The following is a 72089-nucleotide window of genomic DNA, read 5'->3' on the forward strand; positions in this document are numbered from 1 at the left end:
TTATAGTTTCATTCTTTTACAGGTGGTTGACCAGTTTTCCCAGCATCACTTGTTAAAAAAATTGTCTTTTCTCCATTGTATGTTCTTGGCTCCTTTGTCAGAGATAAGGTGTCCATAGGTGCGTGGATTTATCTCTGGTCTTTCTATTTTGTTCTATTGATCTATATTTCTGTCTTTGTGCCAGTACCATACTGTCTTGATGACTGTGGCTTTGTAGTAGAGCCTGAAATCAGGCAGGTTGATTCCTCCAGTTCCATTCTTCTTTCTCAAGATTGCTTTGGATATTCGAGGTTTTTTATATTTCCATAAAAATTGTGAAATTATTGGTTCTAGCTCTGTGAAAAATACCATTGGTAGCTTGTTAGGGATTGCATTGAATATATAGATTGTTCTGGGTAGTTTACTCATTTTCACTGTATTGATTCTTCTGATCCATGAACATGGTATATTTCTCCATCTATTTGTGCCATCTTTGATTTCTTTCATCAATGTTTTACAGTTTTCTATATATAGGTCTTTTGTTTCTTTAGGTAGTTTTATTCCTAAGTATTTTGTTTCTGTTTTTTTTTTTTTTGTTGCAGTGGTGAATGGAATTGTTTCCTTAATTTCTGTTTCTATTTTCTCATTTTTAGTGTATAGGAATGCAAGGGATTTCTGTGTGTTAATTTTATATCCTGCAACTTTACTATATTCATTGATTAGCTCCAGTAATTTTCAGGTGGTATCTTTAGGGTTTTCTATGTAGAGGATCCTGTCATCTGCAAACAGTGAGAGTTTTGCTTCTTCATTTCTAATCTGGATTCCTTTTATTGCTTTTTTTTCTCTGATTGCTAAGGCAAAAACTTCCAAAACTATGTTGAATAGTAGTGGTGAGAGTGGGCACCCTTGTCTTGTTCCTGACTTTAGGGGAAATGTTTCCAATTTTTCACCATTGAGGATAATGTTTGCTGTGGGTTTATCATATATGGCTTTTATTATGTTGAGGTATGTTCCTTCTATGCCTGCTTTCTGGAGGATTTTTAATCATAAATGGATGTTGAATTTTGTCAAAGGCTTACTCTGCATCTATTTAGATAATCATATGGTTTTTATCTTTCAGTTTGTTAATGTGGTGTATCACATTGATTGATTTGTGAATATTTAAGAATCCTTGCATCCCCTGGATAAAGCCCACTTGGTCATGATGTATGATATTTTTAATATGCTGTTGGATTCTGTTTACTAGAATTTTGTTGAGGATTTTTGCATCTATGTTCATCAGCGATATTGGCCTGTAGCTTTCTTTTTGTGGCATCTTTCTCTGATTTTGGTATTAGGGTGATGGTGGCCTCATAGAATGAGTTTGGAAGTTTACCTTCCTCTGTAATTTTCTGGAAGAGTTTGAGTGGGATAGGTGTTAGCTCTTCTCTAAATTTTTTGTAGAATTCACCTGTGAAGCCATCTGATCCTGCGCTTTTGTTTGTTGGAAGATTTTTGATTACAGTTTCAACTTCCGTGCTTCTGATGGGTCTGTTAAGATTTTCTGTTTCATCCCGTTTCCATTTTAGCAGGTTACACTTGTCTAAGGATTTGTCCATTTCTTCCAAGTTGTCCATTTTATTGTCATATAGTTGCTGATAGTAGTCTCTTATGATCCTTTGTATTTCTGTGTTGTCTGTTGTGATTTCTCTATTTTCATTTCTAACACTGTTGATTTGATTCTTCTTCCTTTTTTCCTTGATGAGTCTGGCTAGTGGTTTGTCTATTTTATTTATCTTCTCAAAGGACTAGCTTTAGTTTGTTGATTTTTGCTATAGTCCTTTTTGTTTTTCATTTATTTCTGCCCTAATTTTTATGATTTCTTTCCTTCTACTAACCTGGGGTTCTTCATTTCTTCTTTTTCTATTTGCTTTAGGTGTAAAGTTAGGTTATTTCTTTACTTTTTCTCTTGTTTCTTGAGGTAAGCTTGTATTGCTATGAAACTTCCCCTTAGCACTGCTTTTATTGAATCCCATAGGTTTTCGGTTGTTATGTTTTCATGTTCATTGTTTCTATGCATATTTTGATTTCTTTTTTTTATTTCTTCTGTGATTTGTTGACTATTCAGAAGTGTGTTGTTTAGCCTTCATATGTCTGTATTTTTAATAGTCTCTTTTCCCTGTAGTTGACATCTAATCTTACTGCACTGTGATCAGAAAAGATGCTTGAAATGATTTCATTTTGTTTGAATTTACCAAGGCTAGGTTTATGGCCCAGGGTGTGATCTATCCTGGAGAAGGTTCTGTGTGCATTGAGAAAAAGGTGAAATTCATTGTTTTGAGGTGAGATGTCCTATAGATATCAATTAGGTCTAACTGGTCCATTGTATCATTTAAAGTTTGTGTTTCCTTGCTAATTTTCTGTTTGGTTGATCTATCCATAGGTGTCAGTGGGGGTATTAAAGTCTCTCACTATTATTGTGTTACTGTTAATTTCCCTTTCATACTTGTTAGCATTTGCCTTACAGATTGTAGTGCTCCTATGTTGGGTGTATATATATTTATAATTGTTATATCTTCTTCTTGGATTGATCCTTTCATCATATGTAGTGTCCTTCGTCTCTTATCATGGTCTTTATTTCAAAGTCTGTTTTATCTGATATGAGTATTGCTACTCCTTTCTTTTGGTATCCATTTGCATGAAATATCTTTTTCCAGCCCTTCACTTTCAGTCTGTATGTGTCCCTTGTTGAGGTGGGTATCTTGTAGACAGCATATATAGGGGTCTTCTTTTTGTATCCATTCAGCCAGTCTTTGTCTTTTGCTTGGCACAGTCAACCCATTTACATTTAAGGTAATTATTGATAAGTATGTTCCCATTGCCATTGACTTCTTTGTTGTTTTGGGTTTGAGTTTGTACACCTTTTCTGTGTTTTCTGTCTAGAGAAGATTCTTTAGCATTTGTTGAAGAGCTGATTTTGTGGTGCTGAATTCTCTCAGCTTTTGCTTGTCTGTAAAGCTTTTGATTTCTCCTTCATATTTGAATGAGATCCTTGCTAGGTATAGTAAGCTGGATTGTGGGTTTTCTCTTTCATCATTTTAAGTAGGTCCTGCCTTTTCCTTCTGGCCTGAAGAGTTTCTATTAAAAGAACAGCTGTTATCCTTATGGGAATCCCCTTGTGTGTTATTTGTTGCTTTTCCCTTGCTGCTTTTTAATATTTGCTCTTTGTGTTTGATCTTCATTAATTTGATTAATATGTGTCTTGCGTGTTTTGCCTTGGGTTTATCCTGTTTGGGACTCTCTGGTTTTCTTGGATTTGGGTGGCTATATCCTTCCCCATTTTAGGGAAGTTTTCAACTATTATCTCCTCAAGTATTTTCTCATGCCCTTTCGTTTTGTCTTCTTCTTCTGGGACTCCTATGATTCAAATGTTGGGGCATTTAGCATTGTCCCAGAGGTCTCTGAGGTTGTCCTTATTTCTTTTAATTCTTTTTTTTCCTTTGTTTCATTTATTTCTACAATTCTACCTTCCACTTCACTTATCCTATCTTCTGCCTCAATTATTCTACTGTTGGTTCCCTCTAGAGTGCTTTTAATCTCAGTTATTACATTATTCATTTTTGATTGATCTTTTTCATTTCATGTCCTTGTTAAACCTTTCTTGCATCTTCTCAATCCTTGTCTCTAGTCAATTTATCTGTAACTCCATTTTGTTTTCAAGATTTTGGATCATCTTTACTATCATTATTCTGAATTCTTTTTCAGGTATACTTCCTATCTTCTCCTCTTTTGTTTGGTTTGGTGGGCATTTATCATGTTCCTTTACCAGCTGAATATTTCTCTGCCTTATAATTTTGTTTAGATTGATGTATTTGGGGTGGGCTTTCTGTAGGCTGGATGTTTATGGTTTTTCTTTATTGTGGAGGTTGCTCCCTGTGGGTGGGGTTGGACTAGTGGCTTGTCAAGATATCCTGGTTGAGAAGCTGTGTCTGTATTCTGGTGGATGGAGTTGGATCTCTTCTCTCTGGAGTGCAATGAAGTGTCTAGTAGTGAGTTTTGGGGTTCTGTGGGTTTGCTGTGACTTTAGGCAGCCTGTATTTTAGGTTCGGGGCTGTGTTCCTGCATTGCTGGAGAATTAGCATGGTATGTCTTGCTCTGGAAATTGTTGGCTCTTGGGTGGAGCTTAGTTTCAGTGTAGGTATGGAGACTTTTGGATAAGCCCTTGTCGATTAATGGTCCCTGGAATCAGGAGTTTTCTGGTATTCTCAAGTTTTGGATTTAAGCCTTCTGCCTCTGGATTTGTCTTATTCTTACAGTAGCCTCAAGACTTTCCATCCATACAGCACAGATGATAAAACATGTAGGTTAATGGTGAAAAGATTCTCCACAGTGAGGGACACCCAGAGAGGTTCTCAGAGTTACATAGAGAAGAGAAGACAGAGGAGGAAGATAGAGCTGACCAGGAGGAGAAGAGGGGGAGTCAAAAGGGAAGAGATCAATATAGCCAGTAATCAGTTCCCTAAGTGTTCTTCACAGACCAGAACACCCAGAGAGATTCACAGATTTAAGTAGAGAAGAGAAGAGGGAGGGAGGAGATAGAGGTGACCTGGGGGAGAAAAGGAAAAGACAAAAGGGGAGAGAGCAATCAAGCCAGTAATCACACCCCTAAGTAAAAATGGGTACTGAAGATTAGATTCTTAAAGGTACAAATTTGGTAACAAATACCAAAAAGTAAAGATTAAGACTCTACAGTAGAGGTTAGACTCTCAAAAATACAATATTAAAAATACAAAACAAAAGTAATCACAAAATTATAAAATACATATATATTAGGTAATATCAGGTTATAAAAATGAAAATTAAAGGTGTAATAAAGAAAGTAAAAATTAAAAAATTAAAAAAACTTAAAAATGATAATAGTAAAATCTATATGTAAAAATATATAAGTAACTGCAAAAATGTATACAGTCAGCAAAAACAAGACTGGGAGTTGACTGTGGCTCAGATCATAAACTCTTTATTGCCAATTCAGACTTTAATTGAAGAAAATAGGGAAAACCACTAAACTATTCAGATATGACCTAAATCAAATCCTTTACAATTATACAGTGGAAGTGTGAAATAGATTTAAGGGCCTAAAACTAATAGACAGTGTGCCTGATGAATTATGAACTTGGATTCATGACATTGTACAGGAGACAGGGATCAAGACCATCCCCAAGAAAGAGAAATGCAAAAAGGCAAAATGATTGTCTGAGGAGGCCTTACAAATAGCTGTGAAAGGAAGAGAAGTGAAAAGCAAAGGAGAAAAGGAAAGATATCCTTCTGAATTCAGAGTTCCAAAGAATAGCAAGGAGAAATAAAAAGCCTTCCTCAGTGATCAATGCAAAGAAATAGAGGAAATGAACAGAAAGGGAAAGACTAGAGATCTCTTCAAGAAAATTAGAGCTACCAAGGGAACATCTCATGCAAAGATGGGCACAATAAAGGACAGAAATGGTATGGACCTAACAGAAGCAGAAGATATTAAGAAGAGGTGGCAAGAATATACAGAACAAAAAAGTTCTTTGTGACCGGATAATCTTGATAGTGTGATCACTTACCTAGATCCAGACATCCTGGAATGTGAAGTCAAGGGGCCTTAGGAGGCATCACTATGAAGAAAGCTAGTGGAGGTGATGGAATTCCAGTAGAGCTATTTCAAATCCTAAAAGGTGATGCTGTGAAAGTGCTATAGTTAATATACCAGCAAATTTGGAAAACTCAGCAGTGGCCACGGAATGGAAAAGGTCAGTTTTCATTCCAATCCCAAAGAAAGGCAATGCCAAGGAATGCTCAGACAACCACATAATTGCACTTGTCTCACACGCTAGCAAAGCAATGCTCAAAATTCTCCAAGCCAGGCTTCAACAGTACATGATCCATGTACTTTCTGATGTTAAAGCTGGTTTTAGAAAAGGCAGAGGAACTAAAGATCCAATTTCCAACATCCAATGGATCATCAAAAAAGCAAGAGAGTTCCAGAAAGACATCTATTTCTGCTTCATTGACTATGCCAAAGCATTTGATTGTGTGGATCTCAATAAATTGTGGAAGAAAGAGATGGGAATACCAGAGCACCTGACCTGCCTCTTGAGAAATCTGTATGCAGGACAGGAAGCAACAGTTAGAACTGGACATGGAAAACAGACTGGCCCCAAATTGGAAAAGGAGAATGTCAAGGCTGTATATTGTCACGTTTCTCATTTAACTTATATGCAGAGCACATCATGAGAAATGATGGACTGGATGAAGCACAAGCTGGAATCAAAATTGCTGGGAGAAATATCAATAACCTCAGATATGCAGATGACACCACATCTATGGCAGAAAGTGAAGAAGAACTAAAGAGCCTCTTGATGAAAGTGAAAGAGGAGAGTGAAAAGTTGGCTTAAAACTCAACATTCAGAAAACTAAGATCATGGCATCTGGTTCCATCACTTCATGGGAAATAGGTGGGCAAACAGTGGAAACAGTGATAGATTTTATTTTTTTGGGCTCCAAAATCACCGCAGATGGTGACTTCAGCCATGAAATTAAAAGACACTTACTCCTTGAAGGGAAAGTTATGACCAACCTAGATAGCATATTCAAAAGCAGAGACATTACTTTGCCAAAAAGACATTACTGTGCTGACTAAGGTCCGTCTAGTCAAGGCTATAGTTTTTCCAGTGGTCATGTATGGGTGTGAGAGTTGGACTATAAAGAAAGCTGAGCGTCAAAGAATTGATACTTTTGAACTGTGTTGTTGGAGAAGACTCGAGAGTCCCTTGGACTGCAATGAAATCCACCCAGTCCATCCTAAAGGAGACCAGTCCTGGGTGTTCACTGGAAAGAGTGATGTTGAGGATGAAACTCCAATACTTTGGCCACCTGATGCAAAGAGCTGACTCATTTGAAAAGAACCTGATGTTAGGAATAATTGAAGGCAGGAGGAGAAGGGGACGACAGAGGATGAGATGGCTGAATGGCATCACTGCCTCAAGGACATGAGTTTGAGTAAACTCTGGGAGTTGGTGATGGACAGTGAGGCCTGGCATTCTGCAGTCCATGGGGTCACAGAGTCAGACACGACTGAGCGACTGAACTGAACTGAAGTGAAAAATATATCTAGGAATTTCTTGGAGTTGTTGCATGGCAGTGTCGGGTCAGTTCATTTTCAAATAATTCCTTGCTCCAGCTTGTACTTTTTCTACAAGTATAGGCCCCTTCCAATGCTTAGTCATTGTTAACTAAAGGGTTTTAGTCTGTAGCACCTGTCACTTCCAGAGATGTTCCTTCTTGTTTGCTTATTTTGGCTTACTCTGTTTGCAAGTCTCTTCAGTGTCTAATTTCTACCCTGACACAAGGGAGTGAAGATGGTCACTTATTTACACTCACTTGTTCTGTTATGTTGTGCACAGGGAGGAACATTGCAAACAAATATTGCCGGCGTGTGTGGAGAGTGCTTGCAGTTTATGGACCACACTGGGTTTGCCCCAGCTCACTGCGGGTGTGTGCTTTCTTGGTCTACACTGCTGAGGCTCCAGGTTGCTCTGCAGGGGATCTCTCCAAAGCAGGTGCTGTGTTTTGTGCACTTCCCAGGTCTAAGCGGCTCAGGTTCAGGTTTCTTGGGTACTCCACAAAGGCACAGACTCAGTTGGTTGTGTGTTTTATCCCCTTCCCAGGTCTGAGCCTCTCACATGTCCAGGTGCTTGGCAAGCGCACTGTCCCAGGTGGGCCATGTGTCTTAATCACCTCCCTGGTCCCTGCCGCTCAGTTTCCCGGGTGCACCATGAGAGCACTGTCTCAGGTGTTCTGTGTGTCTCCTCTGGGGAGTTGATCTCAGGCTGTGACTCTCCTGGCAGACGTCAACCATCCAGGGTCCCAGGAAGACTTGGTTAGCGACTGGAAGCCTACTCATAGCTTGGTGAAGGATGCCATCTCTGGGGCTGAGATTGCCCCTTGCCTTCTGGCTCTGGCTGTTGCCTGCCTGCCTCTCTGCCTCTGCTGGGGGGAGCAGCCAGTCCACGGCTGGTTCTCCTTTCGTGTTTGCTCAATTCTTTGTTCTGCAAAGGGGCCAGGCTGCACCTTAGGTTAGAGCTTTCCATGGGAAAGTTCTCTTTGTCTCTCTTTTTTTTTCCCCTCTCTGTTCATCCCACAGTTTGGGTTGCTATCTCATGTGAAGTCGCTCAGGTTGCTCTCAGGGCATTCAGGCCCGGTCCTTACCCTAAGCATTCAACTCGTGCCTCCCTGTCCAGCCCCTGCTCGCTGGTGGTGGACGTGAGTTTCTGGGCTACTTCTCTGCTGGGCGTTGCAGTTAGGCATGTATTCTGTGGGTGTTTTTTTTTTTTTTTTTTCCCCTCCTTGTTATGTTGCCCTTTGATATCCCAAAACTCCGCACAGAATTTCCTTCTGTGAGAGGGTTTCCTGCTGTTTGGAAACTTCTCCTTCACGACTCCCTCCCCAGAATGGGACTTCATCCCTAACTTTTTTGTCTGTCTCTCTTTTTGTCTTTTATATTTTGTCCTACCTCCTTTTGAAGAGAACGGGCTGTCTTTCTGGGTGCCTCTAGTGTCCTCTGCCAGCGTTCAGAAGTTATTTTGTGGAAGTTTCTCAGCATTCAAATGATCTTTTGATGAATTTGTGGGGGAGAAAGTGGTCTCCCTGTCCTATTCCTCCACCATCTTAGGACTGCCCACCTCCACTAGCTTTATTAACAGCAGTGCTTCCTAAGGCCTGCTTGACTTCAGACTTCAGCATGTCTGGCTGTGGGCGGCTGACCACACCATCATAGAAGTCCAGCTCATTAAGATCTTTTTTATACAGTTTTTCTGTGTATTCTTTCCATCTCTTCTTGATCTCTTCAGTGTCTACTAGGTCTCTACCACATCTGTCCTTTATTGTGCCCATCTTTGGGCAAAGTGTTTGATATTTCCAATTTTCCTGAAAATTCTATAGTCTTTCCCCTTCTGTCACTTCTTCTTCTAGCCTTATGCACTGTTCACTGAAGGAGGCCTTCTTGTCTCTTCTTGTTGTTTGAAACTCCGTGTTTAGTTGGTGGTACCGTTCTCTTTCTCCCTTGCTTTTTGCTTCTCTTCTTTCTTCAGCTATTTGTAAAGCCTCCTCAGATAACCACTTTGCCTTCTTGCTTTTCTTTTTCTTTGGGATTGTTTTGTTCACTACCTCCTGTACAGTATTACAAACCTTTTCCCATAGTTCTTCAGGCACCCTGTTTACTAGGTCTAATCCCTTGAATCTATTCTTGGTTAAATGGTCACAACTTAGATATGTGCAAATGTGAAATGTTCTTATTTAAAACTCTCCCCGAACTGTACTTGACCTTGAAACACTTAAGCTTCCTTAAGAAGACAGCTCACATTTCAATTTAAATATCAGCCCAATCTTGTGATTTTTCTTTTCCTTTTTGATAGCCAAATCTTAGCCACTTCCTAATTTATAAGATCAGTCTCAGTTTCAGCAGTGTAAATGGATTTAACGGGGAGTTTCTGGAAGTTGTAAATTTGCAAGGTTCAAGCTTACTTTCTTACACTCTCCTCCTGGGCCTGCTTTCCCATCCTTGCCCTGGACTGAAGATGTGTGATCGTGTGTCTAGACTGTCACTGTCCACTGTTGGGGTGGTGACTGGATATATCTGCATACATGTGGGCACAAATCAGTAGGAGGTGAGTTTGCTATACAGCCCCTCTTGGTCCCTGCTGCACTTGTATGAAACTGGCTTTGATTCTCTGAGTGACCAGAGTCTGTGTTCTGATTCTGCAGTGTAGTCATTGATCCCCCGGGGTCTCTGCTCAGCTCTGTGTTCACATCTTCAGTTGTCTGACTACCAAATGTTAGAAAGATGAGTCCTTTGGCTTCTAGGGTCCTCACGCACTGTTGAGCACCCACACTACTTCCTCTTGATTGAAGAGACTCTCATCAATCTTATCCATGCCTGCTCTCAGCTTTGCTTGCTTTCACTTATGTGGTTCCCCACTCCTGGCTGCTTTAGTGACTTAGCAAATCAAGAAGAGTGCCACCATTTCTGTCATAGTGGATAGTAGGGAAGCATGCAAGGGCCTCTACTCTGCCCCTCACTGAGGGAGTGAGTCGAATGACTCCCTCCTCCTCCATAGCAGTTGACGATGCTTTACACTCTGCTATACCAAAATGTAGCATCCTTTATGCCAACTAGATGCTGTAAATAAAAACATATACAGCATATATACACACATACATAAAAGTGTATACACCATACTATATAAAAGCATCGTGGGTGTGTAGACTGATTTTTAGAATTTTATGGAACACATTTTTTTTTTTTTAAGCAAGAGAAGACAGTTTGCTACATAGTGGGCTTTTGATGGTTTCCCTCCCCACCTTTTTTTCCTCAATTGAAACCCTTCTGTAGCAATCCTAGTGCATTCCATTTAACTCTGGATCTGAGCCAAGAGGACTGTGTTTATAGTTGTAGGTCCTGGCTGAACCTTAGTCTCACCTGGGAGCATTCAGAAACTGTAACTCCTCAGTGTCCATCCCAAACTAATATGCCAGTATTTTGGGGTATGGGTATTTTCCCAGCATAGCATTTTTAAACCAGTAGGCTAGAGGGAAGCCTAGTGAAAATGAATGAAAATGAAAAGTGAAAGAGTTAGTTTCTCAGTCATATCCAACTGTTTGTGCCCACATGTACTATAGCCTACCAGGCTTCTCTGTCCATGGAATTCTCTAGGCAAGAATACTGGAGTGGGTTGCAATTTCCTTCTCCAGGAAATCTTCCCAACCCATGGATCAAACCCGGTCTCCCACACTACAGGCAGATTCTTTACCATCTGAGACAAGTGAAGATGGGTGAACATTCTATTAGCTCATTACAATCTCACAATCTCAGAATAAGATAATATACTAGAAAACCTAAACTGAAGAAGGGAAGATGGTTGAATTAAGGAGCTTAAGTTTTTAGCTTTCAGGTAGTCAAGCAAAAAGGGAAACAGATTGTATAACACAGCTTTCACTATCTAATAAAGGACACATTAATAGTTCAGGGTTAAAACTTCTCCATATAGAAGGCATTGATTGTATGAGTCTTAATCAATGAGGCATTCAAAGACATGATGGTTCATATCATTGTTAACACTTTTTTGATATAAAAATGTTTACATATATTGTTATTGCTTTTCTTTATTGTGAAAAAGAAACATTACTCTCTATTCATGGGCTTTTTAATCTACCAGCCCTACTACAAACATCACAATATTGTAACTTCATAAATATTCCTTTATAGCATAATTCATGCTTTTGCACATTATGCAGACTGTACCCTTTATGGATTATACTGCTGAGACAGCACATATGTGGTTAAACATCCCAGTTCCACAACACTAATACAAATTCTGCTCATGTATTGGCTGGGTTTTGTGTTCCAGGGATTCAGAAATTGGGGGGAGGGGGCATTGTTTGTTTCAAAAAATAGCAGAAGTATTACAAATGTGGGTTTTGTTTCTGTAAAAATGTCTATATAAACCCAGCTCAACTAGGCCCACAGCTGTCAATCAGCAGTGCACAAATCAGCCTTAGTCTGTCTCTTTAAGAGCACAAGTTTTTATCACCATAAATTTCTCTTAGTAAAATGGAAAAATCAGCTTGCCTTTTCTTCTCAGTTACTAACAAATTAGGAGGAAGGAGTTCTATGTCTGGTGAAGCATTGTATTAAGCATAAAAAATTTAGCAAGTCATGTGAAGGTGAAAAGTGTCTTTAAAATCTGTACATTGAAATAGCTTATAGCTAAACACTCATATTATTATGAGACTATATATGTTTTGTAACTTCAACCAACATGTGATAACTAATTATGGGAATAAGTCTAATTACCTAGGAAAAAATAAACTTCCAAAGGAAATATAGATTTCATGTCTTGGTTTCTAAAACTTCACTGTATATAAAGTCATTTATAATTGTCACGGTGAAGTCATCATAATTTGTTTTCCTGGTACCTGTGGGGTGGCTAAACCCCTTCTGTTTTTCGATTTTATATTCACCTTTTCCTGTTTCTTCTGGAGAGTAAGCAAAAGGAACTTGTAAAAGACATAATATGAGTCATCCTTCAACAAAAGATTTCTCTTGAGATGGTGCTTCTGAGAGTAAATTGCCTTCTTTCTCTCCTGCTCAAAATAAGGACTGAGGGTTGTTCATTCTCTCTATTTCTTTGGCTATTGTGTCTATAATCTCTCTCGCTCTCTCTGTTAGTTTAGGGGATGGCAATTATGTACTGTTTTTCTAGGTGCCAATTGTAACTGCTGTGTGCTATCACAATGGTGGGAGGAAATTGTGTATCTCTTTCTTTTGAGAGGCATGTATATAATCATTGATTCTATCTATTACGATGGCAAGCGGGTGGTGTCTAGAGCAGACTCTCGTTTTTCAAAATAAAATGATATTTGTGCTGGATGTCCAACTGTTAACTGAACTATGAAAGTTAGACTCTTTGTGAACCCACAGACTATACAGTCCGTGGAATTTTCCAGGCCAGAATACTGGAGTGAGTTGATATTCCCTTCTCCAAGAGATTTTCCCAACCCAGGAATCAAACCCATGTCTCCTGCATTGCAGGTGGATTCTTTAGCAGCTGAGCCACCACCAGGGAAGCCCAAGTTTCTAGTTAATTGAACTAGAAACTTAAAAAATAGTCAGAAAATAAAATGATATATTCCTTATTTCAAAAGTTTCTTTTTGTTGTTGATCATAAAGAGCCATACATGGAATTTATGATGAGACTATTTAGAAAGATGGATGCACATTTAAAGTATGATGAAAAAATTATGAAAATTTCTCTTTAGGCAAACCTAGTATTTATTGATATTGGAGAAGGAAATGGCAACCCACTCCAGTGTTCTTGTCTGGAGAATCCCAGGGATGGGGGAGCCTGGTAGGCTGCCGTCTCTGGGGTCACACAGACACAGAGTCGGACATGACTGAAGCGACTTAGCAGCAGCAGCAGCAGTATTTATTGATAAGACGGAGTATTTAAAATTGAAAATTGATTTTACCACTTCCTAGTAATGGCTTCCCCCCCCCCCCCTAATTTGTATTCGCTTTTAAAATGTGTTGACTTGGTTTAGGTGTCTGTAATTTTGAGAGCTAAGCACCACACTAGGAGTGTTTCAGACTTGTTTTATGCTTGATGACTACAAAGAATCAATCTAGAGTAGGAAATCAAAGACATTTCAGCTGGTGTGCTGAGAAAATCACTTAACCTCTCAGAGTCTGAGTTTTCTAATTTTTAGAATGGGGAATGAATACTTGCTTCATAGTGCTATTGGGATAATTAAATGAAACCTAGCACATAAAGAACTTAATCCAGTTCCTAGAATGTAATCAAAACATGTCATCTTTCCTATATCTGTGATGATGATAATGGTGATGAAATGTGAGAAGTGAAAAGGACTGCGAGGATCATCTGTTCCAATTCCTGTATTTTATAGAAAGATCAGAGATGGGATGGCCAGGGTCACACACCTTTATGGCTGAGCATTGCTAAGTCTTTTAGATCACTACTCATAATGTTTTGCTATCTTATTCTGCAGAATTTCTGCAGGCAATTCAGAATCCCATGGTCTGTCATCATAGAGAGTGTTGGTATTTCATGATTACCTTATGAATGGCAATAGCCATGGCTATAACATTTTTCATCATAACCAGCAAGAACAAGTGATAATTTCAAAGAGCAACTGTCTTTGCTGCTCCATTTTTTTTTTTTCAGTCAAAATCTGGAATTTAATCCCTGTTGGTCTGAAAGTTCTCTTCTCCAGAAATCAATAGCAACTTTAGGGACTGGGGGATGAGTCCAGAATCCTCAGCCTGACTCTGATATGAGGCTAGTGAAACATATGTTTTACTCTTTACTTGTTATCTGTAAATTTGTATGCACAATATTAACAAAGAAACACCTGTCTCCATTTTAAAAAGAAAAATAATTTTATTGACTCTAGAAATCATTAATTTATTACAACCTTGCATCATTATTTATCTCTATAGTCACAAAATTTGAAACATTTCAGTATAGTAGTATCAGTATTTTGAAGACAAGTTTATACTTCTGTCTTATGGTTTTGGTTTATCTGGATTGCTTCATGAAAACTGCTAAGCTAATTTAGTTATGAAGGTGAAGGTGAAGTCGCTCAGTCGTGTCCAACTCTTTGTGACCCGTGGACTGTAGCCCACCAAGCTCCTCTGTCCATGGGATTCTCCAGGCAAGAATACTGGAGTGGGTTGCCATTTCTTTCTCCAGGGGATCTTCCTGACCCAGGGATCGAACCCAGGTCTCCCACATTGCAGGCAGACGCTTTAATCTCTGCACCACCAGGGAAGCCCAATGGAGATCTTATAATTCCATAGTGCTCAGGTTCTTCTATTAAATAAATACTGAACAGTTTGATGTATAACCACTCTGTCCAAATTATGTCTTACAAGATTTCACAATAAATAATTGTACTTAGCATGGATTATTTGGCTGGAAAACTTTGTGCTATGTGTAACAGAAAAACCCCAACCCTCAAAAGTTTGCACATAATAAATTTATTTTGTCATGTACAGTGGGGATGCTCCAAGGAGGATTAATAAGGGGATATAATGAAGTCATCAAGGCCTCAGGTTCTTTCTATCTTGTCTCTCTGCTATTTTTGTTATAGTGACTTCTTTTCCATATGACTACAAAACTGTTACTACAGTCCCAAGTATCACATGGAGACACAATGACATCCAGCAGAACTGTGACCAGTTTTTTCATCTCTTTTTATGACAATAGGAACTTCTCACAGAAGCCTTCTAGTAGATTTGCTCTTCTATTTCACTAGACAAAATCAAAGCACAGGTTGTTATGGGGACTCAAACTATGCTTAGTGGCTAAATTATTAAGGTTCCACTTCTGGCTGGGACTGGGACTAATGTTCCCAGGAAGGAAGAAAGGGGTCATTGCTGTTGGATAGGAAACCAAGACTGTCTGATGTATACACAAGGAGTTTTATGGTAAATGATGGTAAAACTAGGCAAAAAGGGAAAAAATAAGAGATTACTCTGAAATAAACTCATAAACAGCATTAATGTTTATCTTCTTGATTTATCTGGAGGAAAAGGAGAAGAAATATAACTTAATTGTGCCATCTAAATGGTTTCTTTTTCTGGTAAATTGTTCTCCTGCTGTTGATGAAGATAATTATTCCATTTGTGTATTAGAGTCCTGCTAGTTTAATAGATCCCTAATGAAATTAGCAGAGAGTATGTGTCTCATTATGTAACTTTACAGATCAAAAAAAAAAAATACTACTAGAGACACCTATAAGTATTTTCATGTCATGTATTTACATGGTTTTATTCATTTATGTTATCAAAAGCCATGTGGCTAAAGTCCTTTATATGAATCCTTCATTTAAAGAGTAGCAATATGAATTATATCCTGTGGATTTTTTTTTTTAGCATTTTCTGGTATTGCGTTCATTTTTAGCAATTTTTATTTTCTTTTTGGTGGGGTCATCGAATTTGAAGCGACTATTAGTGCTTTCAAGGCATAGTAATTTGGATTGTGTTTGAAAGTGAAAGCATTAGTTGCTCAGTTCTGTCTGACTTTTTGTAAACCCATGAACTGTAGCTCACCAGGCTTGTCCATGGAATACTCAGGCAAGAATACTGGAGTGAGTTGCCATGCTTTTATCAGGGGATCATCGCCACCCAGGTATCAAACCCAGGTCACCTGCCTTGCAGGTAGATTCTTTACTGCTGAGCCACCAGGGAAGCCCCTTTATATACATCACCAAAGGCATAATCCATGAAAGAAATAATTGAAAATCTGGACTTTGTTAAAATTAAAAACTATAAAAAGACAATATCAAGAGAAGGAAGAAACAAGCCACAGACCGTATGAAAATATTTGCAAAAGATATATCTGATAAAAGACCATTACCCCAAATAAACAATGAACTCTTAAAACTCAACAGTAAGAAGGCAGCCCAATTAAAAATGGGTATAACTTAACAGACACTCACCAAAGAAGATACATGTCATCAGGGAAATGCAAATGAAAATAACAATGAAATATACCTACACACCTATTAAAATGGCCAAATCTAGAACGCTGCCAACACTAGATGCTAGCAAAGATACAGAACATCATTTGTTACTGGTGGGCCTACAAGATGGTATAGGTAATTTGGAAGACAGTTTGGCAGCTTCTTGCAAAAACTGAACATATTCTCATACTGTTCAGCAGTCATGCACCTTCATATTTACCCAAAGAAGCTGAAAACTTAATTCCACAAAAAAAGCCACACATAGATGTTTATAACAGCTTTATTCATAATTGCCAAAACATGGAAGCAGCAAAGATGTCTTTCATTAGATGAATGGATAAACAAACCGTGGTACATCCAGACAATGGAAAATTAATAGTGGTAAAAGTTTAGCAAGCCATGAAAAGACATGGAAGAACCTTAGATGTTTATTACCAAGCAAAAGAAGCAATCTGAAAAGACTACATAATGTATGATTCCAAGTAAATGATATTCTGAGAAGGTAACACTATAAAAGTAATAAAAAGGCAGTGGTCAGGAGAGATGAAGAGGTGGAACACAGGGGAGTTTTAGGGAAGTGAAAATGCTGTATGATAGTGCAGTAGTGCTTATATGTCATTACACATTTAGTGCAAACTTGTAGAATGTGCAATACCAAGTGTGAATGGTAAAAGTTGGTAATGGGGAGGCTGTGCATATGTAGTGGTAGGGAATGTATAGGAAATCTCTGTTCCTTACTTAATTTTTCTGTGGACCTAAAACAGCTCCTCTGCAAATATTCTTAGTGAAGAAATAGCACGTGAAAGAGAATTCAGTTTTCTGTTTTTTGTTTTGTTTTGTTTTTTCATCTGAGGCCATTCTGGATTAGTCTTAGCTGGTCAAACCCAAAACAGAACTGTTTGTGCTACGTTTACAATTCTTGATAAATCTACAGTATTATTTTGGCCTTGTAGATCATTACACCTAGAATTTCTTTTCCTTGACAAAATGTTCCTGTATGACCAATTTTGGAGGTGTGTTTCCTTTTAATTATCTTTGTAATCCTGCCTCATCCACGTGGTGGTTTATTGGATTTGATCATCAGCCATCTAGTTTAGTCTACATATATCTTTTTCCTGAGGAGAATGTTGCTACCTTCATGATTTGAATTAGGTTCAGCAGGCAGAGAACTCTGGAATTTATAGGCATACATTTATAACCACTCTTATCTACATATGCAGTGTCTGCTCAACAACTACTATCTTGCATATTCTCTAAGTAAATCACATTCAACATGGAGAACACTTCCTATCTTATTTCTTATTTAGATAATCCTGTCATTGAAGCTAATTATTCCACAATTATTTTTTGCTTTATGTTCTCTTTTCACTGAGACAGCTTCTATCATAATCTTGTTTTGTCCCTTTATTTTCAACGTTTTAATAAAACACTTTTATGTACTTGTATTGTTGCCTTTCTGAAGACAATTTTTGCTTTTTCGTCCCCATTTTTGTTTCTCACACCTCTAATAGATCCTGTGTATCACTGCCGTGATTTTACTAAATATCGGGGGAAGAGGGAAGACCAAGGATTTAATACTCATTGCGATCCCATATCTGGAGGAAACTCTGGGCTATGTGTTTTATTCAGTCTTTCATTCAGAAGTTTTTTCTTTAGTAATTACCAGAGGCAGTTATTATTCCAGGTACTAATGACACTAGGATGTGTTGCGTGTAACATACATAATTTCTGCCTTCACAGAGCTAATAATTTAGTAGACGAGAGACAATGTGCAAGTAAACAAACAAAAAAGCCCTTCCCCCAAACAAGGCCAGTTATGAGACTGGTGTGAGTGTATGCTTAAAACTCTTTTTCTTATCGTAACAATATTCTCGGAAAGTTAATTAATACAAAGCTATTCTACAAAGTGAGAAAGTGGATTTTCCTCACACTGAATACTGTGAAGCAGCCCATGTGGCATAAAGCAGGCAGGTGTAATAATAAAGCAGTAATCTAAGGAAAACACCTCAGGAATCTGCTCCATGAAGAGCCAACCCTGCCAAGCCCCATGGTGAGACACGGATGTTCAGAACATACTCAGGAAAAATGTGTTGTAGAAAATGAGTTCACGATCCCAAATCATCAAATAAATGTATAAGACTGATGCCAAAAAGTGTATTACAGAATCTAAAAATAGAAATCCTGGGCCTAAGAAAACAAAGTTTAGAACCTATTCTTGAAATTCAATTGAAAAAATGAACAAAGGCTAGGAATACAGAAGAAAGGAAATTCCATAGAGCTAACGAATGTGGGGAGATGTGCTCAAACACACATGTTAATTGGAAAATCGCAAATTAAAAAACACAGTGGAATATCACTTTATACTTATCTCATCAGCCACCCAAAATAGAAAATAGGATAAGTACCAAATATTAGTTGGGACATGAGACTATAAGAACCCTGATGGGAATGAAGATTGGAGCAGGCATTCTGGAGGGCAATTTTGCAACACTTAGTCAAATTAAATGCTGACATTTCCTATAGCCTGTAAATGACAGGATTTTTTTCCTCCCAGAGCAACAGTTCCATAAAGAATCTGTACAGAGGTATTTGTTGTAGGCTCGTTACTGGTAGTGGGGAGCTTAAGGCAGCAAACAGATAAATACAGTGCATAAGTATGTAGTACTTGGAAACTATGGCTAAACAAACATAGAACAACAAACATTTCTAAAACATGTAGCCGAGTAAAAATAGCAAGAAATAGAATGAAATTGACAAACCAATAGTATTTATGTAAATTACATACCCATGCCCAGGAAATTAGCCTGGCATATTTTAAATGGCATATACAATTAAAGAGATAATTACCAAAAACTTTAGAATGGTTGGTGATGGAGCAGTGAATGGAGATAAACTTTGAAGGGAGGAAAGTGAGTTTAAAAAATGAGAAAGCTTCATACAGACTAAAAAATAAAATATAAATTGTGTTTCCTTTGAGAAATAAAGGGAAATAATCACTTCCAAGAAAAAAAGAATAAAGAGATTAGGAAAATGAACTGGTTAAAGGTTCTGAATGTGAAGAAGCGTTTGCAACTACAAAGTGCTGTGAAGGAAACCTGGGGAAGGAAATGGCAACCCACTCCAGCATTCTTGCCTAGAGAATCCCGTGGACTGAGAAGCCTGGTGGGCTATAGTTTACGGGATCACAAGAGTCAGACATGGCTTAGTGACTAATCCACCACCACCATGAAGGAAACCAGTCATATGCTATCATAGAAAATAATGGTAATGTGAGAAAAGAATTCGACTCAGAGAGCTAGTGTAGTTTAAGCCAAAACCAGTAGGATTGAAAGCAGCCAGCCTGTAAATACTCTGGAGAAGAGCCTCTGAAACAGAAGTTGGCCTGTTTGAGGAACTGAAAGAAGGCCAGTGCAGCTGGTGTGTGGTGAACAGGGGGAGATAGGTCTAAGAAAAGGTATAATCAGAGGCTAAGCCATGTAAATCCTTTGGATTTCATTCCAATTAAAATGAGAAACTCTGCAGGGTATTAAGCAGATGTTAACAAGATTTGGTTTACATTTTTAATTTTTAGGAATTTATTCTGCTCTGGGTAGAATGGATTAGAAGACAGAAACAGGAGGAGAAGAAGACTGAGGCATTCTATGAGAAAGTGCTCTCTTGGACTAGTGTGGTGATCTTGGAATTGGAGAGAAAGAGACAACAGATAATTCTCAGACAGAATGAATAGGAATTGAATAGATTGGTTTGGGAGGTGAAAGAGAAGGAAATATAAGGACATTCTCTCAGGTTCTTAGCTTACCTTTTGCTGAGAAAAGAAGACTTGTTAAGGAATATATTTTGAGGTAAAATCAAGAATTTAATATCAGACAAGCTAACTTTGGCCTCTTGTGAGACATCCAAGTAAAGATGTCAAATAAAATGTGGAGTAGAAAAGACTGGAATACAAGGGACAGGTGTAAGCCAGAGATGTCCATGGAAGAGACAGTTTGATATGGACTGTATTTAAGGCATGGGAACGATGAGATTAGCCGGACAGAATGTGTAGAGGGAGAAAATAGGGATGTTTGTGGAGCATCCAGAGGATGTCTGGTAAGGGCAGAGAGTTAGGAAGGAAGCCTGAATGGGGGTAACCAAAGAGCAGTGTTTCATGAGAGAAGGAGCTGCTAACTCTGTCAGGAATCGCCAAGAAATGCAATGTGGACAAGAATATGGGGTCATTAAAATGGCAACATGGAAGCCATCAGTGACTTTAGTAAGAACAATTCCATGTCTGTGAGGGACAAAGGCCAGAGTGGAACAGACTGAGGAGTGAACATAAGAAGATAATGTTGAGACAACACTCTTGACAATACTTTGGAGGTTTGTTTCTGAGTAGTTGGGGTAATAGGTACAGGTTGCTTTGTTGGTTTAAAGATACTAGTCAGTTATTTAATAACCTCCATGAACTGACTCTAAACTCTAAGTACTTTCTTTATTCCAGCCATATTTCTTCACTCATTCTCCCAGGTCAGGTTGAATGGAAGTATTTAATTTTTTTAATGTAAGCTGATTACTGAACCTCCCAGGGCTCCATCATGTCCTACTCTTTGCAACTGCATGGACTGTAGCCTGCCAGGCTACTCTCTCCATGGAGTTTTCCAGGCAAGAATACTGGAGTGGGTTGCTATGGCCTTCTCCAGAGGATCTTCCCAAACCAGGGATCAAACCCATGTCTCTTGCATTGACAGGCAAATTATTTTTTACCACTAGCACCACCTGGGAAGCTCATTAAACCTCCCAATGAAGTGAAGTGAAGTTATTCAGTTGTGTATGACTCTTTGTGACCCCATGGACTGTAGCCTACAAGGCTCCTCTGTCCATGGAATTTTCCAGGCAAGAAGAGTACTGGAGTGGGTTGCCATTTCCTTCTCCAGGGGATCTTCCCAACTCAGGGATTGAACCTGGGCCTCCCGCATTGCAGGCAGATGCTTTACCACCAGGTGCTTTGAGCCACCAGGGAAGCTCAAACCTCCCAATACAGACTAGTAATTTAGCAACCCATAAAACCAATATTCTTGAAGTATTTGTTAAATTTTATTGGGAGTGGCATCTTTATCAACAAAGATTTTTGTTTATTTTAGCTTTGTTTCAGTTATTTTCTTCTTTCATGGGAGTAGAATTGGTCTATATGTTGTTAAAGAGATGGGAATACCAGACCACCTGATCTGCCTCCTGAGAAACCTGTATGCAGGTCAAGAAGCAACAGTTAGAACTGGACATGGGACAACAGACTGGTTCCAAATTGGGAAAGGAGTACATCAAGGTTGTATATTGTCACCCTGTTATTTAACTTACATGCAGAGTACATCATGAGAAATGCCAGGCTGGATGAAGCACAAGCTGGAATCAAGATTGCTGGGAGAAAAATAAATAACTTCAGATACTCAGATGACACCACCCTTATGGCAGAAAATGGAGAATAACTAAAGAGCCTCTTGATGAAAGTGAAAGAGGAGAGTGAAAAAATTGGCTTAAAACTCAACATTTAGAAAACTAAGATCATGGCATCCAGTCCCATCACTTCATGGCAAATAGATGGGGAAACAATGGAAACAGTGACAGACTTTATTTTGGGGGGCTCCAAAATTGCTGCAGATGGTGATTGCAGCCATGAAATTAAAAGATGCTTGCTCCTTGGAAGAAAAGCTATGACCAACCTAGACAGCTTGTTAAAAAGCAGAGAAATTACTTTACCAACAAAGGTCTATCTAGTCAAAGGTATGGTTTTTCCAATAGTCATGTATGGATGTGAGAGTTGGACTATAAAGAAAGCTGAGCGCTGATGCTTTTGAACTGTGATGTTGGAGAAGACTCTTGAGAGTTCTTTGGACTGCAAGGAGATCCAACCAGTCTATCCCAAAGGAAATCAGTCCTGAATATTCATTGGAAGGACTGATGTTGAAGCTGAAGCTCCAATACTTTGGCCACCTCATGCAAAGAGTTGACTCATTGGAAAAGACTCTGATGCTGGGAGGGATTTGGGGGCAAGAGGAGAAAGGGACGACCGAGGATGAGATGGCTGGATGGCATCACCGACTTGATGGACATGAGCTTGAGTAAGCTCTGGGAGTTGGTGATTGACAGGGAGGCTTGGCGTGCTGCAGTCCATGGGGTTGCAAAGAGTCAGACACGACTGAACAACTGAACTGAACTGATTCATAAGTTGTGAACTAAGCTGTTGGCGTTTTATTTATGCTCTAGTTTGTTGATAACAGTGCCTTTTGTAGATGGACACCAGAATAGTTTCCTAGCTGTCTTATCATTTTAATATAGCTTTCTTATCATTTTAATATAGCTTTCTCATCATTTTAATATAGCTTTCTTATCATTTTAATATAGCTTTCTTATTCTAGTTACTTTGCTTGTGGTACTTAAGTGCTCAACTTACATGCTCTAACATGTCCTTTTACTTACATAATTAATTTCTTCTAGGTCTAAATTTCCTTCTTCTCTGTTGTTACTACCCCTTTCCTTTGGACCTCTGGTTTACTTTTTTTTTTTTTCAATCTATAATGCTTATTTGGCAATTAAGTTTGTTATTTACTTGCAATTTTAATGTTATTTTTATTTAATTAATGAGTACTCATTTGTAGCACCCAATAATGATTTTGAGTGGCTCCTGAAGACCTTGTAGGCTTGGAAGGTTGGTTTATATTTTGGCTGCCTCTGTGACACCTATCTTACACATATATTTTCTCAGGAAGTATAGATGGTATGTGACATCAGACATTCGACTAGAAAGGAGTTTTTGTATATTGACTCTTTCCCTATCTCCTTGATAAACATTAAAAAACTTTAAAGTAAATTTACCCATGTTCTCACATCCAAAATGTATCACATTAGTAAAAGACAACAACAAAATTTGATAACTGTTTGAAAATCTGAAGTCATGCAGACCAGCTTTAGAACCAATTTCTGTCTTTTACAGCTGAGGCCATGTTTCTTCTCTCTAATCCCTGCTTCCTTCTATCAGATGGAAACAAAATCTACTTCTTTGTGATATTTTAATAAGGTGATTGCAAAAAGCACATAACAGAGTGATAACCACTGAGTTGTTAATTACCATAAAATCGTAGAAGTGAACAATTTTGGCTGCCCAAGTTGAAATCAGGCCCCTCGACTCTTCAGCTTTATGTCTTTGATATGATCTGGACGATTTATATCAAAGGGCTTATTTGACCTATTTTTCAACTTGGGTAGGAATTTTCTCTCATTTACAAACACAGTGCTTGCTACCACTTGAAGAAATTCAATGTGTTTCTGTTGAGCTGAATTTCAAGTGACCACTTAGCCTGCAAATGTGTGTATGTGACCCTGATTTTAGCATTTCTCTCTCTTATGCCAGCCTTTCAAGGATAGCTGTTCACTCAGGTGTTCAGGGAAAAAGCCTGCTTATATCACATCCAGATTTAAGTCAGTTCTGTGCTACAGTTGCCTTTTTGTGTTGTGCTTTGATCTGATCCAGGCTAAAAATGAGGATTGAAAGTGAAGTCGCTCAGTCGTGTTCGACTCTTTGTGACCCCATGGACTGTAGCCTATCAGGCTCCTCCATCCTTGGGATTTTCCAGGCAAGGGTGCTGGAGTGGATTGCCATTTCCTTCTCCAGGGGATCTTCCCGACCCAGGAATTGAACCCAGGTCTCCCACATTGCAGGCAGACACTTGACCGTCTGAGCCACCAGGGAAGCCCCTCCCCCCACAAAAAATGAGGATTAGTGATGGAAAATTCTTAGAATTCCTTTTCTTCCATTTTTCCTTTTATGGAGTTGTTACCACATTTGATCATAATGACTGAAATGTAGGAAAGCCTCTAATCTATGTTATTTTTGCTAATTCTAATTTACTGTTTACAAATTCTAGATAGTTATAACAGATTTTACTGGGTCATTGAATTATCTAAAAGAAATTACTGTGTGTGAGACATAAAAATATATTTTGAATCATGTCACTTACAAATCATGGCAAGAAAACAAAAAGATTATATATATTTCAGATCTTATGGGGGTACCTCAGAGCCTTCCTCTTCTGCTTTTAGAACTGCTTCAAAGTGTTTCATTCTTCAACATGTTTGCATGTAAGTCTCCACACCCCTTTAGGAAACCCCATTCCTGTCCTTGCTCCTATTATGGGACATACAAATTTGCCAGCAGGCTGTGGGGCTGGGTTCTCCCCACCAAATCTAGTTTTCTTGGAGGAGTCCCTCCAGTGAGGCAAACCTATGCGTCTCTATTATTTTTCAGTGTCCAATAGGTTGCACACACACACACACACACACACACACACACACACAAATACAAAGGGTGAAAGCAAAATCCAAATAGAAACATTTCCTCAATGTAATTATAATCCTTTTTTGTGATTCCTCACCAAATAGAAAAAAAAAATACAAATAGAAACATTTTCCTCACTGTGGTTATAATCCTGAAGAATCTCCCTTCAACAAATGGGAGAACATGCCTCTGTATGTCTTTATGCTGAGCAGTGTTAAGACTTTCCTTGTTTCTCCTACTGTGTTTAGCCTGTCTTTCCAGTACATAAATATAAGGAGTTATTATAGCATCAAAAATTGTAACACTTCTTTATGATGATCAACATTTCTTAACTATACAAAACTTATACTGTATCTTGGAGCTATAGGAATTCTTAAAATTTTATGTCAGGTCAGATGTTGGATTATTGTAGATGAAAGCAGACTATGAAGAGTCATTATCTTTCATCCAAGCAACTTCCAGAAAATGGGAAGGATGTTTTAAAAGGAAATAATCGACCAAAACTTTCCTGACAATAACCGGAAAACATATCAAGAAAAAAGATCTGAACTGACACCAAAATGTTTCTTTAAGCAAGAAGAAAATATTGGAAGAAAAATGCCATTAAAAAAAAATTATGTTCCTAGACACATAAAGAAGAAAATGAAAACGAATCTCACCATGAAGATATAAAACCACTATCAATATTTTGGTGACCATTTGGGTATACTAACCTATCTATAATTTTCTATTTACTTATCTGAACAAACTTTTGGTCAAGTTGTATTAACAAGGGAACGCCCTGGTCGTCTAGTGGTTAGGACTTTGTGCTTTCACTGTTCAATCCCTGGATGGGGAACTAAGATCATACAAGTCATGCAGGGCACGACCATAAAAAAAAAAGTTGTATTAATCATTTCATAACTCAATTACTTAAATATATAAGTAACAGTGATTCTGCCATGTTATTAAATATTTGAGAACTTGATTTTTGGCTGTGTGATATTCTATAATGATATGCGCTATGGCTTACTTTGTGTAATCAGTCATCTGTTATTGCACAATTAGAAAGTTTTCAAAGATGACTTTATAAAAACACCTGCTTTAATTACTTCTAACAGTAACAGTTGACTTATCTTTGAGTCATTTTCTTGTGAAATAGAAAATTGAGATCTAATGGCTTTTTAAAAAATTTCTTTTGTTAGTAACTAGGCCCCTATATGATTAAAAAACTACCTTTTAGGGCTAAATTTGCAGATCTATAACAAACTTTTGAAAGCAGTAACAAGTTTAATTCATGGTAACTTGTTTCTACTGGTAATCTTCCCCTTCAAGATACTGAAAAAAATGGGACTTACAGTAATTATAAACTCTTTAAGTAATACTGTGGTGTGTGTGTCTGTGTGTGTTGTGTGTTGTGGGTGTGGGGGGTGTCTGAAGTACCTTTAAAAGTAAATATAGTAAGGAAATGTCAAGATTTGGACCTATTTTTCTATATGATAGGAATACTGGAGCATCAACTGTAGTGTCTGTTTGTTAACAAGATCCATTTTCTTTGTGGGTCATCCTGATGGCATTTCCAGCAGATGGCATTATTACGCTAAAGAATCAAACAGTACCGTCAAGCATTACTTCAGTAAATGCACTTTTTGGAAAGGAAGGAAAGAAGGAAAGGACATATAACTTATTGAAGTCTATTAGGTGTTGGTTCTTTTATACTTGTAACTATATTTAATGCTCACAGTGATTCTTGTAGGTGGGTGTTATTTTAAAAATAAACTGAGGCTTAAAGAATTTAAGAAACTTGGTATTTACAAAACAAATCAGTGACTGGCTCAGGATTATAATCTAGATTTGGCTGATTCAAAGAGCCTGTATGACAATTGTTTTCAGAATCTGTGGTATTACAAGAAAAATATTCACTCCATAGGAACAATTTCAAATGAATGAGATTGATAACTTCCAAAATATTCTCTAAGGGAAAAATGTTTAGAGTTTTTTTTTTTTTTAATGAAATATTCTCAACTTTAAAAGAATGCAGACAAGCATTTCTGGAATAGTGGAGCCAAGGACCTCTGAAAACCCACTCCTCTATAAAGGCAATGAATATGCTAGCAAAAAAGAAATAAAAATGTAAAAGTCAATGTTTTTAGAACTCTAGGAGATAACCAAAGATTGCAATGATCTGCAAAGTGTTTGTGTCATAAAAATTACTGAATGTTGGTAATAACAGTAATATCTGTTGCATTAAAATTTATTGTAGTCCCATTCCCTTCTCCTGAGCACCATGGTAGCTTTGATACCCAGCAACACTGCAGCCACAATTGTGAATTTAAGCAGCTAAGAGATCACTAGAGAAGAATGAGTTTGACTATCTCCAGCCCAGGAAAATCGCAAGAAAACAGTAACTATAACTACAACTACAAAAACAGTCACAAAAGCAAACCCTGGGAAGGGAAATCGCACTTTGAGTTGCCACCAGTTTTTGACAAAAAAACAAGGTGAGCAGAGAAATAGGGAAATACGGTCCATATAAAGGAGGAGAAATCAATCAATGAAAACTGTCTGAGAAAGCTCAGACATTGAACTTAATAGAGCTTGAACTTTAAAAAAGCTGTTATAAATAAGTTTAAAGAACTAAAGGAAACAATGTCTTAAAAAATTAAAGATGGATTTCCCTGGAGTAAATATAGAGCTGTTATTAGATTCAGAAATTTCACTCATTGGTATATAGCAAAATGTCAATCCTTGAGTTACCTAAAGTGGATCCTGCAATTACACTCCTAAATGTATAACCCAAACTGAAAATATATGTCAATATAAGACCCTGTACACTGATGTTTCAGCAGCATTACTCATGATACCCCAAGTTTAAATAACCTAAACATCCATCAACTAATGAATGGATAATGAAAATGTAGCATATCAGTGCAGGGAAATATTAATCAACAATAAAAGGAATTAAATACTGATACATGGTACAGCATGGATGAAATTGGAAAACATCATGCTAAGTGAAAGAAGCCAACAGAAGACAACATTGTATATAATTCCATTTGTATATTATGTCCAGAATAGGCAAATCTATAGATCCAGAAAGATTAATGGATGCCTAGACCTTGTGCGTGGGGACAGAGAATGAGAGTGACTGCTGATGGGGATGGGATTTCTTTATGGGGTGATGAAAATGTTTTAAAAGTAGATCACATTGATGATTCACAATTCTGTGAATATACTGAAACCTAATTTAAAAGAGTGAAACTTATGTTGTGTGGATTATATCCCAATAAAACTTATAAAAATATATATAACATAAATATAGTTTGTCTTTTCAAACTGGGGCAAATGTCCCTATCATTTGGATTGTGTAGGAAGGATATGTATCAAATATAGAGTAACTTTTGGGGGTCAAGGGCTTTAAAATAAAATTCGCATTTAGAATGATCCTCTTTGTCATATTATTATTATCCTTGTTATTTTATAGAAAAGCAAATATTATGTTAGAGGTTAGCTTCTTTCCTTAGGGTCATACATCTAGTAAGTGCTAGGGCCCAAGTCTGTCTTTTATGCAAAGCCTGTATGCTTTTTATCCTCCACCTATAGTTCAATTTAAAGATGTTTAAGAACCTCCCTGGCAATCCAGTGGTTAAGATTTTGCCGTCCAATGCATGGGGTGTGGGTTTGATCCCAAGATCTCACATGCCTTGCAGCCAAAAAATCAAAACGTTTTAAAAAAAAAAAACACCAGAAGGAATATTGTGACAAATTCAACAAAGATTTTGAAGAAATTAAAAAAAAAAAAAAAAAGGAATTTTAAAAACAAAGATGCTTCCCTGGAACCATATTCTAACTTGTTAGGCTGTATCCAGGTTTTTTGCTCTACAAAGGGTGATATGGAAATACTTACCTACCCCCATTTTAGCATTTACTATTAGTAAAAACATGTTGAGAAAAACGTTAGTTTTCTCTTCTCACACCACTTTATTAATTACTAATTTCAATGCTGGTCAATCTGTGATATTCTTATTTGCTCCACTAAATAGAAATGGGCACTGTGTGGACAGATGGTTTTTGTCTGTCTGCAATCTAAAATTTGACTCCAAAATAAAGAAGGTGAATGTTTGGGGGGAGGGGATTTTCCTTGATATAAAAATGAGTTGGCTCTCATATTGACTGATAACTTCACTTCCACAAAACAATTCTGAAATAGTCTTAGCTTTCAAATATATGCATTGGTTTTGGAGTTGGTACTATTATGTTAAAGTTGAGTTGGCTTTGACAAAATTATATCTACATCTGTGTGAGGTTTGTTAACACTTTCCATTTATGAAGAAATTATGTATGGAATTCTTTTAAGAGGCAAACAACCTTAATGCACTGATAATGATTCTCTGTACAGAACCTTTGAAGAGCAAGGTACTCTCTCCCTGGGTCTCATGCACAATGAAGCACCATATTAGCTACTCCTGAAGGTCCTTTCAGCTCTTTGATTAGATGACACTCTGACTAGCATGCCAAGGCACATCTGCAATCCTGCTGAGAGTTCCATGGAATCGCTAATGATTATTCATGGCAAGGGAAGCAGAGGTAACATTGACTCTGAAAGCCGATCCTTCTCACTGTAGAAGTGCACTCTTGTGTTACAGTGTTTTTTTGTATGAGAAATGCCACCTGCCGGTACTTGGAGGTCTCTGAGCACAAGGGATCGACTCAGTGCCCTTTAGGTTAAAGCATCTCCTTCAAGCCCAGCAGTGTACCTTCAGTGAGGGCAGTAGCATGGATGCTCATATTGATGTTTTTTAGAGTTTGTGCTACATGTGTCCTGCTTGATCTTTGTTTCTTACTATCAGAGTCATGTTAAATCTAGGATGTCTTTTTATTCTTTTTTTATTTTTATCTTTTGTTTATGGCTGCTTTGCTTTTAAGCAGAATCTTTTTTGAACTCCACTAAAATGAACGTCTTTTCAGTGCCTTACATATATCTTTAGTGGTTCTATAGTACAAAAGGGGGTTCTATAGTAAAAAAAAAAAGAGTAGATTATTTGAAAAGAGAAAAATGTGCTAATATTATCTCAATTAGCAAGAAAAATTATAGATGATTCACAGAGTCACAAAATAGTTTTTGTTCTTGATCCTCTTTTTGCAGTTGAGAGCAAATTCATTTTTAGCAATATAAACTAAAAATTATTCATGAGTTCTCTGAGAGCATAATAATTAGCAGTCCAAAATTGGGGTAATATTTTTTTAAAATTGGGACAATATTTTAAGTTTAACTTTATTTTTAATTAGCAAGATGCAATTAAATAGAGATAGATCAATGCATTATTTCAAAACCAAATTTTCTTTAAACCCAGTTTTTTAAATTTCAACTTCCAGGGTCCTTGGAAGGAGTCAAGGTTGCCATCAAGGGAAATGATATACTGAGAAGTGTTGAATGGGGTTTTGAAAGGCTAGCAATTTTTTTTTTTTTCTAGAAGAACTTGGGCTAGCTGCCGTCTAAATCATTGCTACATATAACTTCGAGAACTTAAAGAATCTAAATGCCAATAACAATAAACTAAAGAAATACCATTTGGAACCTTTAGAACTCTAGAATTCAGCCTTTTCTCTCCATAATCACACTTTACAGTTGAAATTTTTTCCCTAGTATAAGAAAGATACTCAAAGCTGGTGCACTGGGACCACCCAGAGGGATGGGGTGGGGAGGGAGGTGGGAGGGGGATTCAGGATGGGGGGACACACGTACACCTGTAGCTGACTGATGTCAATGTATGGCAAAAACCACCACAATATTGTAAAGCAATTAGCCTCTGATTGAAATAAATAAATTTTAAAAAATTGGAAAATGCAAAATACAGAGGATTTAAAAAAAACTTTCTGCTAATATTTTAGAATATATCATTCGAACTATCACAGTCTTTTAAGAAACTTGTGTACTATGTGAATCTAGCTAGTATTTTTGAGGAACTTAGCTAAAAAACAAATATGAGATAATTCTGGGGGCCTTGTGTCAAACGGTTCTGTATCCTGAGAGAAACATGTTTATAATTGAAGAAATGTATCATATATATTACTCAGTACACCTATGCCCTGGGTCTTGTATGGTGAGGGCTTTTGATTGCTTACTAGGGAAAATTAGATGTGGGCAATGGTCAGTGTTTTATAAGGTAGGAAATACCTTATATTTATTCTATAGAAATATTCTATTGTAAAAAATAGAATATTTTATTGTAACAATGAGCAAAGAACAAATATAGGTAAGGATGTCTGGAAGGAATAAATGTTGGCTAATCTTGAATTCTCCTCTGAGTAACTTAGAAAAAATAGATAACACGTGTGTGGTTATAGGAATTGTGCTTTTCCCAATGGTTTTGAGTGGAAAACACTCTTTAGTTGTTTCCCTCTTATATAGATTCTGTACTTTAAATCCCTGAATAGCCAAATAATGATTTTGATAGAACTCTCTCTGCTGCTGTACCTGTATGCTTTATTTGAATGTTATAAAATATAGTCATTGTAAATTAATGCCTTTAAATTCTGAGATGTATAGTATTGTATTATTATTAGCCAAGGCCTTTGCAAGAAGCTGTTCTGAATGAAAATTTTCACTTAGTAAAGAGGCACATTTGGAGAACAGTATAAATATTGATTGAAATGCAAGCTGGTACAAGAAAATTACAATTTCCATGGTCTGAGCAAATATTATAGTTCTGCAACAGTGATGATTTTGTCAAATTTAAATTCTCCTAAACAGATACTCTACAATGCTCTTTTGTTTAGGTTAGAGATGGACACCATATTTAATTGTCCAATTATCTTTTAATGCATCTTTACTAAAGGAGGATATTGTTGAGCAAAACTAGATAGAGGTGATAAGCAAACCTTTACAAAATAGTCTTTTTATTTTATTTTACTAAAATAAAAGAAATACTATAACAATCCTCTTTTGGCTAACAGTGTAAATTATAACCAAATGAACTCAGTGTACACATGAATAAACATAAATGCATTCATGTGTGCATACACACATGTACACACACACACAAGCCCATAATATTTAGCCATATTGTCAGCTACTGGAATCAAGCTTGATACAGCTATTACTTTTGAAATTATTGTATAATATAGTTTAGTTAAGTGATGATAATTATAATGAAAGAAATTGGTTTCCTGTAGTTAACCTCTGGCTTAAGTCTCACATTTAACCTGAATACTCAATATGGGTATCTGTGTTTGATTAAGGTCATGACAAATATACCATTTTTGAAGTTAAAAAGAGTAGAGACCTAAAGATGTTAAATGAATAAGCAGGTCACATTTCTGCTTCTTTAGTTGTGCTTTATAATATTATTGCAAGTGAATAGATAATTTCAGATGTTGCTTGCATTATACTCCTGAGACGGACACTGAAAGAGTATAGTTGTCAAGGTATTATATTAAAACTTTCAGTTAACTTTTTGTTAATATAAGCATTTTGTTTGGATGACAAGACCTTTTCAGAGAGAGTAAAAAACAAAGCTATTTTAAAAACACAACTGAAGGTCACTGCTATGCCCTAAAGGAGTGGCATGATTTCTATCTTACAGTACGTGGACGTTTTTTAACAAGACACCTTGAAAGACCTCTCTATGTTGGAAAGCAGGAAGCCTCCAGGGTATGGTTTTGAACGAGACGAGACTAATGGCTGGACTGCTCAGCATCAGAAATAAACAGTTACTTGTAGGTGGGAGTGAACTCAGGAGAGAAAAAGAGCAGGTCAGAAACATGATAGCAAGTGGGGGACAGTAGAGAAATATCAAGACTGAGAAATCCCTAGGAGAGAGGGATGATTAAAAGTGTACACTCAGTTTTTGCTGTTTCTTATCAGAAGCTATAATCATTCGTATCTTGCTTCATCATACACATCTTCAGTAGTGTCTGTTATATACACAATTTTGAAATGTTATAAATAATTGTATTTTATTTTTTAAATTTAATTTTTATTTTATGTTGGAGTATCTTTTTGTTTGTTTGTTTTGCCTTCCTGGTGGTAAACAACCCACTTACCAATGCAAGAGATGCGAGGAGTGTGGGTTCGATCCTTGGGTCAGGAAGATCCCCTGGAAGTGGAAAAGGCAACCAACCCCAGTATACTTGCTTGGAAGATGGGGTCACAAAGAGTCAGACACGCCTGAACATGCACACATAGTTAATTTGCAATGTTGTGTTAGTTTCAGTGATTCAGTTATACATATATATTATCCATTCTTTTCCAGATTCTTTTCCCATATAGATTATTATAGAATACATAAATTTCTTGACTGAATAGCCTTTTGATAAATCAAAGAAAAAGACTGTTCAAGAGGGAGGGCACATGTGTATACCTATGGCTGATTCATGTTGATGTTTGACAGAAAACAAAATTTTGTAAAGCAACTATCCTTCAATTAAAAAATAAATGGATTTAGAAAAATAAAAGACTGTATGTCTGAGATAGTGCTGAGCAGAGAAGAGGAGAAATATGTTGGGTCAGACAATTAATGGTGACCACTAAGCAGGAGGAGAGATCATATTTAGAGGTGATAAAATGCAAGCTTTCAAGTTGTGGTAAAAATTCTCTCTAAGGGATTGGCTTTTCCCTGGATATGAGATAGGGATGAGAGGAAATCATAAAGTGAAGAATGACCTTGGCTGACATCTAGATAATGTTGTCTTGGTTGTCTCTGAATTTCCATGCGCAAGTCACTTCTTTTATATTCAGAAAAACTTAAACAGCAGTTTTAAATGGTGAGAAGTTGGTTCTCTCTCAGTGGAGGCAGTTTGGCATTTTTGGGCTTATTGGAATTTGGGAGTATAATAGGGAATCTTTGAAACATTTCAAAAATGTTAAAAGCCTAACAAAAATTAAATCGCTTTCCATGATACAGTGGCATGAGCTAACTAATCTATCAAATATCTCCTCTGTAATAGAATTATATCCACTCAGTTGATAATTCTGTAATGTTATCACATGCTGATCAGAAGCTCTGATTAGCAGTTAGATGTCTTTGATGGAAAAAGAAGGAGAAAACAACTATTATAAATGTCAGTTGCTATTTCCGCTCCTTCCTCCTGGATGGAGGTGAGTTCTCTCATTTGAAATCACCTCTGTTCCTTGAGCAGACAGGCTGCAGGGCAGCAGCAAAGACAGAGACCTTTGAACTATAAGGCTACTCCCTCACAGAAGTCTACTTCATTATGAGACAGGTGGAAATGGCTCATCTGTCTTGTAACTATAGGCAGATTCTTAAGGAAGTCAGCAGAACTCTCAATAGAGGCATCTATAAATTTATGGTGGTGACTGCAGACACAGGAGTCCTTAGAGATTTCTTATGTCTCCGTGGTTTGAAGAGAAGAGTGTGTGTCAAATAGGACCTGAAGTGGTCATTGTTCAGTCACCAGCAAAGCAAATTCTCAGCTGAAATTCAAGATTCAACCCATCCTTCAGACCCTAGTGAAGTGAAAGTGAAGTTGCTCATTCGTGTCCGACTTTTAGCAACCCCATGGACTGTAGCCTACCAGGGTCTCCACACATAGGATTTTCCAGGCAAGAGTACTAGAGTGGGTTGTCGTTTCCTTCTCCAGGGGATCTTCCCAACCCAGGGATCAAACTCAGGTCTCCCGCATTGCAGGCAGATGCTTTACCCTCTGAGCCACTAGGGAAGCCCTCAGAAGAAGCAGATATTTTTAACCAAACCTCCTCCTGATTCTCCTCCCCACCCTCAACACCCACCAGGAGAACTGTGCAATATATATAGTCTTTGTGTTGGCCTGTGGGCTTTCCAATTCATATTCATTATTAGAAGATATAGTCCAGAATCTGATTTCTTGATTTTTTTTTTTAAATAAAAATTTCACCCAGCTATTTTAAATACCAAGAAAGAGCTAGAAGGAGTGTAATGGTCTGGGAAAGATATCTAATCCCATTTTCATCAATAAACTGTAACAGAACACCTTTCAGATACAGAAATGCTAGAAGATGCATAATGATACTTTTTGAACTCTTCCCCCCTCTGAAATATTCACCTTGAGAATGAACATTATCGACTTTTTATACTCTTGCTCGAAAGAAAAGGTGTTACATAATATGAAATGAATGAAGAAGTTTATTTTTTTAATCTCTAGAGACTTAGGAAACTATACTTTGAAGGAAGAGGAGGACAGGCAAGGTGTTGGAAAGGAGGATATGGGGAGAGACATAGCCCTTGGCTGGTGCCAACAACTGAGACCTTGAATCTGAGGAAATACCTTCTTTTTTGTGGGCAGATAGGACTGGAAAAGGTCAGTTTTCATCCTAATCCCAAAGATAGACAATGCCAAAGAAAGCTTAAACTATCGCACAATTGTGCTCATTTCACATGCTAGCAAGGTTATACTCAAAATCCTTCACGGTAGGCTTCAGCAGTGTGTGAACCAAGAACTGCCATATGTACAAGCTGGATTTAGAAAAGACAGAGGAACTAGAGACCAAATTGCCAACATCTGTTGGATCATAGAAAAAAACCAGAGAATTCCAGAAAAAATATACTTCTGCTTCATTGACTACATTAAAGCCTTTGTGTAGATCACAACAAGCTGTGGAAAATTCTTAAAGAGTTGGGAATACAAGACCACCTTAACTCTCTCTTGAGAAACCTGTATGCAGGCCAAGAGGCAACCGTTAGAACTGAACATAGAACAACAGATTGGTTCCAAATTGGGAAAGGAGTACATCAAGGCTGTGTATAGCCACCCTGCTTATTTAGCTTATATGCAGAATAAAGTAAAGTTAGTTGCTCAGTCGTGTCTGACTCTTTGTGATCTCATGGACTGTAGCCTGCCAGGTTCCTCAGTTCATGGAATTTTCCAGGCAAGAATACTGGAATGAGTTGCCATTTCCTTCTCCAGGGGATCTTCCCAACACAGGGATGGAACCCAGGTCTCTAGCATTGCAGGCAGGCGCTTTACTGTATGAGCCACCAGGGAAGCAGAGTACATCATGTGAAATGCTGGACTAGACGAAGCTCAAGCTGGCATCAAAGTTGCAGGAGAAATATCAACAACCTCAGACATGCAGATGATACCACTCTAATGGTAGAAAGCAAAGAGGAACTAAAGAACCTCTTGATGAGGGTAAAAGAGGAGAGTGAAAAAACTGGCTTAAAACTCAAAATTCAAAAAACTAAGATCATGGCATCTGATCCCATCACTTCATGGCAAATAGATAGGGAAAAAGTGGAAGCTGGCAAATTTTACTTTCTTGGGCTCCAAAATCACTATGGATGGTGACTGCAGCTACAAAATTAAAAGACACTTGCTCCTTGGAAGGAAAGCTATGACAAACCTAGACACTGTATTAAAAAGCAGAGACATCGCTTTGCCGACAAAGGTGTATATAGTCAAAGATATATTTTTTCCAGTGGAAGTGAAAGTGAGGTTGCTCAGTCGTGTCCAACTCTTTGCAACCCTATGGACTGTAGCCTACCAGGCTCCTCCCTCCATGGGATTCTCCAGGCAAGAATACTGGAGTGGGTTGCCATTTTTCCAGTAGTCATGTGTACATGTGAGATTTGGGCCAAAAAGAAGGCTGAGCACCAAAGAACTGATGATTTTGAATTGTGGTGCTGGAGAAGACTCTTGAGAATCCTTTGGACTGCAAGGAGATCAAACCAGTCAGTCCTAAAGAAATCAGTCCTGAATATTCTTTGGAAGGACTGATGTTGAAGCTGAAGCTCCAATACTTTGGTCGCCTGACATGAAGAACTGACTCCTTAGAAAAGACCTGTATGCTGGGAAAGATTCAAGGCAGAAGGAGAAGGGGACGACCAAGGATTAGATAGTCAGATGGCATCACCGACTTGGTGGACATGAATTTGAGCAAGCTCTGGGAGTTGGTGATGGACAGGGAAGCCTGGCATGCTGCAGTCCATGGGGACGCAGAGAATTGGACACGACTGAGTGACTGAACTGAACTGAACTGATTCTTTGGAGGGACTGACGCTGAAGATGAGCTCAATACTTTGACCACCTGATGTGAAGAGCTGACTCATTGGAAAAGACCCTTATGCTAGGAAAGATTGAGGGCGGGAGAATGGGGCAACAGAGGATGAAATGGTTGGATGGCATCATCAACTCAACGCACGTGAGTTTGAGTAAACTCCAGGAGATAGTGAAGGACAGGCAAGCCAGCATGCTGCAGTCCACGGGGTTGCAAAGAGTTGGACCTGGCTTTGCAACTGAATAACAACAACAATTTATCACCTCGGTTGGGACCTTTGCCCCAGCTCTGAGAGCTCTTAATAATGAATCTTGCATATATATATATATATATTATATATATATATACAGACATATATATATGACTTCCCTGGTGGCTCAGACGGTAAAGCATCCGTCTACAATGCGGGAGACCCAGGTTCGATCCCTCGGTCGGGAAGATCCCCTGGAGAAAGAAATGGCAACCCACTCCAGTACTATTGCCTAGAAAATCCCATGGACAGAGGAGCCTCGTAGGCTACAGTCCATGCGGTCACAAAGAGTCGGACACGACTGAGTGACTTCACTCACTCATATATATATATATATATATATATTTTTTTTTTTTAACCAGAAGCACAGTGCCTAATGAGTCATATATTCTTGTGAGTATCCTAATAAAGAATTATATATATTTTAATTCTAATTTTTAAAAATTTCCATGATAATCACTTTTGAACACATCCAATGGAAAAACATCACAGACATTGTTCTCGAAATTAGCAAATATGACTTCACCACTAATTAATTAGTGGTGAATGTCTGCCTTGATATCCCACTGGTGGTGTTTTAAAGACCCTAAATGTTCAAAGTTTGTTCTGTACAAAGTTCCATTGTGAATTGTGTTCTATAAGTTCAGATCTTACATATTATTAAGCAGTAGTTAAGATCCCAGTCCTTGAAGTCAGATTCTGGACTTAATACATGGCAGAAATAACTTAATTGAACATCTTTGGGCATGTCACTTAAATTCTTTGAAGCCCAGTTATTTCATCGTCTGCCACCTACCAAATACTTGACAGATACTACTTATATAGTATTATTTTTATTGCATTATACTTCCACTGATTTTAATATTATTCCATAAATCTATTACATAAATTAATAAATATTACCCTGTGCTCTTCGTCTTTCTTGGGCAAATATTTAGGGTAATTTGTCTTAGGAAAGCAGTACAAAATGATGAATACCCTGATTCAGATACTTAAAAATTTATTAAATTGATCTTGTGAAGAAGAGCAGAGTCTTCTGTATTTGAAAAAAGTTATATTCAATGCTTCAAATTTCTCCAAAATTCCACTGTGGTATATACAGTGTTCAAACAAACATGAATTAATATCCCTTTGGTACATAGAGACCTTAGGAAAGAAAGCCTTTAGATTAATAGCCAAGTTATTTGCTATTCCCTCACAGATAAAATATTGAAAACAGGCAAATGAATACAAGCAAAGAGAACCTGGCCTGTACTGGCTGAAATGTACAAATTAGCCCTATGTCATGTATTACCAGTTGTGGCAAGTAATGGCTGTGGTAGAGGCAGGGATCTGTGCACAGGGTAACATTGCAACTGCCCAGATTTATGACATTGCTGGAGAGCGAGAAAGCAGATGTGCTTGGAGAAATATCTTAGATGTGAGGAAGGTTGGAGTTAGGTGTTATTTGACTAAGAGGATGATATATGAAGATGATTATTTGTGTTGCCCTGAGAAGCTACAGGAATGTGTACTGAGGAATAAAGTCATGGTGTAGAGTTCTGACAACATGTGGTCTACTGAAGAAGGGAATGCCAAACCACTTCAGTATTCTTGCCTTGAGAACCCCATGAATAGCGTGAAAAGACAAAAAGATAGGACACTGAAAGATGAATTCCCCAGGTCGGTAGGTGCCCAATATGCTACTGGAGATCAGTGGAGAAATAACTCCAGAAAGAATGAAGAGATGGAGCCAAAGCAAAAGCAACATCCAGTTGTGAATGTGCCTGGTGATGGAAGTAAAGTCCGATGCTGTAAAGAGCAATATTGCATAGGAACCCGGAATGTTAGGTCCGTGAATCAAGGCAAATTGGAAGTGGTAAAACAGGAGATGGCAAGAGTGAACATTGACATTTTAGGAATCAGCAAACTAAAATGGACTGGAATGGGTGAATTTAAGTCAGATGACCATTATATCCACTACTGTGGGCAATAATGCCTTAGAAGAAATGAAGTAGCCATCATAGTGAACAAAAGAGTCCAAAATGCAGTACTTGGATGTAATCTCAAAAACGACAGAATGATTTCTGTTCATTTCCAAGGCAAACCATTCAATATCAAGGTAATCCAAGCTTATGCCCTGACCAGTAATGCTGAAGACACTGAAGTTGAATGGTTCTATGAAGACTGACAAGACCTTCTAGAACTAACACCCCCCAAAAGATGTCCTTTTTATTATAGGGGGCTGGAATGCAAAACTAGGACATCAAGAAGTACCTGGAGTAACAGGCAAATTTGGCCTTGGAGTACAAAATGAAGCAGGGCAAAGGGTAATAGAGTTTTGCCAAGAGAATGCATTGGTCATAGCAAACACCCTCCTGCAACAACACAAGAGAAGGATTGGACATCACCAGATGGTCAATACTGAAATCAGATTGATTATATTCTTTGCAGCCAAAGATGGAGAAGCTCTATACAGTCAGCAAAAACAAGACCGGGAGCTGACTGTGTTTCAGATCATGAACTCCTTATTTCCAAATTGGGACTTATATTGAAAAAAGTAGGGAAAACAACTAAGCCATTCAGGTATGACATAAATTAAATCCCTTATGATTATACAGTAGAAGTGACAAATAGATTCAAGGGATTAGATCTGATAGACAGAGTACCTGAAAAAGTATGGGCAGAGGTTCATGACATTATACAGGAGACAGGGATCAAGACCATCCAAGAAAAAGAAATGCAAAAAGGCAAAATGGTTGTCTGAGGAGGCCTTACAAATAGCTATGAAAATAAGTGAAGCAAAAATCAAAGAAGAAAAGGAAAGATATACCCATTTGAATGCAGATTTCCAAAGAATATCAAGGAGAGATAAGAAAGCCTTCCTCAGTGATCAGTGCAAAGAAATAAAGGAAAACAATAGAATGGGAAAGACTAGAGATCTCTTCAAGAAAATTAGAAATACCAAGGGAATTTCCATGCAAAGATGGACTCAATAGAGGAGGGAAATGGTATGGACCTAACAGAAGCAGAAGATATTAAGAAGAGGTGGCAAGAATACACAGAAGAACTGTACAAAAAAGATCTTCATGACCCGGATAATCATGCTGGTGTGATCACTCACCTAGAGCCAGATATCTTGGAATGTGAAGTCAAGTGGGCCTTAGGAAGCATCACTATGAACAAAGCTAGTGGAGGTGATGGAATTCCAGTTGAGCTATTTCAAATCCTAAAAGATGATGCTGTGAAAATGCTTCGCTCAATGTGCCAGCAAATTTGGAAAACTCAGCAGTGGCCACAGGGCTGGAAAAGGTCAGTTTTCATTCCAATTCCAAAGAAAGGCAATGTCAAAGAATGCTCAAAGTACCACACAATTGCACTCATCTCACACACTAGTAAAGTGATGCTTAAAATTCTCCAAGCCAGGCTTCAACAGTACATGAACTGTGAACTTCCAGATGTTCAAGCTGGATTTAGAAAAGGCAGAGGAACCAGAGATCAAATTGCCAACATCCATTGGATCATCGAAAAAGCAAGAGAGTTCCAGAAAAACATCTACTTCTGCTTTATTGACTATGCCAAAGCCTTTGACTCTGTGGATCACAATAAATTGTGGAAAATTCTTCAAGAGATGGGAATTCCCTGATGGGAATACCTGACCTTCCTCCTGAGAAATCTGTATGCAAGTCAAGAAGTAACAGTTAGACCTGGACATGGAACAACAGACTGGTTGCAAATAGGAAAAGAAGTACGTCAAGGCTGTATATTGTCACCCTGCTTATTTAATTTATAGCAGAGTACATCATGAGAAACGCTGGGCTGGATGAAGCACAAGCTGGAATCAAGATTACCAGGAGAAACATCAAGAATCTCAGATATGCAAGTGCCACCACATTTATGGCAGAAAGCGAAGAAGAACTAAAGAGCTTCTTGATGAATGTGAAAGAGGAGAGTGGCAAAATTGGCTTAAAACTTGACATCAGAAAACTAAGATCATGGCATGTGGTTCCACCACTTCATAGCAACAGATGGGGAAAGAGTAGAAACAGTGACAGATTTTATTTCTGGGGGGCTCTTAAACCAGTCCATTCTGAAGGAGATCAGTCCTGGGATTTCTTTGGAAGGAATGATGCTGAAGCTGAAACTCTAGCACTTTGGCCACCTCGTGCGAAGAGTTGACTCATTGGAAAAGACTCTGATGCTGGGAGGGATTGGGGGCAGAGGAGAAGGGGACGACAGAGGATGAGATGGCTGGATGGCATCACTGACTCGATGGACATGAGTCTGAGTGAACTCCGGGAGTTGGTGATGGGCAGGGAAGCCTGGCGTGCTGCGATTCATGGGGTTGCAGAGTTGGACACGACTGAGTGACTGAACTGAACTGAACTGAAAATCACTGCAGATGGTGACTGCAGCCACGAAATTAAAAGACGCTTACTCCTTGGAAGGAAAGTTATGACCAACCTAGATAGCATATTCAAAAGCAGAGACATTACTTTGCCAACAAAGGTCCATCTAGTCAAAGCTGTGGTTTTTCCAGTAGTCATATACGGGTGTGAGAGTTGGAATATGAAGAAAGCGGAGCACCGAAGAATTGATGCTTTGAACTGTGGTGTTGGATAAGACTCTTGAGAGTCCCTTGGACTGGAAGGAGATACAACCATCCTGTCCTAAAGAAAATCAGTCCTGAATGTTCATTGGAAGGACTGATGCTGAAGCTGAAACTCCAATACTTTGGGCACCTAATGTAAATAACTGACTCATTTGAAAAGACCCTGATGCTGGGAAAGATTAAAGGTGGCAGCAGAAGGGGACGGCAGAGGATGAGATGCGATGATGGCATCACTGACTCAGTGAACAGGAGTTGAGTAGTCTCTGGGAACTGGTGATGGACAGGGAGGCCTGGCATTTTGCAGTCCATGGGGTTGCAAAGAATCAGACAGGACTGGGTGACTGAAATGAACTGAACTGAAGGTGTAAATACCTGGAGGCTGACTGGAATGTAAAGAATTTATCATTTTACTTCCCATGTTGGTGAATAATGGTTTATGCATTGCAGGTCTTTATTAACTATTTAGTGAACTGAACTGGAAAACAGTAACCCAGTTTGCAACTCCAATTTATGCTAATGTTCATAAGTTCAGTTACTAATGTCCACCGAGTAAAATAAAGTAAAACAAATAAATAAATAAATTTTTTAAAAAAGCAAAAAAAAAATCATTGAATCCCTTTGAAATTTTTATGTAATTAAAAATGAGGAAAACAACAAAAAAAATGAGGAAAACAATGAAAATATACTGAGAAGTTTAGCTTATTCAGTGTGGAGTTTGCCAAATGATCCCTTCTCACTTTATTTGGTGAATATGATTATAGAGTGCTAGGGAGGAAAGGAGGGAGAGGATGGTGTGGTAGAAATTGCCCCATGAATCACTTTTTTGAAATTTCACTTGACAAAAATATATACTGAAATTTTCCAGATGATTTCTAATTTTTAAGGTATTTTAGGCTCCTTAATTTTATGTAACTAGATGTTTCTTTACATATTTAACAATTAAAGGCAGTTGCTAAATTTAAAATTATTTTCTGTATAAATCTGAGTAATTTGAGGTGTTTTTAGTTTTGATTTTTAATTCTCTTTTTAAACTTGGAAATTTCAGATATATTTTTTCTTATATTCCTTTAGAATAGTTAACTTTCTTTGTCATTTATATGAGCCAAAGAATATATGATATGGGTTACAGGCCCAACTTCTAGGGGCTATTATTGTATTATAGCTGCCTTATTATGTCATTCAGAAATATTATACTTTGACTCCAGCAAATTATTTTTATATGCCATTTCAATGTTAGTAACAGATTAAAAGAGGATAATGTGAAATAAGAGAATAAATTCTTTTAGAAATATTAGTGGTTTAGCTTTAGGTTTTATTCATTACTTTGGTCAAAATAGCCTCAGCTTGATCTTTTTATGTGTGTATTATCTATTTTAAATATATTTGAGACTGAAAGAATAAAGCTTAAGTTTCCAGAAGCAGCCAAATAATCGCACTTTGAATTTATAAGATCTTTTCTTTTTAAGCTGACAGCTGATGAGACATTTGCATTTGAACCTGGCAACATGTAAATTTGAAAGTTTGAATGAATAAGATTGTGAATTAAATGAAGGAGAAAAATATTACTCTTAAATTTTTTTGGAAACCATTAAATAGGGATTACAAACCAATGTATTTTTTAGGCAAATGTTACTTTATCAGCTTTTTCAGATCCTTAAAATTTTTCTTCAGATTTTTTCCATAAGCTTATCTAATCTTTAGCTGTGATTTTTAATAAATGTTTCTGCTTAGGAATGTATTACATGTCTTATATCCAGATCTGGTTATAGATTTGGTTTTACAACTTTTTCTGGTTTGAATGAAATGATCAAGCCCAATAATTTGGAAGATAGCATAAAGATAAATTACCAACTGAGCTATCAGGGAAGCCCAAATTTTAGATTAGTTACAGATAATGTCAATTTAGTCACCTTTTCAAATGTTTCCATGGTATCCATGGTGGGAGATTAAGCACAATGTCAGATATGAACTAAATTTGGTATTTCTACAGAAACATGAGGACTTTTCTGAATATTGATTAGTAGTCACATGGTTGGTGGCTCAGTGGTATGTCAATACAGGAGATGTGACTTTAATCCCCTGGGTAGAGAAGGAAATGGCAACCCACTCCAGTATTCTTGCTAGAAATCCCACAGACAGAGGAGCTTGGTGAGCTGCAGTCCATGGGGTCACAAGAGTTGGACACGACTCAGAGACTAAACACCACCATCACCACAACCACATAACATGGTTGCTAAATTGTTTAATACTGGTTTTGAGGATACCTCTTATCACACATTACATTTTTTTTCTTTTAATGTCAAGATACTTTATTCCTTTTTGTTAAAACCAGTTGCAACACTAAGCTTCTGGCCCATCCTGCTGATACACAAGCCACAAACGCTTGCTCAGCAGTTGAAGCCTTTAGTAGCATGTTTGAAAAGTAAATAAAAATCCATATAAAACAAATATTCAAATAGTTTTGTTGGAGGAGTGTGTAATTTCCTCAGTTCTGTCTTGCTACGGCAAAATTTTGAAGCAATGGAAGGACCAGTGTTACAGCTCCATGTTACAGCTCAGTTTTATTTGGCAAGCAAAGGAAAATACATCCTCGAGGCATGAGGGTGGGCCAACCCAGAAGACACACAGAGAAGAGAAACCCCCAGCTCAATTTTGGCTCCTCTTTTTATATGCTTTTTCTCCTCCCCCTGAGCCTGCCCTATGTAAATTGGGCTAGCCAGGAGGGCTGTCTGTTTTACCTGAGGTCTTCACGCTGGTCCTTGGACCTCCCTTTGTTCTATTTTCATGGCTTTTCCCTTTGTCTTTTAGCCACGGCCATTCTGGACTCCTCTTTCCTATTCTAAGTACCTAACAGTTTCCATAGGAACACAGATCAATGTGACCCCCATCTCCCAGTCTTCCACATTGGCGTACCTGTGTGCCAACCCTACTCATATAGACATCTCAGAACGAGCAGTAATTAAGTTAAATGGTCCCCCCCAAACCTTTAAATGAAGCTAAACTCACAATTAACAGCTACAAGAGTGGCAGCTACATGTTAATAGGAGTGGAAGCACAGTCTGCTGAATGCTGCTTCATGCTGCTCTCTCGGGCACAGAACAGGGTGCAGGGGGCTGACTTCCTGCTCCTCCACTCTGGGTGGGAAGTCCTGGTTTTGAATCTGCTTCATCAGTTGCCATGTTGGCCCTGGCATCACATAGTAGATGGTAGGTCTCTGGAATCCACTGAAGGTAGAAGCAGCAGTGACAGTGTAAGCACCCATGTTCTCAAAGAGCATCCAATTGCCCACATGCAGGTTACAGCGCTCAACAATGTGGTCCAGGCCATCACAGATTGGTCCCCAGATGCTGGATGAATAACACTTCTTGTCTGGTTTGGGTCTCTTCTGCAGAAGAGGCTTCATGTGTGTGATCCTAAAGAATGCAGTTAAATGACCCATATACTCCATCATTCATGTAATACATAACTGTTTGTTCACTTGACTCCTCTTTATCATCAGAGTCTGTCTGTTCCTTTAATATGAGTTTTTTTTGGCAATGATATAAACTGTGAATGTGAAAGCTGATTGCAACATAGTATCTGCCTGGCTCAGATATGATTCTCACTCCAGAGTCTGATGGAAAATACTTGTCCAATGCTGGCTTGATTACACTGGTGATCTCCAAATTTAAGCTTTACATCCTCAGATCCAGGAAAGCCACCACCAATAGCAAGCAGGTACATGTTGAAACCAACCTTAGCTCCTATGTCAAAGACGCAGCAGGCATCAGAGATCACCTGCACAAAGGTCTCAGGATCAGTACAGCCACTTCCCACATGGAAGATGACACAGATGACATCAATATCTAGCTCTTTTGCCCATTCCAAAAGAAGCCTGTGGCACCAAATTTGACACTGAGGTGACATACTGTTTTGGAATTATCAGTGGCAATCCACAAAACCAACTTGACCTTTGGATGTGCCCTGGAAACTTTCATCAACTCGACTTCACTATCAAAAGTCATCATCTGTACCCTGTTACTGGCAGTGTACTTAATCTGAGACACTTGTTTATACAGATTTGCATAGGTAATCCTCTCTGGAGGCATCCCAAGACAGCACCAGTTGTAATTTAGTCTTGCTGGCACAGTCAAGTCTTGTCCTATTGGCAGCTCGGGTCTTTACTATGGTTCTGTTGTCATTGCATTTGACTGCAAAAATGGTGGTGACCGAGGAAGAGCTTTAAACCATCTCAGATATTTCTTTAGAATGTCTCCCAGATCTGCAATGTAGAAGGCATGCTTATCATCAGAAGAAGAAACTTCATTAGTTTTTTTGGTCCAGAAGGTCCTTGGTAGTAATGCCTTCATCTAAGAAATGGCAGTCAAACTCATTACTAAAGCTGTTCATGGTTTCTTGATGTCTTTTTGAAACACAACAAACTGCAAATAGGGTTAGTCAGTTAGTCAGTTCAGTCATGTTCGACTCTTTGCAACCCCATGGACTGTAGCATGCCAGGCCTCTCTGTCTATCACCAACTCCCGGAGTCCACCCAAACTCATGTCCATTGAGTTGGTGATGCCATCCAACCATCTCATCCTCTGCCCTCCCCTTCTTCTCCCACCTTCAATCTTTCCCAACATCAGGGTCTTTTCAAATAAGGCAGCCCTTCGCATCAGGTTGCCAAAGTATTAGAGTTTTGGCTTCAACATCAGCCCCTCCAGTGAACACTCAGGACTGATCTCCTTTAGGATGGACTGGTTGGATTTCCTTGCAGTTCAAGGGACTCTCAAGATACAGACAAATATGGAAAACTTAGAGATGGAACTTAAAGAGATTATGTCAACTTGTCACAAAGGCAATTCTCCAGGAATTCCAAGTCCCACTGAAGATACATGTGCCCTCCATGCAGTAGTGGGAACGTTTGATAAAGGTTTGATAAACACACAATTTGCTGTCCACCTCAGAGCACAGGGGCATGGCGGGGAGATCCTATGGAGAGGAAACAGCATTGCCTAGCACACAGGACCGCCGGCAGCCCACCGCCTCGCTCCCTCCCGTGGAGGACCACTGGCCGAGGTGGCACTGGAGAGCTGGCAGAGGGACGGAGGAGGTGGAAGCTGAGGGGACTGACAAAAGCACATATTACATTTGATGAAAAACAGAAAATAAACAATATTATAAACTTCTTGAATTAAAATCATAATTACAAAAGATCCCCCCTAAAAGCTGATGGTTAAATTGTTAAATTGTTCAATTTAGCTAAAATATAGAGCGGGGAAGTATTATGAGGCACACCAAATAATTTTAAAGTCTGACCACAGTATTTCCTTTTCTTCTTGTCTCCCATTAATACCAGTTTACAGTTCCTTCCATTTCCATAACTCACTAGACTATGAAAATCATTTTGGGATTTTACCGCTGGGGAATGGCAGAACTATTTTGTCAAATTTTATGCTGCTTTAACACTTGAGTCTTCCTCATCTTAAAATGAATTTGGAGATATTTGGCTGAAGGAGGTTTCAGAATCAAATGAGTTTATGACTTTTTAGAGTGAAGGAAGACAGAAACTACGCATTAGTCAAAAAGATACTGAATTTGTTTCGGAAACTGCTATAGTTTTTATAGGCTCTATATATTTAGTAATTGATCAACTTGCGCTAGTTAACAACAGCCAGCAAGACTGAAACCTTCAACTCTACAATCACAAAATACTGAATTCTGCAAAAATGGATCCTTCATCAGTTTAGCCTGAGATGACACCATTATACCTGTCAATACCTTGATTGCAATTGATGAGACTCTATGCAGAGGACACATGAGACATGCCCAGACCTTTTCTCACAGAAACAGAATAAGTGCATGTTCTTTTAAGCTGCCGATTTTGTTAATCCTAATATGTATGTTTGTATTTGTATCTACAGAATGCCTATATCACCGTGTGTGTAGAGCTTGAAGGCAGCTGTATTAGAGTTCTCCAGAGAAGCAGTGCCAATATGATATGTGTATGTGTGTGTATTTATATAGACTGGATGCGTATATATTCTTTCTCTCTCTCTCCTGTCATAGGTCTACAGGGAGAGATAGAGATGGATTGATTAATTTACTTTAAGGAATTGGCTCATATGAAGGTGGACATTGCCAAGTTCAAAATCTTAGGGGATTAGACTGGCATGTTGGAGACTCAGGGAAGAGTGACAGTTCAAGTTCAAAGGCAGTCTGCTGACAGAATCCATTCTTACGTAGGAGAGGTCATTTTCTGTCCTACTACAGCATCTAACTGAGGGACCCTGTCATTAAAGTGGGCAATCTATTAAAACTTTATAGATTCAAAGTTAATCTATTTAAATGTTCATCTCATCCAAAAACCACCCTCATGGAAACATCCAGAATAATATTTGATCAAATATCTGGGCACCATGGTCAAGCTGACACAAAAAATTAAGTATCATGAGTTTACCCCTTATCAACTTGACATTCATACACATCTCCTTAAACTGTACTTCATCTCCAAATAAAGACAATAACAGGGTCATACTTCTGTCTAAGATACTATAGCTATCCTAAATACAACTGAAAACTCACTGTTTCTCCAGAGGAGGATGCAAAGTCCTTGGGTGATATTTACTTTTTTCTTTGATATTCCATAACTTAAGACATGAAGATGCAAAGTGATAGCACTTGAATAGTATAGTATAAGGTCAATATATTTTAAGTTACATGATAAGGGGATAAGAGAGGGGAGAACACAAAGATATTTATGTTATAGACAGTCATACTGATAACAGAGTAAGGCAGAAATACTCATGACAATGATAGTTTTCATTTCTGTAACTAGTCACAGGGTCATAGTGTGACCATCACTCATTCATGTCCGACTCTTTGTGACCCCATGGACTGTAGCCCTCCAGACTCATCTGTCCGTGGTGATTTTCCAGGCAAGAATACTGCAGTGGGTTGCCATGCCCTCCTTCAGGGGATCTTCCCAACCCAGAGATGAAACTGTGTCTTTGGTCTCCTGAATTGGCAGGCAGGTTCTTTACCACTAGTGCCACCTGGGAAGCCCTCTTTGCCTGGTGGGGTGACTCAAAGCTGTACTCCTGAAGGTCCAGGCCACTAGTAGTACTGCTCGGATTGGATTGTTGTTGGTTTTTACTGAGTTTAATCCCAGGTCATTTTCATACTAAGAGATGTTGTAAGGGATCTCCTGTATTTGAGACATACTTTTCCTTACCTCCATTTTAGAGTAGTTGTCCCATTCCTTCTTGGTTGTCAGGCCCAGTCATCCCAGCTGGAACTGTAACTCCCTTTTCTTGCCTGTTGATTCAGAGGCAGAAGGAACCCAAAGAGGCCAGGTTACTGCCTTAACTCCTACTTTACTGGAATCATTCTTATGTTTCCTGGTAGATGCATTCCTCCCTTTGGAACGGACATCTAGACCAGCAGAACATGAAGTCTAGGGGATAGCAAGTGGGCCACTAGGGATAGTAGTGAAGGGTGCCACTCCCATGCTGACCTCTTGATTCCTGGCCCTGTGAATCCTGGCTATAGAAACAACAGCACTATGTGTCAGACGCTGATGCAGGACATGTGTCAAGATCCTCCTGGAGAATCTTGCCCCAGTCCTGAAAGGTATCACCATCTAGGTGACACTCTAATGGAGTCTTCAAAAGGCCATTCTACCAAATCAATTGCTTCAGGATGATGGGGAACATGACAAGGCCAGTGAATTCCATGATCGTGGGTTCATTTTCAGACATCATTTGCTATGAAGTGAGTTCCTTGATCAGAAGCAATGCCATTTTGAGACCCCTTCTCCCAAACCCCTTTCTCCCACCCAGGTCCTTCCTCAGCTTTAGAGAAGCTTTCTCTTCCAGATTATTTTCCTTTTATTCCCATATGCCTTGGGGCCAGTGATACGTGGTGATTTGCTCTTGCTTCATCCTGGAAGCCAATGTCAGGGACACATCTTTTGGACCACCAAAATGCAAACAAACTCTTATAATACATTTTTCACTCAATGAAACCTTTTTTTTTTCTAGCTTCTTGGGTTATAAATTCAGTGGTCAGAATTTGAAAATCAGTGAACCTTGCACTTGAAATAATGCATACCTCAAAACTTTCTTAAATAAAATCTTAAAATTGGTTCTCCTGAAAGCATTCTTGTTCTACAATATTTTCCTTTCAAAACCTTTAATAATTACACATTGGCTATTGCCAAGATGTGGCATGAACTTTGTAGCCCATGCCTTTCTCCTCTTATTTTCTGGAATGCTCTTTTTCCATTCTTTCATCTCTACACACACATACCCATAACATACATACACCCAAACACACACACACCCTCTCTTCTTGCTCTTGAGATACCCCCTATTCTTTAGGCTCCATTTCATTTCTAATTTTTCCATGAAGCCATTTCCGATTCCTTGAGTAAATGTTACTCTATTTTTCTTTCAACCTTCATAGCTTGGTTTGTTCCTCTCTTACGGTATTTCTCGTTACCTTTTCTTAAATTCACTGTTTCTTATCTTCTTTTTTAGATCATAAGCTATTTGAAGGCAGGGATTGGACTGTTCTGATTCTGGCGTTATTTAGGATCTAGATCAAGGGCTTGAACACAATAGGTTAGTCCATAGATGATTACAGGATTAAAATGAATGAACGCCTTTTAGCCATGGTCAAGGCTCTGCCAAAAATGAGCTGATGTTATCTCAAAAAGGATTTTCAGTGCACTTGGTCACGAAGGCGTTTTCACTTGTGTGTGGAAAATGAAAACATAAAGGTAAGGTAGTGAGTTTTCCACAAAGTTAAATGTAACCAATTTAAAGGAAAGCCTTTTATTTTGGGTTGCTTCCCTTTCTACCTGTTGAAGATTTTTTCTTTCTTTTATGGTGGTGGGAAGTGCTTATTTTTTAGAAGAGTAAAACTTTAGAAATGGTAGATTAAACTTTCCATTTTTTTTAATCTCACTTTTATTTTTTAATGGTCTGTGATTTCTAAAGTTTTGGGAACTTCTGCTTCCCAAGGTCACCAAATAAAAGAGTTGAAGGATTCTGATAAAACTGGTTATGATGAAAGAAAAAATGGACTAAATGTAGGGAAAGTAATGGCAGTGGGAGCATTCCTACTAACTAGCTACGTGACATTTGTCTCAACCCTGTGCAATTAAGATAAACATATTTAAGATTAAGCACTTCCCAAGTTGTGCTAATGATAAAGAATCTGTCTTCCAATGCAGGAGACACAAGAGATGCAGCTTTGATTCCTGGGTCCGGAGGATCCCCTGGAGGAGGAAATGGCAACCCACTCTAGTGTTCTTGCCTGGAAAACTCCATGGAAATAGGAGCCTGGTGGGCTATAGTCCATGGGGCTAAAAAGAGTTGGACAGGCAGCACCCAAATAAGTAATTAAGTTGTGAAATGTTTTTGTTTGTGGTATAGTCTAAAAGGAAGAGATTTTTGTATTAGTTACTGGTAGTGCCTCTTTGTATCTTTAGCATCAACAGTTATTTCCTTTAGAGCCCTCTATAACCCAGAGAAAGCTCATGCCTTTCCTAGAATCTGAATTGCACAGTGTTCCTCATCCTTCTGGTGACATTGATTTGATGGTGTATCGTAAACTGTCCAACAGGATTTTTATTGTCAGTTTAAAATGAAATAATAGCATTGGCAGCAGAATGCCAGTTAGATATTTGTATGAGTGATTCCAGCTAAAAGGATACATTGACACTATTTGGGTTTTGTTACACTTTGGTCAGGTGAGAGGGTGAACTTTAAGTCTAAAGCTTCCTTATAAGAATATTCTATATGAAGGATTATTTCTGTAATGCAAAATTGCTTTACACTTTGCATGAATCACATCAAATCAAATGAAAGCGATTGCACTAATTCCTCGGGTGATTACACATCTATTCTGTGTGAAGACGTGTTGCCAAAATACTGCATTGCAGAAGGATTTGCAAAATCCTGGAGACAAGCAGGGTTAGATCGGGAGGAGTAAAATTAGCCACTTTGTTTTTCTCTCATCTGTCATTTTCATTAAGAAAATGAAAAATTGCACAGGCCACATGCATTTTCAGTTCAGTTCAGTTCCGTCACTCAGTCGTGTCCAACTATTTGCGACCCCATGAATCACAGCACGCCAGGCCTCCCGGTCCATCAACAACTCCTGGAGTTCACTCAGACTCATGTCCATCGAGTCAGTGATGCCGTCCAGCCATCTCGTCCTCTGTCATCCCCTTCTCCTCCTGCCCCCAATCCCTCCCAGCATCAGAGTCTTTTCCAATGAGTCAACTCTTCGCATGAGGTGGCCAAAGTACTAGAGTTTCAGCTTCAGCATCATTCCCTCCAAAGAAATCCCAGGGCTGATCTCCTTCAGAATGGACTGGTTGGATCTCCTTGCAGTCCAAGGGACTCTCAAGAGTCGTCTCCAACACCACAGTTCAAAAGCATCAATTCTTCGGCGCTCAGCTTTCTTCACAGTCCAACTCGCACATCCATACATGACCACTGGAAAAACCATAGCCTTGACTAGATGGACCTTAGTCGGCAAAATAATGTCTCTGCTTTTGAATATGCTATCTAGGTTGGTCATAACTTTTCTTCCAAGGAGTAAGCGTCTTTTAATTTCATGGCTGCAGTCACCATCTGCAGTGATTTTAGAGTTGATGAAATTTGTTGTTTGTCCCTGCACCCACTCTACATTCCCTTAATGTCTAAATGTAAGTTCCTACAAGTGATAGGAATTTCCATTTTATCTCTCAGGCCCAATGGCATCAGCTAATGAGGTACTAGCCCTGGTCTTCTCTCCTAGGAAGTGAGTGTCACAGGCTCCTGAATGAACTTTTTCTTCTTTATTTCTGTTCTAGTAAAACCTTACTCTTCAGGATAGTTGATTTGAGTTAGATACTAGCAAAAAATGCAGTAAAATAAATTTCCCACCAAGAAGCCATTACTAATAGCTGACAATGGGTTAGGGATAGCAAGTTCAATTTGTAAAACCAAAAAATGGACTGGCCAGTGTTGGGCTCACAGGAAATAGATTCTGATAGGGATCCTTCTTAAGCTGCCTGAAGTCATCCATCAGAGATAAGCTTGAGATATAGGCTGTCTTCCTGAATAAAAAACTGAATGGATTCCTGCATAAAATAGAGATATTACTCTGTATCTAAAGAGAGTTTTGTCTGTGGAGAATATCCTTAATGTGGGAGATGAATGGAAATCTAGTGAAAACTCACCAGTAAGGGCCAAATGAGAACCCTCGCTGAGAGTAGAAACAGTGTTTTGAAATGGGGTCCTTGTCTAGATCCATTTAAAATAAGAAATAGATTATCAAAGGAACAAAAAATTGGAACAAAGGAGAGAGAATTGATGGTTTTAAATGTATCAAGTCTTTAAATATTATTTACCAAACATATGTTAAATACAGGGTAGGACATTAGTGTTTAAAAAATGAAAGACATGGTCTAGAACTAAGAAAGCTCATCTCAAGGGAGTAGATCTGCAACCAGAGAGTTACCTTATAAATATGTGATAAACGCTACGATAGAAAAAGTTGGAAGTATTCTGGGAGCTCAAACTAGTACCTAGTCTAAACAGGGAGTAGCAAAACAGAGCGCGATATCCTGGAAAGGTTTTATTTTGGTAAAATAATATTAACTGAGTTTTGGAGGCTGAATAAAGATTAACTAGAAGAGTATAAAAGATCTCTCCTACTGTCTTGCTCGCTATCTTGATTGGAAAGTCATTAACCCTGAATTAGTCTTCCTTTGTTGTTGATTTTTAAAGTATTTTCTAAGCTTACATGCATAATACAGGATAAATTAAAGGTTGAAAAAACAAATGGTGTAAAGGTAAAAGCTTTAAGATTCCTTTTGCATACCCAACAGTATATGTATTTTGGTAATTATGAGTTCAATTACTCATGTACATTTTCACCAGTCCCATAAACGACGAAGGTGAGAATATAGTAAATTCAGCCAGAAACTACTAAAAGTGGTTCAGCATTCATTAACTTCAAAAACTAAATGAAAACAAGTCAGGTACATTAGGAACTTGAATTCAAAACACAAGAATGGTTCTGCAATACAGTCTCTACTTGGGGTTCTCACACCTTATCAGGGCCATAATAATGGACTTCCGGTGGCTCGGATGGTGAAGAATCTGCCTGCAATACAGAAGACAAGGGTTTGATCCCTGGGTCAGGAAGATCCCCTGGAGAAGTGCACGGCTATTCACTGCAGTATTCATGCCTGGAGAATTCCATGGACAGAGGAGCCTTGTGGGCTACAGTCCGTGGCATCGCAAAGAGTTGGACAATACTGAGTAACACTTTAACTTCAATAATGTGCCAAGGATTTATAAAATCCCCAGGATGAACTTGATATGTCTACCTAGAGAATCAATTTTACTGAAAGATTTAGGAAAATATAGCTAGCAGTAAAACAAGAGACACAAAACAGTCCATGATGGATTGAGATAATATATGTATGATATATATATATATATCAATAACCTCAGATATGCAGATGACATCACCCTTATGGCAGAAAGCATAGAGAAACTAAAGAGCCTCTTGATGAAGGTGAAAGAGAAGAGTGAGCTGGCTTAGAACTCAACATTCAAAAAATGAAGATCATGGCATATGGGCCCATCACTTCAAGGCAAATAGATGGGGAAACAATGTAAACAGTGACAGACTTTATTGTTTTGGGCTCCAGAATCACTGAAGATGATGACTGCAACCATGAAATTAAAAGATGCTTGCTCTTTGTAAGAAAAGCTACAACAAACCTAGACAGAATATTAAAAAGCAGAGACATTACTTGGCTGACAAAGGTCTGGATAGTCTAAGCTTTAGTTTTTCCAGCAGTCATGTATGAATATGAGGGTTGGACCATAAAGATGGCTGAAAGCCAAAGAATTGATATTTTTGCGATGTGGTGTTGGAGAAGACTCTCGAGAGTCCCTTTGACTGCAAAGAGATCAAACCAATCAGTCCTAAAGGAAATCAATCCTGAACATTCATTAGAAGGACTGATGCTGAAGATGAAGCTCCAATACTCTGGCCACCTGATGTGAAGAGTCAGCTCATTAGAGAAGACCTTGATGCTGGGAAAGATTGAAGGCAGGTGGAGAAGGGGAAGACAGAGGACGAGATGGTTGCGTGGAATCACTGACTCAATGGACATGAGCTTGAGCAAGCTCCTGAGATGGTGAAGGACAGGGAAGCCTAGAGCACTGCAGTCCATGGGGTCATGAAGAGTCGGAAATGACTGAGTGACTGATATATATATATATATATATATATACACACTCATATGAAAAAGTAAGTGAAGTGAAAGTTGCTGAGTCATGTCCAACTCTTTGTCACCCCATGGACTGTAGCCCACCAGGCTCCTTTGTCCTTGGAACTCTCCAGGCAAGAATACTATAGTGGTTAGCTATGCCCCTCTTCAGGGGATCTTCCTGACCGAGGGATCAAACCCGTGTCTCCTGCATTGCAGGCAGATTCTTTACCATCTGAACCACCAGGGAAGCCTATACACATGTTTATGTACATATATCTCCTTTATTTATTTGGTTTATTTAGGAAAGTTCTAAAAGACTAAAAGAGAAAAACAGGAAAATCTATCACATATTTGATGGTCTTTATTGAATCTCCCTTTTCTTCATTGTTTATAAATATGTTCAAAATACTATTAGATTCAGAGCACAATTCCTAACTCATAAGTCATCTCTCAGTACTTGTAATTGCTGTGCTTTTAAGGTCTTTTAGAACGTTTCATTACTCCACTCAACTCTCAGCTTGACGTTTGCTTTCACTTCCTCTCTCATCATTTTCAGTCATTACAAAGGCTTATGAAAAAGGTATGAAAAAATAAATATAAAGGAAGCTTGCTCAGTGGGTATCACTCAAAGGACTAATGAATGGTGTAATTGTTTTCATTTTGGGGGTAGATTATGGCATGTAGAACTTTGACATGACCCTGAATATATATGAGGAATTTTAAGGAATAGAATAACAAAATAATCTTGTCATATCCAGTCCCTTAAATTTTAACTGACCCTAAAATTCATATAGAAATGCAAGAGGCTCAGAATAGTCAGATAATCTTGAAAAAAAAGAACAGTTGGAGTAAAAACATTGGCTGATCCAGACTTCCAAATTTTAAAACTTACTACAATAGCTTATAATGCTTAGAAGAAAATCTAAGTACATTTTCATGACTTTTAGACTATGATTTTTAGATAAAAACATGAGCAATGAATTAGGTAAATATTGGTTTATCAAAATCATATATATTCTACAAGATTTTATATATATACTTCTAATGATGCCATCAAATAAATTGAAAATACACATAGAATGGAGGTAATATCTGGAAATCATTTTTAGAGGTCTAGTATCCAGAACATATAAAAAAACCTTTACAACTCAGCAGTTAAAAAAAAATGGGCAAAGAATTTGTATAGATACAACTTCAAAGAAAATATATAAATGGGTCACAAACATTTGAAAAGATGCTAAATGTTATTAGTTATTAGGCAAAAGCAAATTGCCTGGAATGAAATACTGTTTCAGACCTACTAGGATTGCTAAAATAGACTGGTAATGGTAACTGTTGACAAGAATGTGGAGAAATTAGAATCCTCATACATTGCAGCTAGGACTGTAACATGGCTATTGCAACTTTGGAAAAGAATTTTGATGTTCCTGAATATGCTAAACCTGTATTTATCATATAATACAGCAACTCTACTCCTAGGTATATACTCAAGAGAAATTAAGTGTATCTCTATTTAAAAACTGGAATGAATGTTCATAAGGCATTGTTCTTAATAACCATTGTTCTTAATAATTGATAAATCAGTTCAGTTCACTTGCTGAGTCGTGTCTGATTCTTTGCAAGCCCCTGGACTGTAGCATATCAGGCATCCCTGTCCATCACCAACTGGTAAATAAAATCTAGTATATCCATACAATGGAACATTCAGTTCAGTTCAGTTCAGTCGCTCAGTCGTATCCGACTCTTTGCGACCCCATGAATTGCAGCATGCCATGCCTCCCTGTTCATCACCATCTCCCGGAGTTCACTCAGACTCATGTCCATCGAGTCCGTGATGCCATCTAGCCATCTCATCCTCTGTCGTCCCCTTCTCCTCCTGCCCCCAATCCCTCCCAGCATCAGAGTCTTTTCCAGTGAGTCAGCTCTTCACATATGGTGGCCAAAGTACTGGAGTTTCAGCTTTAGCATCACTCCTTCCAAAGAACACCCAGGGCTGATCTCCTTCAGAATGGACTGGTTGGATCTCCTTGCAGTCCAAGGGACTCTCAAGAGTCTTCTCCAACACCACAGTTCAAAAGCATCAATTCTTTGGTGCTCAGCCTTCTTCACAGTCCAACTCTCACATCCATACATGACCACAGGAAAAACCATAGCCTTGACTAGACGGACCTTAGTCGGCAAGGTAATGTCTCTGCTTTTGAATATGCTATCTAGGTTGGTCATAATTATGAGGTAATAAAAAATCACTTACTCATGTATGCCACATGGATGAACCTTGAAAATATTACACTATGTGAAACAAGATGGTCACGAATGGACACATATGTTTTTATTCTGTTGATATGTCATATCTAGAGTAGGGAATTCATAGAAACTAAAGGTAGATTAGTGTTGTCAGGGGCTGAGGGTGGTGAGAATAGAAGTGACTGTTAATAGGTAAACAGGTTGTTTTGTGGGTGGTGAAAATATTCTAAAATTAATTGTAATGGTTGCAAAACCATGTGAATCTGCTAAAACTCTTGATTTATATAACTAAATGTGTGGCTTTTGTGTAATATGAATTATATCAAATCTGTTATAAAACAAATTATATAGCAAAAAGCAAACATCAAACAAAACAATAAAATTACACATTATTCTTTTTTGTAAGAGCCTACAAAATCTGTTTATATTCCTTTTCATTTTGATGTTGATTCTCCTAGTAGACTTGAGTTTGGATACCATGTGTTGCAACACACACACACACACACACACACACACACACACACACACACACACACGTTTACTTGTCACAAAGCAAAATTTACTTAGTTCTGTAGGCAAAACCATGTATTTCAAATTTCTAGGCTCCATTTATAACACATTATTTCATATTTTGGGGGCTTCCCTGGTGGCACAGAGGTTAAAACGTCTGCCTCCAATGTGGGAGACCTGGGTTCGATCCCTGGGTTGGGAAGATTTCCTGGAGAAGGAAATGGCAACCCACTCCAGGACTGTTGCCTAGAGAATCCCATGGATGAAGGAGGCTGGTAGGCTACAGTCCACGGGGTCACAAAGAGTCGGGCATGACTGAGTGACTTCACTTTCACTTTTCATTGCATATTTCATCATTCTGCTTTTTTTGTTATTCTATCATAGATTTAAATATACATTCTGCCTAATTCTAAAAGAGTATAATGAAGCTTAGTGATCACTTGATTTAAGAAGCTCAGAAGAGTTACACTCCAACATATGAGTTAAACTCCAATGGATCTGAATCCAGATGCTGGATAGATGCTCAAGTCCAGTGAAATAGATCCAAATTTGAATTTCGGAACTGTCAGTTTTTAGCTGTTCCATTTGTAACACTGACCTAGACACATACAAAAGTGTTTTTGTTCAAACAAAACGAAGTGCAGCTATAGGTCGCCATTGCTGTTAAACAGGGACCTTCTAAATCTTTTAAAGGAAAAATGTAACATTAAATTGCCAAAATGGTCTACACTACTCATCCTACTGGTACAGCATAGATAGCAGTTTCTCCTAATTTGTTTGAGTCTTAGTACTATCACTTTTTACCTGAATAATCTTTATTGGAATGACAGTTTGTCATTTCAAACCCTAGTGTACTACCTCTTCATTTTAGTTTCCTTTGAATTGCAGTTATGAGGTCATGTTATAAAAGACCCAAGTCATAACACATATTTCTACCCATAATGGGCAGATTTATCTTGAATTAAATAGCATTGCACAACATAGACCCAACAAGCACAAATTAAATTCATAGATCCTCACTGTGGAAGGGTAATTTATTGGCCCAAAGTCTCATTAACACATTGACACATTAACACACATTCCATCAGTGTGTGCATTTCAGGCTTTATTAGGTTAGGAAGAAAACGTGAACATTCACATGACCATGCCACAGGTATGGAAGGACGCAAGCAGATTGGTTTTCTCTGAAAAATAAGTCAGCACAAATTTTGTTTGAAGTCTTGAAATGGATTTTGCTAAAAGAGCAATGTTATGATGAAGATATATCTATAACCAAAAAGGAACACCTTACGGCTCCGTGGGTAAAGAATCTGTCTGCAATGCAGGAGACACAGGAGATGCAAATTCGATTCCTGGGTTGAAAAGATCCTCTGGAGAAGGAAATGGCTACCCACTCCAGTGTTCTTGCCTGGAGAATCCCCATGGACAGAGGAGCCTGGAAGGCTACAGCCCATGGGGGTCACAAAGAGTCAGACACAACTGAGTGACTAACACTTTATCCATAACTTACATACTTAAATTGGAGTGTCCTTCAGAAGCATGTGAAAGAAGGGAAAGCACACAGTGACTGGAAGTGATAGGTTCTAGAATATTGCTGTGATGATGCAGATGCAGGAGGTATGGAGTCTAATCATTTTGTTCTGTAGAGTTCTCCTTGGAGGGGTAGGCTTGTTAAAGCTGTGGCATTTTCAACTGGGGGGTGTGTGGGTGTGTATCCTCAGATGTTCAACAACAAAAATTGTGTGCATATATATACATTTCATTGAACATGAAACATGTTAATTAGGTAATTATTTCCCAATAAACCCATTATAAGTTGACTATATCATAAGCAGAAAATGCATTTAATACATCTCACCTATTGAATGTCATAGCTTAGCCTAGTCTGCCTCACACATGCTTAGAATATTTATATTGGTCTACACTTGGGCAAAATTGTCTAATACAAACCTATCCTTTAATAAGGAGTTGAATAACTCATGTAGTTTATTGAAGGCTATACTAAAAGTGAACAAAAAAAGGTTGTAAGTGTATCAGTTGCTTACCTTGTGATCACATGGCTGACTGGAAGCTGAGGTCCAAGGCTATTGTCCAGTTATCAGTATCCCACTATTGCTAGCCCAAGAAAAGTTCAAAATTCAGCATTTGAAGTAGAGTTTCTATTGAATGACTATTGCTTTCAAACGTATAAAGTTGAAAAACCTTTTTAAATTAATTTATTTATAGTTGGTTGTGCTGGGTCTTCATTGCTACATGCAGGCTTTCTCTAGTTGCAGTGAGCAGGAGCTGCTCTTCATTGTGGTGCATGAACTTCTCATTGTGGTGACTTCTCTTGGTGGGGGAGAGCACAGGTTTTAGATGTCCAGGCTTTACTAGTTGCAGCATGCAGGCTTAGTTACTCTGGGCACATGGAATCTTCCTAGACCAGGGATCAAACCTGTGTCCCCTGCATTGGCAGGTGGATTCTTATCTACTGTACTACCAGGGAAGTCTGTAAAGTAAAAAAATTGTAAGTTAAACCATTGTGAGTTGAGGATTGTCTATATTAAAAATGTTAATGTTAAACAGTAATATTACCTAGGTGAAAACAAAACAATAAAGCATCCTAATAAAATTATTAGAAATATAATTATAGAAATATTCTCATACTTATGCATATCTTAGTATTTCATGGCCTTGATAATTTTCATAAAGAATGGTGATAGTAGATGCTTACTGAGTACACCAAAGAGGTTAGACATCAAACGCTTTCAGTGTAAGACTGCGGCCAACTGTTTTGACTAATTTAATTAAACTGATTTTTTCGGAATTGACCTCATCGGTCAATTTTCTTTATACTAGTGTTGCTGTAAATAAACATCAATATGTTCAAATATACAGATTTATTTTCTTTCTTAATTTGTCTCCTTATTTTTCTTTAGTTTCAGTTCTTTTGTTTCTGTTGCTCTGTTTTGCTTTCCTGTCTCATCCCTCTTTATATTGTCATTCTGGTGTTGTTTACAATGGCATTCCCTTTTGAAATATTTCACTAACCGGGTTCCCTAGGGCATATTTATTTCTTCTAGTTTCCTCTTTTTTTTTTCCCAAACATCATCTTGCTTATGTTCAATCAAATCAATATGGTTAGCCAATTCTTATAATACTCTTTATTGCCATGGAACTAATGCTTCATTCTAGAGATTTTTAACTTACACCTCTATTTTGCTTTCCTCTCACACGCACAGAGACTATACAGTCACTTCAAAGCTTGCATGTTGAATGAGTGTATACAGAAAGAGGGGTTTCCTTGGAAACACTGAATATGGAAAGCCTTTATATCTGCCTGCTCATCAAGTAGTGAATTGACAGCTGTTTTTCTGTAAAGTTTGTCAGCTTATTTCAGAATACTATGCACATTGTTAATAGGGAAATGCACAAAACATCAGAATTGCTTCACTGGAGACAGTAATGAGGAAGAGAAAGCTTCCTATGCTTCACAGATAGCATAACACATTTGTTTTAAAGCCTAAAGAATTTTACATGGAAGTTTGGCCTCTTGGTCTCTTCATAAGGGAATTTCATTCATGGAGATGGATTTGATGAAATAAAAATAAAAATTACTTTTCGTTTGCTTTTATCTCAACATCATTTTTAATTAAATATAAAATAATGTGATTTTTGCTGATGCTTTTTAAAATTGAGTTTTTTACTAGAATGAAGTACAATAATAATTCATGCTTATGCAAAGATATATTATGCTTCTTGAATACTTATGAATTTGTTGATTAGGTCAAAAATCAATGAGAAATTGTTTTATCTCTTGCTTGTTGCATAGCAGAAATACATATAGGTGACTTTTTGGCAAACTAGATAGAATTTCTTGTGTTTGTAAACCTTTCTTAGAGCATTCAAATTAATTCTTTAGATTTATTTGATTCTAGCTTTCCCCGCCAACAGTCCACGAAGTTTCCCTTTTCTCCACATGCTCACCAACATTTGTTACTTCTTATCTTTTTGATAATGGCCATACAACAGGTGTGAGCTGCTATCTCAGTGTGGCTTTCGTTTGCATTTCCCTGAGGGTTAGTGATGTTGAGCCTCTTTTCATGTACCTGTTGGCCATGCGTATGTCTTCTTTGGAAAAATTTCTATTCAGATTCTCTACCTGTCTTTAAATCGGACTTTTTTGTTACTGAGTTGATGAATTCTTGATGGATTTTGCATATTAACCCCTCATTAGGTGTGATTTGCAACTATTTTCTCCTATGTGGTGGTTTTTTTTGTTGTTGTTGTTGATTATTTCTTTTGCTGTGCAGAAGCTTTTTAGTTTGATGAAGTCCTACTTGCTTATTTTTGCTTTCATTGTTTTGCTTTGCTGTCAGATGAAACCAATCATCGTTAAGACACATCTCAAGGAGCAAGGTAGTGGGAGAGCACAAATGTAGCACCCATACTCTGAGGTCTCTGGAGAGGGTTGCGGTCAGCCCTTAGATGTGTGTGTTTAATTAGAAGCCTGTCCCTCAGGCTGCAGCTATGAGCACAATAGGCCTCTTCCATAGTGACTGGGCGTTTCAGTCTCCTGCCTCTTCACTTTGCTCAGGGAGGTGGCTTTTAGAAATCTTTGTTACAGCTCAGTGGGACCTGAGAATGCAAACCCCACTGGCTATCAGAGCCAGGTGATCAAGGGGTGTCCCCTGGGTGGTACCTGCAAAAACTGGGGCACCCCAAGTTTTCTGGAAGATAGGCTCCTTTCTGGAAGATACTGGTGACTTGGAATGAGACCCAGGAAGAATACAAATATGGCCTCCATCTTTGGAGAGCATTTCAGTAGGGCCCCAGATTTGTGTTAAATTAGATACACCTGCCCCTCAAGTCCAAGTTTTAAGATAATCAACCAGGCCTCTCTCACAGAAAACCATGCATTTCAGGTGGTTACATCTGTGCAGGCTCTGGGATGAGGGGAGGATAGCCAGATGAATCCATAAAAGCTGGTTAAGAAGTATTTCTTAGATTTTTTTTCCAGTTGTCTTTTAGAGCTAGATGTTTTGGGCATTGATTTCTCAGATGCAGGTCTTCAAAGCTGGGGTATCAGATGTGGGGTTCAAACCTTTTGCTCTTCAGGGGGAAGTTCAGGGACTCCAGGTTGTGAGTTCCATTCCCATTTTTGCTGGCTGTGCTGAAGGTGGGGCTTATGGCCAGACTGTCTCAGCATCTCCTATCCATTTTGATGTGGGTTTTTTCCTTATTTGCCTGATGCACAGGAGTTGCTTAAGTATTTTGGAGGTTTGTTTCAGAGGAAATTGTTCCTTATGTACTCTGGTTTCAGTGGGTTGATGAAAAGGTGAATTCAGGATCTTCCTACATTGCCATCTTGAACAAGAACCCATATTTGTTTGAATTACCTATTAGGTCCAACAGGAGTGAGATATTACTTGGAACTATGGCCCAAGGGTAATCCTGGAAGGGAGACTGCTGCTGCTACTGGGAACCTTCATCCAGAGCCCACTGAGAAGAGAAGCCAGCAAGAAAAAAATGAAATAGCCAAAAAGCCTGGACTTCTGGGCTTCCAGGTCCACAGACATTTGTAGAAATCTCACCACAGCTGAAAAACTCTATGAGAAAGACCCAGCTCCAGACCCTGAATCCAGGCTCTGGTTCCAAGCTTTCATAACCAGCTTGCTTAGGTTTGGGTGTTTCACAATTATCCATTCCTAAATTTTCTTCAAGATGCCCACAACTTAGCAGCATTGGGATGATGGGCGATGGCTTAAGGAAGGAACTTGGTGGAGCTAACAAATCTTCCATCCTTAAATAACTTGCATCTTTCCAGAAACTTTCCCTTAGGCTCCACAGATCAAGTGACCCTGATCCTAGTGGTAATAGGGTATCCAGGTAGCCTGGTGAACTTGCCCTTATTTCACTCCTCTCTTGTCTGTACTTACGAATCGTGTTGACTCGTTCAAGAGCAGGGCCAGATTAAATCACCTATTTCCTGTTTGAGAAACAGTGATGACAATATACAGGGCTTAGTTTATGTCACTGGTTTATTCTTGTACCTGGAAACAGGCAATGGAGAAAACACTCATGTACATTTCAAGAGCATAAGTTCTCAATATTTCTCCTTGCTTTTCTTAAAGTCTGTACACCCAGAGTTTGTTGGTCTCTGAAGCTTATGAAAAGTGGCTTCTGTCACAATTACATTTGCTGCCTTTTATTGCGTTTTAGGTCAGGGTGGAGTATGTACCACCTGTTACCATCTGAGAGAATTCAAGGGTATTGATCCCTGCTGCATTCCTCACTAGTTATCAGGCCTACCCAAGGTTTAATTCAGCAGGCCTGACTGTGGCTTGTCACACACGTCTATCTTGAACCCGTCTCTGGCAGGTGGGAATCAATGGAATTGCTTTGAAATAAATTAAGGCTATCTCTCAAACTGGGTAGGTCAGCTTTTCTAAGATACCATACCTGTGCTATGCTGGAGATAAATGGATTCTTGATAAAATCAGGAAAGCAAGGATGCTGGAAGGCAACCAGGTGAGCACTGAGGAGCCCTGAGCAAGGATGAGGGATATGGATGCATATTTTCAGGCTCAAGATTTTCACCCAGCTTCTGGGCAGTATGTTCAGGTGCTGCTTCAAGTTCCACCCATCCTTCTGCCGCTTTCTTCCCAAGAGGTAGGAGAACAGTGCCTACTCCTCGTAGTTCTATTATTTTGTTGTTGTTGTTGTTTTTCAGTTGCTAAGTTGTGTCCGACTCTTTGCAACCCCATGGACTGCAGCACGCCAGGCTTCCCTGTCTTTCACGGTCTCCTGGAGTTTGCTCAAATTCATGTCCACTGAGTTGGTGATGCTATCCAAACATTTCATCCTCTGTCACCTGCTTCTCCTCCTGCCCTCAATCTTCCCAGCATCAGGGTCTTTTGCAATGAGTTGGTTCTTCACTTCAGGTGGCCTATAATTTTATTTATTATTTTTTTGGCCACCTCATGTGAAGAGTTGACTCATTGGAAAAGACTCTGATGCTGGGAGGGATTGGGGGCAGGAGGAGAAGGGGACGACTGAGGATGAGATGGCTGGATGGCATCACTGACTCGATGGACGTGAGTCTGAGTGAACTCTGGGAGTTGGTGATGGACAGGGAGGCCTGGCATGCTGCGATTCATGGGGTCCCAAAGAGTCGGACACGACTGAGCGACTGAACTGAATGATGTTAGTGTCACAGAGAAGGGAAACATCTTTTCTAATGTTATAAATTTAGAAGTATGAATCAGAATAGGTTCTGTAGTTTGCATCACTTAAATTTTGCCAGCTTGGTTATATTTATAAAATATCTAGGGCATTAGTAATGCCATAAAACTTATATTTGCTACATTACATGCCCATATTCATTATGTATTGTTATTTTCAACTGTATGCAAATACATGTTTTCTTTCAATGAGGTATTTAAGGTTATTTTACATCGACTTATGCTTTGAAGAATAAAATTAAAATACACAGATACACACATATACACGTGTAACTACACATGCATGCAAGGAGTACCAAGACATAACAAGAATTAAGAAGGCAGAGCAATCTTAAAAGCATTTACTATAATTTGAAATGTATGTACTTTCTTAGAGTCTTGGGTTAATGGGATTTTACATTTATGAAAAACTTTATGCTATTTAGTCACGTGTTTTTGTATTCTTAACAAATGGCGGTCAGTGGAAGGTGGGAATGACTAGACAGAAGTGAGCAAAACTTAGTAAAAGAGGGAACCGAAAATACAGGCTTTCTTGGAGTGAGATGGTAAAGAGTATAGACGAGAAGTATGTTGAAATAGTTTTGCTCTTTTGTTATTGGTCAGCTATCTACTTCTCAGCTATATGTATTTTTGATTTTTAATATTTTTTTCCAATTGGTTTCTGGGGTAACATTTCCTATTATTGTAGTGTGGCATTAAAATGGATTATCAAGTCCTTTTATGATAGGTATCTTTGTGGAAGCAAATGGAAATAAAATAATTTTATATTTGTAGAAACCAAGTACCTGAAATTACTAATAAGTTCTACTATGTGCAAATGTGAACTAAAACTGGAATCATCTCCCACCCTTTTTGAGGCACAATTCCTGTTTTGTACATGACATATTTTGCATTCTGCTTTTATCAACCAGTTTATTATTAGAAATCCTTAATTTCTGAATTGCTACTCTTCCTGTGGTTTGGTATAAAGCCTCATATTCCCAGGTGCAGTCATACTTTGTGAGCCAGTTCACAGAAGCTAATACTGGAGCCATGAAGAGAACATAGAGAGGATGGATTTATTGTTATCAACATCTAAAACTCACTCAGCTTTCTTTGACATTCAACAATATGTAATAGTTTCCTGCAGAGTAGTTAGATATCAGTAGTATATGGTTGAAGAATATGACTTGACTAACGTTAGTTTTAAATGACTGAATCAATTTAAAATTGTATGTTTCTATGACCTGGGTTATTTGCATCTAAAAATAATGCGATGTTAAATTTTTTGCCTGGCTCAGTGTACTGCTAATCAGCTTCTCTTTCTGTCTGTCTCTCTTTGTCTCTTTGGTCTCATGCTAACCCACTCTCGTGTCCTGGTTTTCCTCTCCTTTTGGGATGGTGTTCCTCCCTTACTGGCATTCCTATCTCTCCTTTCCTATGAGGTTAATGATTATAGATCTACCTGCTCTCAACTCTAAATCCAGTATATCAAGTAGGCATAAAATGTGTTCTGTGAATTGGGGTTAGGGCAGTGAAAAAGCCAGCACTGGTGGTCATTGGCTGTGTACAGCCAGCCCAAAGGTGTTAGTACAACTGGTATTGTTCTCTGAAAGAAGAAAGGTTGAGCAAGTCAGTAAAACCTGAGCTAGCTTTGGAAATAGGAAAGCAGTAGTTCAGGGCACCATCTTGGAGAGAAGCTGAAATATCACTAAAATGAGACAGAGCTGTTTAAGCCAAGTTTCCACACATAACTCCTTATATAACTGGAAAAATGTAAATTGGCCACACTCCTGCCAGAGTAGACAGTGCCCTTCAATGAAAAGGAAAAGAATAAAATACAACATTTGCACAGTGCTGATACATAGGCTAAATGTTTTTTTGCCATCTACTTGCAGTTCCAGTCCATCACAATCAGATGCTATAGTCTGTTTAAAATCTGAGCTCGGAAAAGTCCTGGGTCTACTGTGGTTTACTTGAAATTAGAGTGATTTTCATATAACTTAATTCATTCTAAATTTAATTCTTCTAATATGCTTCCCAGGAAGCAGTCTAGTTCATACCTTTGCAAAGGAAAACTGGAAAGACAACAAGAATTACAGAAACGTAAGAAACATTTTGTAGCAGTTTTTTTCATAACACGGATTCTACTTAATTAGCAGATAAGATCCAAGAAGAAAATTTGTTTTTATATACAGTTTTTGTCAATGCAAAAGTCAGTCTTCTTCCACTGTCTAAAAATGTGAAACGTATTTAAGGAATATAATTTAAAATCAATGATATACTGTTAGCTTTTCAAGGTTCCTGCCTATATTTATGAAGCTGTGGGTGAAAAAATCAAGTATCAGTGAAAGCTGGGAGGGGAGGGTAGGTGTTGGCATCCTTGAGATTCAGGTATTCTTTCACATAGGCAGAGAATGAACAAATACAGGTGCACAATAAGAAAGGGATTATTTTTCCTTTTTTTTCTCTATTTCTATAACTTCCAGATGTTGGAAGGGATGAGGGATCTAGAAGCAAAGGGTGGGGGCAGCGTGGTGGTGACGGGAACAAGACAAAGACATTGTATTTAGAGAAGGAGATCGGCAAGACCTATATGTTTATTCAACTTCCAAACAAATAAATAAAGGAGAAAGAGTGACCAAAACAGCATACACATTTTAAAGTGTGATAATACATAAAACAAGCTTATTATAAATTTACCAACTTGTTGGTCCATGATGGCAGGTTTGGAGGGTGTTGAAACAAAGCAAGATCTATAAGACTTCTGTGAGAAGATAAAACATGAAGAGGGAAATGAACAAAAAGCTTGGAATTGAGATTGCTTGTGAAAATAAAGATCTGGAGAAGTACATTGAAAGGCCAAAGTTTTGAGATGTGGTTTCCATGATAGTTTGTTATACTTTTCAGAATGACAGATTTTTTTTTTCCCATTTTTTTTCAGTCAAAAACTATTTAATGAGTATTTGCTAGGTGCCAGGCACTGTTTCAAGTTGTGAATAATTCAGACTTCCCACACGCAGGAGGTTATTTTGGCCTAGATTTTCTGGTGTTGATAAGTGACATATAAAATAAAATACGACAGACACGGGAAGGGAAGAACTGTAGCTAGCATTATGAAGAAAAGTATCTCTGAGAGTGTTGACTCGAGTAATGTGGAGTCAGTTGTGCAAAAATTCTGAAAAGTAGCATCTGTAACAGAAGAAATAGGGAGATCAAAGGCCTCTGTGATGGGAAGGATCTTTGCCTCTTAAAGAAACAGAAATAAGGACAGTATGGGTAAAGTGTAGTGAGTGTGAAGAGAGATTAGATCAGAGGGGTAGGCAAGGGCTGGATTATACAGAATCGTAGAAGTTGGGGGCTTCTAGTTGGCACTAGTTGTAAAGAACCCACCTGCCAATGCAGGAGACAGGAGTCATGGGTTTGACTCCTGGGTCAGGAAGATCCCATGGAGGAGGGCACAGCAACCCACTCTAGTATTCTTACCTGGAGAATTCCATGGACAGAGAAACCTGGTGGGCTACAAAGAGTCACAAACAGTTGGACATGACTAAGTGACTAACACTTAGAAATTGTGGTAAAGCTTTATTCTGGTTATGGGTGCCATTGGTGAGTTTCTAGAAAGGGAGGCAGCACTGATATAAAGCCCCCCAAAACACTGTGGAGGATAAATCTTCGTGGGTTAAGAATAAAAGATAGGGGCATCTCTTAGGAAGCTAATGTATTATTCCAGGTGAGAGATAATGATGGTTTGGACTAGGTTGTAGTAATAAAGAAAGCTGAGCACCAAAGAATTGATGCTTTTGAACTGGGGTGTTGGAGAAGTCTCTCGAGGGTCCCTTGGACTGCAAGGAGATCCAACCAGTCCATCCTAAAGGAAATCAGTCCTGGCTATTTATTGGAAGGACTGATGCTAAAGCTGAAACTACAATACTTTGGCCACCTGATGTGAAGAACTGACTCCTTGGAAAAGACCCTGATGCTGGGAAAGATTGAGGGCAGGAGGAGAAGGGGACGACAGAGGATGAGATGGCTGGACGGCATCACCGACTCAATGGACATGAGTTTGAATAAACTCTGGGAGTTGGTGATGGACAGGGAGGCCTGGCATGCTGCGGTCCCTGGGGTTGCAAAGAGCTGGACATGACTGAGCAACTGAACTGTATAATAAACAAGGTGAGAAATGACCCATCTGGGGAGGTAGGTTTGAAGTAGTGACAGGAAGAGTTGGTGATTGATTAGTTGATGTGTGAGAAAAAATAAGAGTATTCAAGGATTAAGCCAAGCTTTTACATTTGAGATACCAGAGGAATGTGTGCACCATCTACTGAGATATGGAAGCTCTGAAGCTAAGTGCATTTCTCAGGGTAGAATTTGTATTCTACTTGGGCTTTATTAGGCTGCAGTGGTGATAACAATTAAGTCGTTGGTTTATGAATTTGAATCATAGGTGGATTGACCAGTCTGGAGATGTAACTTAGAGGGTCATCAGCATAAATGTTATTTATAGCCATTTGATAAAATTCATCTAAAGAGAGAACACCAAGTAAAGAGTCAATGAGAGTCTTCAGACGAAGTCTAACATTTTAAAGTTTGACAGGGGAGAAGGAGAAGACAATAAAGGCAACTGCGAAGGTGTAAGCAGGGAATTGGTAGGAAAATCTGTTAAATGTAATTACCTAGTTGTATATAAATATTTTCAATAAAGAAAAAAGAACCTACAGGTCAAACTGTTGAGAAGTGGAAGATAAAGATGGAGAACTAAACATGAGTAAACCACCTCTTTCTAATGTAATATTAATATATTCTTTCCAACTTGGGCCACTCAGCTTCTGTTGGTGGAGACCTGACTCAGTGTTAAGGAAATAATCCTACTTCTAGGTCAGTAATTCATATTCTCAGGATCTTGTTATTCAGTCGCTAAATCATATCCAACTCTTTGTGATCCCATGGACTTCAGCATGCCACGCTTCCCTGTCTTTCACTATCTCTCGGAATTTGCTCAAACTCATGTCCATTGAGTCGGTGATGCCATCCAACCATCTCATCCTCTGTGGCCCCCTTCTCCCCCTGCCCTCAATCTTTCCCAGCATCAGAGTCTTTTCCAATGAGTTGGTTGTATCAGGTGACCAAACTATTGGAGTTTCAGCATCAGTCCTTCCGGTGAATATTCAGGGTTGATTTCCTTTAAGACTGACTGGTTGGATCGCCTTGCTGTCAAGGGACTCTCAAGAGTCTTCTCCAGCACCAAAGTTGAAAGGCATCAGTTCTTGGCACTCAGCCTTCCTTATAGTCCAACTCTCGCATCCATACATGACTGCTGGAAAAACCATAGCTTTGACTAGACAGAACTTTGTCGACTAAATGATGTCTTTTCTTTTTAATATGCTGTCTAGGTTTGTCATAGATTTTTTTTTCCAAGGAGCAAGCATCTTTTAATTTCATGGCTGCATTCACCATCAATGATTTTGGAGACCAAGAAAATAAAGTCTGCCACTGTTTTTATTTAACTTTATTAACCTATTTTCTGATTGTTGGTTTGCTCTTCAATGACTAAGGTGACCATATGGCCCAGTTTGCTCAAGAAAATCTCCGATAAGTCTTTTTAGGGCTCCATTTTATGACCCAAAGTATATACTAAATTATATGGTCATCCTATCATCAATCCTATGAGTCTGAAACAACAGGGGCAAGGACTCAGTTATAAGGAAACTATATTCTGTTTATGTAAAGTCAAAACAATATCTGCTGCTTTTGACTTGCAAAGCAATTGAGTCATGGGAAGGCTTTAGAAATTTGGTGAAATTCCACTTGTGAGCTGATAGTAACAGGTCTGGCCAGGTACAGTGAGATGGCCTGTTCCAAACTGCATTTTAGTGTGGACGGCGTTGAGGGTCAAGAAAGGAAATAATCTTATATTCATATTGCTCTCTGCAGGTTCAAGAGAGACCTTGCTAGGTGTTCTTAATTTGGCTCTGGATTGGTTTCAGAGCTTTCCAGCATTTTACATGCCATTGTACATATTGAACATGATAATATATTTGCTGTTCAATAGAGTAAATGTATCTCAAGGTTTTGACTTGCCTGGAGGACTTGAGTGCTCAGTATGTGTGTAACCCATTCATGACACAGGGAAAGATGTGTGAAGACACACTCCTAAGAAGGCAGGTGAGGGAGTCCTGAATAGTTTTACAGGAGGCAGGGGAAATAGACTGTGCGATACAGAATTGAAAATGCCTGCTCAGTGAGAGTGGACACAATGCTTTCAAGTGGAGGCTCCCAAGTGGAGCATCACTACCAGAGGGTAATGTACTCCTAGAGAAAAAAAGAAGGCCCTTCAAATTAGAATTAGTGAGTGCTATGCATCACCATTATAAGTTTTCTATAGATTGAAGAAAGACAGTAAATTTTCCAATGCTGTTCTCTAGGAGAATAAATTATTTGTGTTGGCGGATCTCTCCCTCCTCTGTTGACTGGTACAATCAAAATCTTTATGGGCTAAGTCTTCCATTTGAGTTTATACTCATAACTCTTGGATTCTAAAAACCCAAACCAGTTGCAGACTGACTTTACCTACATTCCCACTTACCTTTGAGCTTCTGAGCACTGGGGTCGATGGACTGTTACCTATGATAATGGTCCCATGGTCTGGGAATTGGCTTAGTTTCTAAATCTGGAGGGTATAGGTCCAGAGCTGAGAAAATCTTGTCTTACTAAAGCTTTGAACTCTTCAAAGTAAGGCTCAAGGGAGACTTGTTACTGAATAATTCAACAAGTTAATTCCTAAAAGACTACACTGATTCCAGTGAAAGAGCCAAAACTTCAGCTGCTAAAAGAACCCTAACTTTAACAGCTGAGACTGAGCAGAATTAGAAGGGTAGGAGGGGGATATTTATTGAATGTTAATTAATTCACAAACACAAGATATTTTGAGTTTGGCCTTTGTTGAGACTTTAAATTTGGATCTTAACTCACAGAAAGATTTCATTTTTAGATTTAGTTTCTCACAGAAAATTTTACAATGGAAGGAGTTTTATATTCAAATGCGAGGCCTCTCTTATAATGGTGATATTTCATTATTGAAATCTCTTAATATTGTCAAGGGATCTTTCTGAAGAACCCCTACTAGGTTCTATGAGACCTGAGTGGTTGGATGTAAAATTCAGGATGGGAAATATCATAGACAGTGAAATTTTAGAACTTGAGTGTAAAGTGGCTATGCTACAGAGGATTTCTGATTAACCTTTGCTCTAACAAAATTCCTTCAGTGAAATAATAACAGTGTTCTGCAAAGCCCGCCTGCCTGCAGTCTTCAAACTGCCTATACTTGGGCCCCTGCCAGTTGACTGCTCTGGTGCTATTTTAAGATACATTCTAATTTTGGATTCAGTATGAAATTATTGCTAATGGTCTTTCTACCTTATATGCCATTCCCGGCATTCAACTATTCTTAATATGGTTATCTCCAAGTATTTAAACTGGTATTAATCATTCTGTGTTAAACTACTCCTTTTCTTTCTTGATGTGTCCCATTGCCATCCCAAACTATTGATCAAAGGGTTGTTATCCCGTGACCTAAGCTTTTCAAGGTGACCCAAGCCATAGCTTAATATGATGTGTTTATATCCAATCTGGGCTAGAACAAGGTTGCTTGACCTCATTTATAAAAAAGAACGTTTGTTATAGGAGTACATGGAATTAA

The 72089-nt window shown here is 38.4% G+C and overlaps 1 pseudogene; it reads right to left on the reverse strand.

Moving 5' to 3' along the window:
- Positions 1 to 44191: 44191 nt before the first annotated feature.
- Positions 44192 to 45550, reverse strand: LOC138095434 (ornithine decarboxylase pseudogene; annotated as a pseudogene).
- Positions 45551 to 72089: the final 26539 nt, after the last annotated feature.

This window comes from Capricornis sumatraensis, chromosome 19 (genome assembly GCF_032405125.1).
Source record: "Capricornis sumatraensis isolate serow.1 chromosome 19, serow.2, whole genome shotgun sequence".
Lineage (NCBI taxonomy): Eukaryota > Metazoa > Chordata > Mammalia > Artiodactyla > Bovidae > Capricornis > Capricornis sumatraensis.